This window comes from Molothrus aeneus, unplaced genomic scaffold (assembly GCF_037042795.1).
Source record: "Molothrus aeneus isolate 106 unplaced genomic scaffold, BPBGC_Maene_1.0 scaffold_40, whole genome shotgun sequence".
NCBI lineage: Eukaryota > Metazoa > Chordata > Aves > Passeriformes > Icteridae > Molothrus > Molothrus aeneus.
In genome coordinates, this window is record NW_027099068.1 from 1,622,000 (window position 1) to 1,686,826 (window position 64,827).

The 64,827-nt window shown below is 48.3% G+C and overlaps 1 protein-coding gene across 1 annotated transcript; it reads left to right on the forward strand.

The window, feature by feature from the left end:
• Positions 1-15,294: 15,294 nt before the first annotated feature.
• LOC136570829 (serine/threonine-protein kinase PAK 3-like) lies at positions 15,295-22,152 on the forward strand. The gene is made up of 13 exons (XM_066571234.1): positions 15,295-15,373; positions 16,317-16,354; positions 16,794-16,920; positions 16,980-16,991; positions 17,885-18,019; positions 18,701-18,764; positions 19,396-19,444; positions 19,755-19,867; positions 20,127-20,244; positions 21,001-21,100; positions 21,382-21,578; positions 21,675-21,812; positions 22,051-22,152. Exons 1-13 carry the CDS (start codon positions 15,295-15,297, stop codon positions 22,150-22,152), a joined length of 1,272 nt encoding a protein of 423 aa, XP_066427331.1.
• The last annotated feature ends 42,675 nt before the right edge of the window (positions 22,153-64,827 follow it).

Below are 64,827 nucleotides of genomic sequence, written 5' to 3' on the forward strand. Positions count from 1 at the left end.
GCCCCGCCATGCTCTCGGTGAACCCCCAGCCCCCTTCAGTTTCTTCAGCCCCTCACAGTCCTCTCACCCCCCTCAGTCCCTTCTGACCCATCCCGTCCCCTGAGACCCACCACCCTGCCAGCCTGTGCCACTTGCCTGTCACCTCAGTGCCACCATGGCCCTCGGCTGCCCCACAGCCCTCAGCCCCAGCAGCAGCTCAGGGTCACCGTCCCTTCAGCGCCCCCTGAGCCCCCTCAGCCCCCTCTGTCTCACCGTCCTTCAGCAGCTCCTCAGGGGACAGTGCCTGGGGCCAGCGGCAGCTCCCACCGCTCCAGGGACAGCCGGGGCTGGAAGTGCTGCTCCGCCCGGCCCGGCCGCCAGCTCGGACCCAGCACAGGGACAGGGGACACAGGGGGCACCGGGGCAAAAGCAAGAGGTGAAAAAGGCAGCCGAGGGGGGAAAGAGCTAAAAATGCAGCCTAGGCCTACACAAACAGCAATCTATCCATCAATCTCTCCATCTAAACATTCCTATTCCTCTTACTAGATAACTATACACATTCATAAATGTAACTGCATACATATGCATATATATATATATAGAAATATTTTACACATATAAAAATCTAACTCTGAAAATCTATAAATGTAAATATATAATAAAATATAATTATATCACATCTATAACTATATACATATCCACATTTAACTATACAGATCTATCAAGCTATGTCCATATAAATAGAACACTATCATCTATAAATGGAACTATAACCACTAATAAATAGAACCATAGAAATCTATAAACATATCTACAGACAGAGGAGTTCTACCTGCCCAATGGTCACAGGCTCTCCCCTGTCTCTTCCTGCCATGCAGGGCAGCCCTCCTGGAGATGTTGGTCAGATGGCATCTGGGAAGCAAAGGCAACGCTCAGTCAATATTGGCCCTTCTGCACCTCTCCCTTGGGCAGCAATTGTCCTTCGACCAGGGGCTGTCAAAGATGGCCTGAAAGGCAGACTCTCACTTGGCAATTTGAAGCAATCTGCCCTTAAAAGAACAGGGACCATTCCAAGTGTTCAAAAGTGTGTTTCAAAACACTGAAGTATCTTGATAAAGTCTCAGCCCCCGCATTGCAAAGGGCACCCAGGAGAGCTTGAAACACAGACAGTCCCAGCTGCCACAAGGAAGCCCAGCCTTGTTCTTTCTCTGTGCTGACAGAGAGACCTCAGCCCTCACTGAAATGGCTGAAGCTGAAGGTGCTGGGAGCTGAGTCATGAACCAGCTCCATTACCTGGCATCTACAAACTGCCCTCTGCAGTGAGCAGCAGCTGCTCCAACTCGACCATCAGCTCTGGCAGGAAGGGCTGGGAGGGACAAAGCTCCCTACGAGGCCTGCAAGCTGCACCAGCTTGGCTAAGGAATGGATCCACAGTGCTCCCTCTCTCCTCTTAGGCCTCCCTAATCAGGGGTCATTCCAGCTTTTCCTTCTGATACTGGAGTTACTGTGATTTTTCTATTGGTTGGCCTCTGATGTTGTGCTCCTTGTTTTTCTTGTGGGTCAGGACCAATACCAGCAGACTGGTATTACATTTAGTCAGTGATTTGGACTTCTACCCTGACTTTTTGCTCTTTTTTTCCCCTGTTCCTTCAAGAGTCGCTCAGCCTGGCCGCCCCTGGCACCCTGCAGCAAATTTACCCACCCACTTCAGCACAAAACTGGTACACCCGGCTTGGTGACACAACTCCCACAAGGTCAGGTTTATTCCCTGCTCTCTTGCCACAGCAGAGGACTCAGTGTCAGAGCCTCTGGAGAAGCGTGGAGGGCAGGGCTCAGGGAGGTTGTGCCAGTGCAGGATTTGAACTAAAGGCACCAGGAAGCACCAACCCTGCTCAGAGCAGCCATCTCACAGCTCTCTAAATCAGTGTGGGCTCTGTCCTCACCAGGCTCCTGGGGCTCCTGGGAACTGTTCCTGCAGCTCTCGGTGCCAGATGAAACCTCCTCTGCTGCAGCTCTGTTCACAGGCTCCCCTCCTGAAGAATCAGGGGCAACACCAACATTGTCCTGAGCAGAAAAACAGAAAGAAAGGAACCCAAAGATCACTCACTATTTTGCTGGAATCATATCAGGGATACAGTAACTCTCCTTCTCCACTCCCAAAGGACATGGAGCACAGAGGAGGGAACACTGCCCCCACGGTTCACATGACAAGCCTTTTAAACTCAGGATTCAGGGGGCCAAGGTGAAACTGAAGCTCTTACAAAATGACCTTTGAGACAAAACATGAACACAGAAAACCAGAAGACACCAAGTGAGGGGACGTGCCCCCACGCTCTGACCCTGCCTTATCCCAGAGCTGTGAGAAATCAGCCAGCACAAAGCCAGGGGCTCTCCTTGCTGCCAGCACGGCTGCCAGCAAGGGCAGAGCTCGCTCCCAGCCCTGCCCAGGGCTGTGTGCTGCAAACCCACAGGCAAAGCACACATTTCTGCCTGGGAGTCTCAGCACCCCCAGCCAACCGCTCACACAACCCATCACAAGGTGCTGCTTCTCGGAGCCTCTGCTGCTGCCCCACGCGTGTCATCCAGGCAAACATTTATGCACCCTGGGTATTTCCAGGATCACATTTGGGATCAGTGGCAAAAATCTGTACATCGTCAGAGTAGGGAAAAAAAACAACCCAAAAGACAGGAAAAGCCAGACAACCAAGTAGTGTTTCTATTCCACTGAGGAAGTAAATGTCCACAATGAAGCAAATTACCTTTGGTCACAAAGATATTCTCACTATGACCAGTTTCAGAATATTCATCTCTTCTGCCATAGCTCATCCATCAGAACCCTAAAGATTCTAAAGATGGTTCAGAGCCTGCAATGTTTCCTTTTCTTATGGAATAAAATGCTTCTCTAAACTGCTATGTATGACTTTACAGAGGACAAAAGTCATGCCACTTGAGAATAAGGTATTGGTAAATCCAAAAAATCACACTCCCCCCCTTGAGTCATAATCACAAATGTACTGCAGGCAATGGGTCAGCACGTCAACAGAAAGAGAGACATTCTTTGGCCAACACGTGTCATAATCTGCAAAAGGACAGAGAGCTGCAGCTGCAGCCCAGCCCCAGCCACGGCTCTGGGAGCGCCTACAGGCACGGCAGGGCTCACACAGTGATAGTGGAGCCCTAGAAAATGTGAAAGATAGACTTTGAAAATGTTAGGCTTTGTGTTTTCTCAGATCACTGCACCTGCGTAAGCAGTATGATAAATGATATAATTGCTAGATGTGATGATTGTTTAGTAACTAAATATAATTATTGTATAATCATAAGAAGAATCATGAGAAACTAGGTTAGAAATTTAAGGGGGAACCATGAGAAGCTATGTTTAGCTGAAATCTGTGCCTACAATAGAACAATATAAGTTTAATAATTAACATGAAAGTTATATAACGATAGAGTATAAAACACGTTCACCTCGAACATATGGTTGCAATCAGATTTGGGTGGAAACTACCCCGATTCCCAGAGCTCTTAAATAAAAAGCACTGCATATAATCGCTTATGTGATTATGTGTTTTTGAATGCTAACAACAGCAGCAGCAGCTGCAGCCCAGCCCTTGCTTTGCCTTGGCCTTCCCACCCAAAAGAGGCACAGCCCACATCTGCTGCAGCTGGGACAGAGGCACCTCTGGCATGCCCCTCCCTGCACGGGACACTTGGCCTTCAGTGCCAATTCCCCAAACACTCTTCTCCTCTTTCCCAGCAAGTAAAACCTCTTCTTCATTTCTTCTTCATCCCCTCTTTTAGAAATCTTTCTTAACCAAGAATAATTCAATAACTAAATAAGAATGAAATAAGTTCAATTAAAGAAGCCTTTGCTTCTCAACCGTGTCACAAGGTTCAAAAGCTCTCAGTCCAGCCCCTTTTATCCCCATCCAATGGAATTACCTGAGCAGAGGGAGATCTTTCAGACAGGGACCTCCTGATCTCCCGAATCATTTTCTCTACGGCAAGGCCTAGATCTGCTGGTGGCCATTCCTCCTCCCCAGGCGCGTTCTGTGCTGAGCTGGAGGCCGTCCATGCTGCACAAGCTGCACTGCCAGCGGGAGCGCTGGGCCCTGAAGTGCCCGGGCTGGCTGCAAGAATCCAAACACATTGGTCAGGCTCCACAACGTGGCTGTGGGACACAGAGCTCTGGTGCTGTTGTGGATCAAACATCACGGGAAGCACACAGGCAAACCAGGCAGAGAATCTTTCGGCCTCCTAGGTGCCCCTTGCTAGTAGGCTTGACAACTTCTGGCTGAGAATGACAGAGCCTTGTGGAAAACTACTTGAAACGGTCACTTTTCACGACCTTTCGGAAAAACAGGGCTACAACTCTTTTCCTACCTCGTGCGTCGTAGGCTGCGGGCTGCTGCTCCCTGTGGAGCTGCTGGAAGCTGCAGGGCTGCACCCCGAGCACCTCCCGCTCGGCCGGAGGCAGCTGCTCCCCGTAGAGCTCCTGCGAGCGGCTGCGGGGCCCCTCCCGCCCGAGCGGCAGCGGCTGCTCCCCGTGGAGCCCGAGGAAGTGGCAGGGCGGGATGCCGAGCACCTCCCGCTCGGCGGGCGGCGGCCGCTCCCCGTAGAGCTCCTGGAAGCGGCTCGGCCCCTCCCGCCGGGCCGGCAGCGGCCGCTCCCTGTGCAGCAGGTGGAAGCCGCAGGGCGGGCGCCGGGCGAGCAGCGGCCGCTCGCCGGGGGGCTGCTGGAGGCGGCCGGGCCGGGGGCTGCGCAGCTCCCGCCCGTCCGGCAGCGTCCGCTCCCTGTGCAGCAGGAGGAAGCCGCTGGGCGGGCGCCCGGCCGGCAGCGGCGGCCGCTCCCTGGGCAGCGGCTGGAAGCGACCGCGCCCGCGCCGCCCGTCCGGCAGCGGCCGCGGCCCGGGGAGCTGCTGGGAGCCGCAGGGCGGGCGCCTGCGGCCCTCCCGGCCCGCCGCCGGCCGCTGCCTGTTGGCCGCGCTCCGGCGCTTGATGCGGAGCAGGAGGTCGGGGCGGTCGCGGCGAAAGCAGGGGTTGCAGTAGTGGAGCCAGGCCCCGGCATCGCCCGGCGCAGCCGAGCCGACCCAGCCCGGCACCTTGCGGAAGCCGTAGCGGTAGAGCTGCCGCACGAAGCTGCGGAACTGCGTGGCCCTGAAGGTGTGCGGCACCGGGGCCGGCCCCTGGCCACGCCCCCTGTGGGCGTGGCCCGAGCTGAGCAGCTCTCGCTCCAGGAGGCAGCGGTCGATGAGCAGCCCCTGGGCGCGGCTGTCCCAGCGCACGGAGCGGACGCGGGGGCTGTTCACCAGGCGCCAGAGCTTGGCGGGGAAGGTGCCGGCGCTGAGCCCGGCGGGCAGCGGCAGCTCCGCCATGGCGTCGATCGCCGACTGTGGCCACAACGCCCGCCGCGCAACGGCCGCGGCTGCGCTGGTGGCGCGCGGCCTGAGGGGGGCGCTGCGCTCGGGCCCGCGCGCGCCCAGCGCGGCCCCGGCGCGGGCCGGACTTGGCGGGGACGAGCGCGGCAGAGCCGGGGCTGCGGGCACAGCGCGGGCGGGGCGGCTCCGGGGCTGGCCGCGCTCGGCTCGGCAGGGCCAGCTGCGAACCCCCTCTTTCTCTGGCTGCAGGCATCCTTCTGCCTTGGCCTTGCGCTACAACCCCCAACCAGCAAGACAAGGAAGATAAAACAGCCGCTTCGCTTGCCGTCAGCCTCCTGCTGCTCTTGATGCCTGCGCTTATTCCTGCCCAGGTCCCAGACTTCTCATTTCCCATCCTTGAACTCCATCAGATTCCCCTCAGGCCAGTTCTTTAGCCTGCCGAGGTCCCTCTGAATGGCGCAATCATTTGGGCTCTCAGCTGCTCCTGCCAGCTTTGTTTTGTCTGCAGACTGTCTGAGGGTGAGCTGCTCCTCCAGCCCGGCCATGAATGAAGACATTAAAGAGCACCTGCCCCAGCATCAGCCCCTGGGGCTCAGAGCACCCGTGACTTGCCTCCAGCTCTACTTTGTGCCACTGATGACAGTCCTCATCCATTTTTCAGCCTTCCTTGCTGGGCATTTTGGCAGTTTGTGTTTAAGGAAGCTGTAGGAGACTGTCTCAAAGGCTTGGGGAAAGCTGGGGTAGACATCATCCATTGCTCCACCCATATCCATCCCTTTGGCTGTCCTATCACGGCATCAGGTAGCTTAACCATCACTCCCAATCAACTTCTCTGTTTGTTTGGATCGGTTTCCAGGATTAGTTACTCCATCACCTGTCAGGGGATGGAGGCAAGGCTGACTGACCTGTATTTTCCTCTCCTTCTTACTCTCTTGGAAGAAATCAGTCTATTAGAGCAATTCTCGCTGGTTTTAGCTAGGCAATTCCAGAAAAAATAACCAGTAAGAAAAATGAAGCTCTAAATGGAGTCTCTTAAATTCTTCTTTCTGCTACCATTCTAGGCCTCCAGAAAGATCTTGTTTTCTTCCCAGTACTGGACAGCTGATTAAAAAAAAGCCAACAAGGCAAATGTCTCCTTAATAGAATATAATATACCTATTATTCAGAAGACAATAACTTAGATTTTTCTTTCAGGATTAGACTGAGATGAAAGGACTTGAGAGGTTCCAGAACTTTGATATTTTCTTGTCTCCAACTGTTTGGAAAACTGTTAGAACATGGTGAAGACACAGTGCTTTTGAAAATGCCATTCTGAAGTCTTGTATGCTTGTATTACATATAAAAGTACCTGCAAGAATTTTAGAAACCTGTAGCTCAGATTCCTTACTTTCAAAATGAGGAAATGCCAGAATTAGTTTGATCTTTGGTTTTTTATGTTGTGTTTCTGATTCCTACATTTTTATATGCATATGTATCTTTTTTTAATAGCATGGTCACATACTCCATTTTCCTTCCGATCCCAAAATCATCAGTGCTCAGAATAGCCGATAAGCAACTAATCAATATTCTTTTTAATCTCTTTTATTTCATAATAAACTCAGACACCACTGATCTTTTGGGAATCCAGACTTGTATGCAAAGTTTGCAGGGAAGATTCAGGTCTCAAGCCCTGTGAATTTTCTCTTCTCTCCTTTCCCATTTCCCTTTTCCTTCATCTCTGGCCTGACCTCAGGGCCCTTTCCCCTCGTGTCAGGCCCTCTGTTTGCTGCACTCCAGGGAAGCTCTCAGCTGTGGCTTCCCCAGCGTGGCAGCTCCAGGCTTGGAGCAGCAGAACCCAACTGTGGCTGAGAGCCCAGACCCCCCCTGGGCCAGCTGGGCTTTCAGCTGCCAGGGCAGCACGCAGGGAAAGGGGCAAGAGAGAGCTGAGGACGCTGCCAGAGCAGCCCTTGGGCAGTGCAGGGTGAGAGTGGCTTAAAGTGCTGCTGAGCCCCACTGCGGGGGCACAGGAGGCTGCTCTGCCATGGCCGCGGCTGTGCCGTCCATCCAGACAGAAAGGCAGAGCCAGCAGGCTCTGATGGGGGAGAGCAGCTCCATCCCTACCAAAACTTGGTCACTCCTGCTAAAACCTCTCTTTGTCCTTCTGTCTGAACACTGACACTGCTTTGGAAAACAGAATGGAGGTGACACGAGACAATCGATTATAACTTGTAAACAAATTTCCATGGGTTTTTTGGTTTTGTGAAAAATGCATGTATTTTATGATTGGCTTTGTGCAAATATTAAAATGAATGTTATATGTCTTGTGTTAGAAAGCAATGCTGTATTAAGTCTCTTAAGTACTGTGTTAAATATAGTTTTAGGTTATAAATATTGTTAAAATAGAAACGATGCTATGTTGGATACTTTTTTTAAAGGAAAGGCTTGCAGCAAGGTAGCAGCCACAGGACACCTAAATCTTTCAGAGAAAAAGAATTTATGGCCCTCTTATCAGAAGAAACGAACTTCTTCCCGCCTCCAAGGCACTGTTAGGATTCGGTGGAAGAAGCTGACCATGACCAGACAGAATCCTGTGTTTGAATGGAATTTATGCATCATGTATGAAGTGTATGAATATGCAACAGGCTGTTGCTTTTAAGGGTTAATCCTGTGTTAACCGGGTGTCCTTTTTCGGGCTTTTGCTGCCCAGACAAAGGTACCGTCCGTAACTCTTTGTATTTGTTGTCTCGTATTGTCTTAATTCAAATTGTCCAAATTATTACTACTCTAATTGTATTACTATTTTTATAACCATTTTATTACTATTAAACGTTTAAAATGTTAAAAACAAGTGATTGGCGTTTTTCAGTTTGTTGTGGTGTTTCAGTTTGGTTTGGGTTTTTTGCATGTGTGTGAGGCTTAAATGTGTCCTAAAGTTCTTGTGCATGCATGAGGCTGTAGAGTGGCCTCCACGGGGATCTCCTTGGCTCTGCACAAGCCCAGAGAGCAGCACGGGCACCTCAGGCCGAGCACAAAGGAGCACAGGATGATCTGCAGGGTGCTCTGTGACAACAGGCACTTGGAGCTGTTGTCCAGTGTGTAAGAACTACATCCCCTCTTCTTCAGATTCTCCTAAAAATGCCCACTGATGTTGTTTTGTATGATGCAGCTCTCCTAAGCCCCTATTACACTGTATCTGCACGAGCATTCACACAGGTGTTTGCTAAAACAATTCTGCTCCAGCTGAAAAGCACCAGGTACCCTGAGCAATAGCAGCAGATAAATGGACATAGAGAGACTTCAGGAGCAGAAGCAGCATTAAAACCCTGACAATTGTGGAGATGTGAAAATACAGAAATCCACCAATGGTAGCAAAGCCCACACATCTCCACTGGGTTCTGCAGAATGGCAGCAAATAATGCATGGGTGTGGAGACCATGAACTGGTTGGTGCTGCACTTATTTGTCAGTGAGCAGAGCTGTGGGAGGCAGGGATTAAGGGTGATTTTGGAACAGGAAGAAGAAAGGGACAGACAAATTCCAGGTGGAGGCAGAGTGGCTCTGCTCTGCTGACCCAAGGAGAGCAGGGAACAAGTTGGAAAGGAGTAGGAAAAAAGAGTTTTGTAAAAGGAAACCTTGCTGTATAGGCATTGGTGTTCTTGCCACAGCCCACAGAGCTTAGAGCATGAATATTCATCCCATTTAAATATTCCTGCAAGATGTAAGAAAAATTCCTTTCCATGTGGTTATTTACACAAACATACCCATGAACAAATAAAAAAACTGCACAACTACATGTATCATTAAGCAGGATACTCTGTAGATTCTCACATTAACACTTGCAGAATTATATATGATACTTCCAAACATATAGAGACTCTTGTTCTCCGTTTGCTTCTTTAAAACTCAAAAAATGTAATGAAATTCTCTTTCAAAACTGCAGAGCCTGCTGTGTGGCTAAGCAAGCCATTATTTGCTTGCTCACAATCATCTCTTCCTTGTGTGTTAGTCACTGATGCATTAATTGCTTATCCAAACTTGAAACGGTTCTTGAGTCATTCTGAAGAGAAACTAAATATGAAGGAGCCCATTTGAATGGAATTCATGTCCTCTGCCTCTTAAAGCTGAAGGTCTGTATTTATTACCTGTCAGAATTAAGTCTTGTTGCCTAATAAATGGGAAAATAGGAAATATGCTGACTAGAGCACCATGTTTCAAGGGATCATTGCATTTTAGTTTTATTTGACCAAATCAGTAGTCAAAGAGAGAAAGGACTGGTCAATTACAACAGAGAAAGCAGGTGAAAGAGATGTCTAGGTCTGCTGCAGCTGGAGTCAAAAATGAAGTGTGTGGGTTTTGAAGTGGGGAAGGGATTCCAGATCAGATGATTTTAACTAACTTGCATTACTAAATGCACGATCTTCAAACAAACATGTTGGTATTTCTTGTATTGAGGAAAGGAAGGGTGTTGAGGAAGATGAAACAGGAAAGCCTTATAAATATGATTGTCTGGCAAAAGATTGTGAGAATATAGAAACTATAAGCAAGATTGAAATGAAAGCAAGCTTTGAGATACCTTAGTTAGTGAACAACTGGAAAACAATGGTGTGGCCCAACTGAAGGTAATCCCCTTTTGAGGAAACAATTCCCTCTGCTTGCAGGCAGGTCCAAGGTTCAGAGCAGACCCTACTAGCTCAGCAGAAGGGGTCCAAAGAGGAGTTTTTAGGGTTTAAAATGTAACACAGTATGGTGATGTAATGATTCTTACAGGCTGGATGTAAATGCTATAGGATTTGTATCTTGGACTAGATTGGTTAGTGAGAATTAGAATGTTCAACAGAGAAGAAGATTTATTGTATTGTAGCGGGAACCTCGCTCTCTTATGCTCTTCCCCTCTTACTCTCTCCCCCTCTCATCCTCTCTGCCCCTCTCTTCTCCCGGGCCTGCTCCGAGCTGTGCCTGGCAGCTCCAAGCAGGGCCCTGCACCCAGGCCCTTTGCAATGAGCCGCAGGTTCCACGGCCTGGCTGCAGAGATCTCTCGTCTCCGTCCGTCCCGACCGTCCCACCCCCCAGTGCTCCTACAGAAGGGGAGAAAGAAGGCATGGAGTTTCCAGGAGTATCCAGATAAATCCACTTTGTTCTGGATCAATATGGAATTTTCATGAAGCAAAAGCATTAAGTGGAGGGCTCTTCACCCATTTCTTTTTTTACTAAAATTCTGTGAAAGATAATATTTTGGAGTGTAAAAACTTTCATGTTGAAAACATGAATGTGCTGAGAGAATTTGAAGTCTGGGCCAATGACAATTCACTGTTGAGAATACAAGTCTAAAACTTTTCAGATTAAATGACCCAGGATGAAGTAGGAAACACAAGTCCTTCCCTTGAACCTTGATTTGCCTCTTCTAGCTCATTCCTGAAAGTGGTAGGCAAAGAGGATCCCACAGAAATCAGAGGAGCATCAGGGTCTATCCCTAAAAGGCAACTGTAGATGGGAAACAACTTGGGAATTAGAGGGACATCAATGAGCCACTTGTGAGTCCAGCTGTTAGTGAAGAGCCCTTTTCCAAAGAAATGCCAGCTTCTCTCAAGGAAGCTGAGCAGCAGGATATTGTGGCTGATGTAGCTGGCAGGTACAAAGCAGAGAAAGCGGGAAATTTCTGGAAATGAACCCTGTATTCACTGATCACAGCAGGATGAAGAACCCATTTGATCAGACTCTGGCTCTTAGTAAGAAAGGAAGAAAGCTCTATTTATTATATCAGGCCCAGCTGTTCATGGTCAGAGGTGGTATCAGCTGCTCAGCAGAAGGCACAGCTTTAACTCCAGCTCATCATGCCTGGAGGCAGCCCTGGAAGTGCTCCTGCACTTCAGCTGGTGCCAGGGCACAGGGACACCCGCACACCCTCCCTAGACCCCTGTATGCCATAAAACTAAAGGCATCTCCCCAGCCAACCATCCAATCCAGCACTTAGCACAGAGCATGTCACTGCCAGTGACATCTGCATGAAAAAATACAGAGAAAAGTGCAATTACAAAACATATTGGGGGCTCAATATAATACAGGAGAAATTCAGATTTTGGTACTTACCTTCATAAATGAGCATACCTACTAGCTCTTTTCCCTAAATTAATTCATGGTTGAACGTCTGCACTTTCCATAGCAGTGTCCTAAAATTCTTCCATTCATGCATTCCCAGCTAGCAGAGCTCTCACACAACCTGTTTTTTCTCTGAAGTGTATGGAAGGACTTAGTTCAGATGAACTGTGCTGCTTCCTCTGAAAGATATAAAATTATGGAAATAATATCTGCAAAGCCATAGGTTCTTTAAGGCAGGCCTCTGGTATGTAAAATAGGGAGTGTTTACATTTAGCATCATGTGCACATAAGATAACGATCAAACCATGTTTCTTACCTTCATGAAAAATAGTTTTTGTGCTCTCAGATATGGCACAGCCAAATAAGGCCGAGCTCAGACACAAATGCGTTCCTCACCACACAAATGGCCAAACAAATGACAGCTGCCAGTGACACTTTTCCTGTGGTCCCGAGTGCCCAAGGGCGGATCCAAGCGGCGTCTCACCTGCTCAGCTCTTTCCGGCCCGCGGATCCGAGCCTGTCCCGGAGCGTCAGGAGCAGGGATGGGAGCTCAGCAGCTCGGGCTCGATGCCGTGTGCTCCGCTCGGGGCTCCCGACAGCTCCTGCGGGGCCGGAGCAGCCCCGGGCAGCGGGAGCAGCTCCTGCTGCGGCAGCCGGGCAGCCTCTCCCCAGACACACAGGTGACTGCACACCCGTGCATTCAGGGCCAGCTCCATTCTGCTGCCCTGGGGCTGGCGCTCTCCACTGTGTTGCTGTTAGTGCACATTGGTGTGTTGGTCCTGGAAACACCCAGGAACAGGCAACTCTCAGGCACACATTCTGCTCCCCGGGATGTGCTGCACAGTCCCTGCCTGTTCCAAACACCAGTTTGGTTTTGTTCTGAGAGCTGTGTTTTCCATCTCAGTGTTTGACCAGCTGATTGCCCGCGTTGATTATTTTCATTCAGCATTTGTGGATTTCACACATTTGCAGTTGTGCTGACTGCTCCTTCCAGCTGCGCAAGGACAGCCAGTGTGGACCTTTTCCTATGTAAAATGCATTGTGTGAGGACTGTTGGGCTGGAGGGCCCTTCTGTAATGTTATTGCCCCAATTCCTTCTGCTGAGAAAGATAATTGGATTCAGGCAGTTAATCCATTTTGTAGATGCTGCAAAATCTAATCTGTAACAAACACATGATCAAATATATGGGAATTGGTGTCAGTTCCTTTCTTCCTTCCCAAGCTAGGAAAGCCATTTTTTCTAAAATCCTCTAGCAAATGGCTGTTCCATAGTGGAACTTCTCAGCATTAAAAAATTGCATTGACATCTCTATAAAATATTTCTCTGGATTTTCTTTCTCTCTTTTAAACTCTCATTGCAATCTAGATGGAAACCAATGTTCAAATGGCAGAATTTCTCTGCCAGTCCAAATACAGCAATTTGCCTAAACGTAATTAAACTGAAGTTTGGTGCAAACCTACACAGGCCTATGTCGCTAAGAAAAAGATGAATACTGATTATTCCTATGCAGTATAGAGAAAAAATAACCTATGGTTAAATCACGTAATGTGATATATCATATTTATTTATTTATTAAATAATGAAATCAGTTTATTATTTTCATATATCATGTAGCGCTAAATCCTGGTTTATTGTTTTCCTATTAAAATGTCATTGGTGGATGAAATAAAGCAATGAATCAAATTAAGAAAAAAATTTTGAATATTTTTCTGACAAGATTTTTTTAAGATTCAGAGGTAAATAACAATCATCTGATACAAGAAGTTGGTGAAACTGCATTTTGCCCTTTAGTCAGAATCTTTGATTAGCTCTATCCAGTGATTTCTAGATCTGGCTGAAATGAAGTAGCTTTATACAGAAAGTATATGGAAACTTTGAGGGAGAGATAAAAAAAGGTATTGACAGATCCTGATATGTGATTTATTGGGGTATTTAGCCATGTGCATAAGCACATGAACTGCATGGAGTTCATGTGCATGTGAAGTGTCACTGCATGTCACTGCATGTGACAGGATTCATTTGCCTAAAGGATCTGGCTTAACTTGGAATGCACAATTTGGAAAGAAGATTCCATGGACATAGACTGTGACCGTGGTCACAAGGGTTTTCAGGATGAAGAAGAGACGAGAATGTTGACTCCATGATCAGAAGGCTTGATTTATTATTTTATTATATATGTTACATTAAGACTATACTAAAAAGCAATACAAAGGAAAAGGTATCTTCAGAAGTTAGCTAAGCTAAGAATAAAAAAGAATGAATAACAAAGATCTGTGTCTCAGACAGAGCAAGAGCCAGCTCTGCAATGAGTGGTCAGGAAATCCAAACATCCACAGGAGACCAATCACGGGTCTACCTGTTGCATTCCACAGCAGCAGATAACCATTGTTTACTTTTGGTTGCTGAAACTGCAGCTTCTCACAAGGAAAAATCCTAAGAAAGAATTTTTCATGAAAGATGTCTGCGACACAGGAGCACCTGGAAGGAAACTGCCAAGGACAAAAGTCTCACTCTTGCTGGTTTTCACACGGAGTTTTTGGTAGGATTTTGATCTACATCTACAGTCATCTACAGGAACTGGATTTTTAGATACAAAGTGCCTTCAAGCAACATTTCTAAGCATAGTGGGCAAGGAAGTCCAGATACTAATGAGTTGTGGTTGGTTTTAACTCTGTGGAACATCTGGTACAATATCCCACAACGTGTTATTTTTGACTCTTTCAGGCGTTTAAAACTCAGGCTTATTCTTGTCAACACTTTGCTTTCCTCCCTTCAGAAATCTGCATGCCCAGGTACTCAATTCTTTCCCAGTTTGTTGACAAGCTACCTGTCAGACAATACTTGTCTCTTGATCCAGAGATGGGGAACTGTCACCATTAGGCCGGACGTGACATACACACGTGATCAGGGTCCAAGAAGAAAAAAGTTTTCTTTATTCTGCGTGTTCTCCAGCTTCTACACTCTTAACAAAGCGTGATCTTAAGTCACTGACTACACCACAAGAACTTCTTATATCCATTGGTGCAAAGCAATTAACGTCAATAGAATTGGCAAAAGTTTTACAGAAATTTATAAGGCAAGTATACACATCTACTTAGGCATTAGTCTAGCTTACGAAAATTTCATCTCTCTTTACTAATCGGTTTCCATGCTGACAGCCTTGTCTTCTTCCTTGCTATGGATACACTCAAAACCCATCAATTGGGATGTCTTCTATGAACTCAGCTTTGCTTGCAGGCCAGCTGTCAAGCCCCTCCATAGGTCAGCACGCACCTGCGTGCTGGAGAAGTGACTGCAGCCAAAAATACTCCTGGAAATTTATTATCTTTGCTTCTTTTCCCCCCTAAATGTCATTGAAGAAGTGAGACTTTTCAGAACCAGCTCCCATGCCACCTAGAAGAAGCAGACTTTTGCTTTCAGTCAAAGCTTTTGGGACCAAAAGGCGCGTTTGCTTGGATTCCTTGGATGCCGCTTGGGTTGGCCCATTTTCTGAGTTCCCCTGGGACACCTTGAGCACTGCCTTATGGACTGGGAGGACATTTTCTGCTGCTTTATGAGTGAGGAGAACTTCCCGGGCTTTTCTTTCGCATCAGCTGTACAGAAGGTTGCCTTGCTGGGCACAAGGAAGCCATAGAACAGCTGCTATTGTGAGGTCAGGGGAGCGGTGCCACGTCACAGTGCTGTCAGCACAGCGTTGCCCCGGTGCACGCAAGGCCTGCTTGTCCAGAGCGGCTCTTCTGCTCGCTCCCTGCAGGAGGATCCTTGTGCTCAAGGAGTTCTCAGCAGACGGCCTGCACCCCGAGAGGAGTCTGGGCTTTGCCTTGGCTGGCATTCAGTGTGCAAACCCACACAGCGCTGCCAAAATGATCGGGCAGGTCTGTGCCGCGGTTTGCACGGTCTTTTCTGTTGTCTATTCTGGCTACTACCTGACCCAGCTGACTCGTAAGTAAAGGTTTCTCCTGGGGCTGGCATCACCCGGCTTTTGCTTCACTCTGCTCTTTATGCCGCAGCAGTGACCGAGTTTATTTGGGAACACAATGGCCATGAAGATGCCACCGCTTTGGTCAATGTCCTGCCAGCAGCATCAGCTAAAAAGGGGGCATCTGTGTACTGGGGGGCGGGTGCAGAGTATTTGCCCCGCAACCTGCAGCGGTTGCCTTCCCTCCCCGAGAGAGTGCGCGGCACTGGAGTCTGTCATTTCCTCCTCTTGCTGCTTCAAGCAAGACAAGCTGCTAATTGCAGACTCGGAGGGGAGATGCTCAGAAGTACTGCTAGCAACTCGGTGGCTCTCTCCAGGAGCGAAGGAAAGTACCTTTCGCTCCCAATTCTGCCCCTTAGAGGCCTTGGCTGCGTGACTTGACCCTTTGATGGTGTGCCAAGACTGCGATTCCCTTGGCGATGCAGCACAAAGTCCAGTGCAGGGAGGGTTTGCTGCTGAGCCCAGCAGCTGTTCCTGGGCTGCTTCAGCAGGGAGCTGCCACAGGGAAGGGGCCCTTTGTGGAAGCTCTGCTGGGCTACCATCTTCAGCCAAGGCATGGGAATTAGGGCATGCCATTTAAAAGAATCTAGATCTAAAATGCAGGAAAGAGAAGACGAAAATGCTGCTTGAGCTGTTGGGCACAAGGGAAGCTGAGAGTGTTGAAGAGCAAGGGGCATTTCCAGCAGCGTCTTTCTATTTCTCTCTTGGCAAAAGAGGCCCAAATGTAGACAGAGCCTACTCTAGCGTCCTTGTTGTTCTCTTGCCTGCTGTGGGAAAGAGCTGTTGCTCCTGGAGGCCTGTTGGGAAAGGGAAATGCTCTGTGTTGGGACTGCCTTGTGCTGCGGGAGTGGCCAGCACAGGCACTTTTCTAAGGGCCTCTGGTTCCTTTTCCCTTGCTGGCTGCAGGTCACCTGACACGCGGATGGAGGCAAGCCTGGCCTTTGGTGAGTGGCAAAGGAAGCTGTGACGTTGCTGGCGTGTGACAATGGGGCGGCAATTCTGCCAGCTTGGCCTCTTGCAGTCCAGTGTGGAGTGCCAGTGTGGGAGGCTGAAAGAAAGGCCAAGTGCCCCGTGGCATCCGCAGTAGCAAAGGGAGCACTGGCTGTTTGCTGATTTTGCAGGGAAGAACCATTCAAGAGATGAAAGGCAAATGGGACAGCTCCAAGGCATCTTGCTGCTTCTAGGCAGCAGGGAAGCTCAAATGCACAGCAAGATGGGAGTAGCACCTCATTCAGCCAACTTCCTGGGCTTTTCATGACTCAGAGTCCCTCTTGTATCAAAGTCTTCCATTTCCCCTTCTTCTGGGTCCTTTCCCAGCTCAACAGAAAGCAGCTCCTGAGAGATTGCCTTTTGCCCATCTCTCTCACTTCTGTCTGTCTGCAGGCCTCAACAGCAGGGTCAGCAGCTCCTCTGGCTGCCTCTGGCATTGAGGAAGAGGCTGAAGAGGAGCAAAGGAGCATCAAGACTCCAGCAGCTTTCCCTGCACAGCCTGAACTTGCAGAGCCGGTGAGTGGCAGCTGAGCATGGCCCTGCCTTTGGTGCAGGGCCAGGCTTCCAGTTTTGGAGCAGCCCTTGTTGCTCGTGGCTGAAGATGCTGGGCGGCTGTGTGCCTGCCGGGACCTAGTGCTGCTTCAGGCAAGCCAGGGAGCCCTGGCAAATGGGTTCTGAAGTTTGGCATTTAGCTGGGATGCTGAGAGGGCCTGAGAATGTCTCTTGGCATCAGACAGGAGGCAGCATTCAATGATTCTCGGTGTAGGAGTCAGCCCCGTGTGCCCATTGTCAGTGCAGGCTGCCTGTGGTCAGCGGACGGAGCGGCCCAAAGACGCAGTTGCCGGCCTTGCAGGGGACCTGGCAGACACTGGCCCCTGGAGGGGACCTGCCCTCTCCATGGACTAATTAGCTTCAGGCTGTGCTTCACTTCCAGCCGGTCAGAGCAGCCTTTGGAGAGGAGAATCCTTGGCAGCCCTACATTGTGAAGGGCGGGTGGGTCTGGGCAGGGCAGGAAGGCGTCTCCGAAGGGCCGCTCCCTAAAGGCTGCCTTGGAGAGGGGCAATCTGTGAAACAGATCAGAGAAGGGCAATGCTGCGGGCTTCTGAGCAGACCACTGCATGCCAGTTGCGGGCTGATTTCATTGCCCAGGGAAAGACAGGAGGAGGAAAGCAAGAAGGCCCTGGGGCCCTGCTCTGATGTCTTTCTGGATCTTGGCAGCCCCATCGATCCCTTGTTGCCAATGTCTTGCAGAAAAGCTGAAAACATGGAGCATGGAGGTGGCCCTGAGGGGCTGGATCCAAGGAGCCTTTGGGCTTTTGCCAAGTTGCCTTTGAGAAGGGGACATGGGAAACGCCCCAGCTGGAGAGGCCTGGGGGTGGCTGACAGCACCTTCCCAAGGCCTTGCTTTGGCCGTGCGCTGGGCGGGGCATGTGTGCCAGGCACCCTTCTGATGGGCAATCCTTTCTGGTCCCAGCTCAACACAGGCTCTGCAATTCAACCTGGTGCCGCTGGACCAGCGTGGGCTGCAGCAGCCAGCTCGCCCCCCGCTGCTGGCACTTCCTGCAGCAGCGCAGCCCAGCAGCCCGAGAGGAGGCAGGAGCAGGGCCGGAAGACACTGAGTGAGTCGGGTGCATTTCTTGTCTGCCAGAGCAGTGTGTTGTGTGCGTGTCTGGGGGTAGGCTGTGCCAGAAGTTGCCCCTCGGTCTCAGAGGCGCTTAGGCCTCTCGGCAGAAGCTGTTGTTGTGCTTTGAGGCAGCGCGGCAGCGCTCAGGGGCTTCCTGCTGCCTGTGAGGGCGGCTGGGCCTGGCTTGGCTCGGCCTGGGCTGCCTTGTGTGCCAAAGACAAAAGCAGAGATTGTTTCTGCTTGAGCAGAAGGCTGGCACCTAGCAAGTGACTAGGCCCCAGGGAGCTCTCTGGCCCCAGCTGTTTTCGGGCTCCCGTTCTTGCACCTCCTCTGGCTCAGACACTTTGTGGCCCTGGCAGTGGACCTGCCAGTGATGGTGGGAGTGACTGCAGAGGCTGCAAAGGCCCTTGGTGACCTCTTAGGGCCCTCTTCTTAAGGTCTCATCATTTTGGCTTATGGCATGGGATGCTGCGCTTGAAAGAAATAAAGGCCTTCTGGGAAAGGCCACCTGATGAAAGGTGGAGAAGATGGCCCTCCCACTTGCTGGTCTCAGCAGCTGGAAGCCAGGGGACCGCAAAGGGCCCAGAGCTGCCGGCTGCGGGGCTGCCTTTGGGAGGGTGTGGGCAGCGGCGTCTCTGTGTGCGAGCGAGCGCCCTGCACTGCTTTTGTCTTTCAGGGAGCATTGTGAGTCTGGGCCAGCCAATGAGCAAATACACGGCATTTGAAGAACTGGGACGAGGGTAAGCGTGGCCTCGGCTCCTTTTCCAAAAGTGTGGGCCAGGTCTTTGGCTGGTGCAATATCAAGCGTGAAGTCAGGCAAGCTTCAATCACGGTCAGGCTCTGGCTTTACCTCCTGTCGCCTGCCTGGACTGCTGGGTCAGAGCAATGCGAAGGCCTCATCAAAGACAAGATGATGCTGGCATTGTCTTGCTTGCAGCAAGGAGGAGCAGGAGCTGGGAAACCCTCTGCCCCTGCCGCTTTCTGGCCTGAAAGAGCACCTTGCCACTCAAGAAATGTCAGATTCTCAAGGACAGTCTTCTGACTCTAATTGTTCTCACTCTTTTGACACACACATGCATGCACACCTGCACAAGGAGGAGAGTTCCCCTTAGGTTTGGAAATGACCTGGCTGGGCGTGCGCCTTGGAGATTTCCAGCGGCCCTTGGTCTTCATGCTGCACCTTAGTGTTCCCTTGGACAGGCTGCCCCGCAGGGCAGAGGGCTCACGGGCCGACGTGCTGTTGGCCGAAGAGACGCCGCAGCCAGGCGTTTTCTAAGGAAGGCGTGCAGGCAGCCTGGGGAGATCTGCTGCCTAGGCTTGATTTCAGTGCCAAGGGATAAAGGGCTCTTTCTGCTGCTTTTGTCTTTCCAGGGGCTTTGGAGCTGTTTATAAAGCCCTTGACACCAGCAGCGGACAACAGGTAAAGTGCCAACAGCCCCATGCCATTTTGCAGCTCCGGAGCGCTTTCCCCGCTGCTGTGAGCCCTGCCTGGAGGTTTGGGTGGCAGCTCCATGTCTGCAGCAGAGGCTGTTCCTCTGAAGTACACTCTAGGCTCAGGAGGCAGAATGCATTTGGGATGGCCTTTGGTGCTTCTGCTAAGCTCTGCTGTCGAGTGACAAGGCACTTTGGCCCAGCCCGCTGCCTCATTGCAGCAGCACTCGCTCCGTGCTGCTTGTGATCTCGAGCAGGGGGCGTCTTCTCAAGGTAAACGGTGGCCAATGTCATTTCAGGTGGCAATCAAGATCATGTCGCTTGAGGAGGAGATGTCCGAGGAGCTGGCTGCCAATGAAATCCTGGCCATGAGGGACAACAGGAGTCCCAATATCGTTACCTACTTAGACAGGTTGGCCTATTCTCATGTCAATGTAGCTTTAGCTAGTGCAAGCCCGAAGAGACGATGCCCTTTGGTCCCTGGCAGAGAAGGGAGCTGGTGGTGATTTCTCTGCTGGTCTCCAGAGCGTGGGAGGAGTTGGAGCTGGTGATCATGAATCTCTTGTGGCACATGGAGCTTGGAGAGCAGTTGCAAAAACCTGCCTCAGGCCCCTGGCTGACTGAGGCTGTGCCCATTGCTGTCTCTCCATGCCGTGGTTTTCTTCTTTCAGCTACCTGGTGGATGCGGAGCTCTGGCTGGCCATGGAGTTCATGGACGGCGGCACCTTGTTTGATGTGCTCAGCGCGGTGTACCCGGAGGAAGGACAGATAGGCGCTGTCTGTCGGGAGGTGAGGGATCCCGCTTGTGCTTCCCCAAGCCTGCCCAGGATGCTGCTTGCCAGCTGGAGGTTAAGGACAGCTGGGATTTCTTGCTCTCACCTTTCTTTTGCTGCTGCTGCTGCTGCTGCTTTGACCACACACAGGAGAAGAGCGAGCATGGGAAGTGAACTGCCTGCCGCTGTGCCCGCACTCCTCAGGCTCTGTTCTTGCACTCTTCCATCCTGTGTGTCCTCTGGTGCTGGTGCTGGCTCACTCGCTTGGTTTCACTTGCTTCCTCTTCTCAGCTTTGCCTGGGAATGTTTGCCTGGAGCCTGTCTGTCTGTCCTACATTCCTTGCCACGGAAAGGCAGCATGCAGGTGGCAGAATTTCAAGCTAAGGGCAAAGAGCTGTCCTCAGCTGCAAAGGATAGCATTGCAGCCCGCATGGCGACGGAATCTGGAACAGCTCTAAGGTGCTGCTTCCTCCTCTGCTGCCACTAGGCTTCCCCAAAAATCTTTGCCGTGCCGCCTCCCAGCCAAAGGTGACGCGCTTCCTACCCAAGGCCGGCGGAACTTTTGGGAGCCCGGATGCCTTTGCTTGGAAATCGAGAAAAAACTTCCAAGAGTGTTGAAGCAGCAAGCTCTTCTTCGTGACAGCACCATGATGCTGCGCCCTCGCTCACAATTCCCTGAGAAAGCCGTCAGTCCCGTCGAGCTCTTTCCTTTCTGGTGGGATGAAATCCGATCCTGTACGTTAACTTTCCCTCCCTCCTTTTTCTCTCTCAGTGCCTGCAAGGACTGCATTTCCTTCATTCCCGCCAAGTCATCCACAGAGACATCAAAAGCAACAACGTCCTTGTGGGCATGGATGGATCTGTCAAGTTGGGTGGGTATCCCTGCTGGGCTGCAGCATTTCCAGCACCTGCCGTGCGCTTGCATTTCGGTGACTGCCACTGGGGCAGAAGCGCCGCTTGGCCAGTGCGTGAATGGTGAGGGTGTTGTGGATGTGGCCGATGCATTATTTGCCTGGCTCCAGGCACGTGGAAGGAGAGCTCAGCTGCTTTTTCAGCTAGATTCAGCAAGGCCTGGTCAGGCTTGGAGTGGGCAATGGTTTTGGCCGCTTTGCCAGTGGGAGCTGGCTTTGACAGGCTTTGTTTTTGGCCTCAGGTGACTTTGGCCTCTGTGCTCAGCTCAGCCCTGAGCGCAGCAAGCGCAGCTCCAGCGTCGGCACTCCCAGCTGGATGGCGCCGGAGGTGGTGAGAGGAGAAGCCTACGGCCCCAAAGTGGACATCTGGTCCCTGGGCATCATGGGGCTGGAAATGGTGGAAGGGGAAGCTCCTTACGAGCGGGAAGCCCGTCTCAGGGTAAGGTGCAGCTTAGCAAGAGGGCTCTGTGTGGAGAGAGCTGCTGTGGCTAGCAAAGGAGCAGGTGCAGTGTCCTCTTGCATCCGTGTGCTGTAGGTTTTTGAACTGATAGAAAGGAACGGGCCCCCAAAACTGCAGAACCCCAGGCACCACTCGGCTCTCCTGCGCGACTTCCTCCGCTGCTGCCTGCAGGCAGACGAGGACAGGCGCTGGTCTGCCCAGGAGCTCCTGCAGGTAAGAAAAAGCAAAGGGGCAAAAAGCCCTGGCAGCTGAGGACACCTGCATGAAGGCATGAGGAAGAGTGTGGGCCACGTGGCGCAGGCAGCTCCCAGCACAGCAAGGCGCAGGGGGACATGCTGCCCTTGGTGCTCTTTGTGTGTCTTCCTGGTAGCCAGGGAATCCTGCTTGAGCCCGTGAGGATGGGATCCTGGAAAGTAAGAGTTCCTTTCTTTGTTCTTTTTCCTCTGGGCAGCATCCCTTTGTGACCTCAGGCGATCCTGCCTCCAGCCTGGCTGCTCTGATCATCTCAGCCAAGCAAGTGCAGGAAGACTGGAGAGGAGACACCTGCGCCTGAGGAGGCCCTTATGCTCCGCCAGCCCAGAGGAGGGAAAAGGGGATGTGTCATCTTTAGGCAGAGCTCCAGCCATCCCCTGAGTATTAAGAGGAGCTGTGCCATAGATAGGAAATGTGATTTTTTTTCGTATTTGCTCAGTTTAGGTGTTTGGTTAGGTTAGGTAAGGTAAGGTAAGGTTAGGTAAGGTAAGGTAAGGTAAGGTAAGGTAAGGTTAGGTTAGGTTAGGTTAGGTTAGGTTAGGGTAGGTTAGGTTAGGTTTGGTTAGGTGTGTGCTAGGTTCAATTTAAAGCTGTGTTGTTTTTTCTTTCTCCAAGAGATGAAAGTTTAAAAGAACTAGGATATATAGGGATCACCATTTAAGGGCTATGGAACGTAGATAGCTTAGATAATAGAGGATTGTTTAGCTTAGAATAGAGTGTTGTTAATTTAGGCAAGCTCTGAGGTATCTTTGAAGTAGAAATGAAAGAATTGTCATAATAAGAATTAAGCTGTGAGAGGAAAAGCTGCGCTGCAGCCGAACTGGAGCCTGCAGGCGCTCCAAGCTGTCAGCCTGAACAGGCCACCTGCAGGACAGAAGGATGAAGATGGAGAAGTAGCGAGGGGATACTTTGTTTCAGGCCGAGTAACAATAAAAGTCTAAAATATCCAGAGTGTTGTAAGACTCCCTTCCTTGCCAGGCTGTAGCTAAGTGGACGGTCCCCTTCAGAGGCCCAAAGAACATAGTGAGGTAAGCAGCTTTGCTTGCCTGAAGCGTGGAATGCCCGCGGGAAGCTGCCAGACTTGCGGGTAATGAACGCCAGGTAATGAGCTCACATTCAGGACAACACCAGGAGGCAGATGTGCACTCCTTTCTGGGCCTCTTGTCGTGAAGATGTCAGGGTGATCAGCAGGAATGACCATTTTGTTCCCAGCCTCCTCTCACTATGTCACCTATGGGATGGAATGGCATTCTCAGAGCGGCATCTGGCCCTTCCTCCCTGCTTCTCGTTTCCCCCCTTTTGAAGATTGCAATGCAAGTTGTTTTCCTTTGCCATGTCTATGGCAGATTACATTTTTCAAGTGGGCAGTTTGTCTTATCTCTCTCTTTTTAGTGACCACATTCACACCCCCTCCTGAGGGGACATCTGCTGATTACAGACCATTGAATGTCACTGCATGGCTGATAAGGACTAAAACATCCCATTGTGAAATGCTCTGCCTAGAGGGAGGAGCCAAGCATTGCTCCCCAGATTTAATCCAGAAGTTCTTGAGACACCACACGGCTTTCTCCACGTGATTCCCTAGAGAAACTGCAGCTCCCTCTTTTTCCACTGGATCTTCAGTGGAAGAATACATCCATCTCTATAGATCCCCCTCGCTCCAACAGCACCACACCTGATACTTTAGGAGGACAGCAGCCACATTTCCAATTGGACTGCCACCAGCACCCTGGCCCACAGGGTTTCGGGTCAGGTTCTGACTCTGTCAGTCTTGTTCTAGTGTACTGCATTGTTTATTTTATCCTTTTTTTTTCTTTTCCCCAATAAAGAACTGTTATTTCCTGCTCCCATATTTTTACCTGAGAGCCCCTTAATGTAAAATTTATAGCAATTCGGAGGGGTGGGGAGGGTTTACATTCTCCATTTCAGGGGAGGCTCCTGCCTTCCTTAGCAGACTCCCGTCTTTCCAAAACCTAGACAGATTTTGGCGCCCAACGTAGGGCTCAAGGGCACAGAAACAAAAAGGGAATAACAGCTCTTGAGCAATCTAATTTTTGTGTGTGGCTATAGCAACCTCATTAAGCAACACCATGTGGTCCAACTTACCCTGGTTTGGGTGGCACGTGATCGTGGCTGTATTTCTCCCATTTATAGGCCCTTATCTAAACATGGGTCCTATAACCAAGGCTACTGTGTCTGTTATCCGCTTTGTTTTATGGGTGAATAAGGTGAGGAATTAATGGATTTTTAACTTCTTCTGGAAAGCAGGCAAATGGATTCACAGCTATCACACACTAACTGTATGTTTTTGGGGTTACTTTAATAATGGCACCTGCTGTAAAGAAATGACACCAGGTGAAATCTTCTCCCAGGACTTAAGCCATTTATTTGGGTCCGCCCCACCAGTTTTTGAAGGGTTCAGATCCATTCTAAATCTTAATGATATCATACAGTGGCTGGTGTTGCTGGTAGGCCTGCTTTATTTAGCATTGAGAGAGAAGGGGAGACTAACCTGGATAACTACCATGCCACCTACCCCAGAACCTAATACGCTGCCAGAGTCTAGGGATGCTGCTGCCCCAGAGCCTGACCCTGCCCCACAGCCCAGCCCAGATGTGAACTACCCAGACTGGATGGGGGGTCTGGTGAAGGAGATACGTGAGATGGGCCAGGTGCTGAAGGAATACACTTCCCCAGATGGTGAGAAGCCCTCCCCCTGCCTTGAAGAGGGAGAGTCTAATAGTGCAGCAGCAGAACCCACAGATGTTACAACTGTCCAGGTTCCAGCTGAACTGCAAAGGCAATCACAGCCAGCAGCAGTTGCCCCTGTAGAAACAAGGAGATCTAAGATGACAGCAGGGAACCCAGATAGGGGAGGGCCCTCACAACCCACAGGGGAACCAGAGGTTGCGATCATCACCGAGTCCCTGACGTACGAAAGTCTCCGTAATCTGCACAAAGACTTTGTACAACGGGGACGTGAGGCTTATACAACCTGGCTACTCCGGGTCTGGGATCTTATGGGTACAGGCGTCCAGCTGGATGGTGGTGAGGCAAGGAATTTGGGACCCTTGACCCAGGATTCAGGTATCAATCAGATTTTTGTAAAGGAAGCCAGGGTCCCTTTCCCTCTGGGAGCGGCTTTTAATAAGTGTCAGAGAGAGGTTTGTTCACAGGGAAAGAACTCAGGAGCAGCACCACAGAATGCGCTGGAAGACTCTTGAGGAAGGGGATTCAACAGCTCAGAGAAGTGGCAGTATTGGAGGTACCCTTTGGGAAGGATGGACAGCATGATAATGACCCCAGGCAAGTCAGGTGCACAGGGCAAATGTTGTGGAGCCTGGCAAATCTAGGGCCATCCCAATACACCACCTTTATTGCAACAATTAATGCTGATACCAACCGAGAGACTGTGGGTTCTGTGGCCAACAAGCTTAGGAATTATGAAAGTATGATCAATGGCCCGATGCAGGCTCCTGTCTCTGCCGTGGTCCAAGGACTCAGAGAGGAGATGAGGGAGATGATGAGGAGGAACAGTTCCTATATGGCACCAGTGCGAGTCACAGGCCCCAGAGTCAGAGCCCAACGTTCCCCAGCTACAGAGAGAGGGTACAGCCCACGGGCTGACCTGTGGTTTTTTCTGCGTGACCATGGGGAAGACATGGGAAGGTGGGATGGAAAACCCGCTTCTGTCCTGGCAGCACGGGGGCATCAACTCAAGGAGGGAAACACTAATCGAGGGAACTCCAGTAAAGTGAAGGTAGCCTCAGCCTCCCATGACCGAGCTGCTGAGTATGATCTGTCAGATCCCCTGGAAGGTACCTCTACCATGTATACCCAGGGTTAGAGGGGCCCTGCCTCTAGCCAGGGAGAGGCATGGGAAAACTGGATTTTCTGGACAGTGTGGATCCGATGGCCTGGCACATCAGAACCACAAAAGTACGATGCCTTAGTTGATGCTGGTGCGCAGTGTACCCTGATACCATTGGGACATGTGGGGGCAGAACCTATTTCCATTGCCGGGGTGACAGGGGGATCCCAGCAATTGACCCTGTTGGAAGCTGAGGTGAGCCTGACTGGGAAAGAGTGGAAAAACATCCTATTGTGACTGGCCCAGAGGCCCCGTGTATTCCGGGCATAGATTTCCTCTGGAGCGGCTATTACAAGGACCCAAAGGGACTCAGATGGGCTTTTGGCATAGCTGCTGTGGAGGCAGAAAACATCAAGCAGTTGAACACTTTGCCTGGACTATCAGAAAGCCCATCAGCAGCAGGTCTCCTGAAGGTGGAAGAGCAACGAGTGCCAATTGTCACCTCAACAGTTCACCGCCGGCAGTATCGGAGGAATCGAGACGCTGTGATCCCCATCCACAAAATGATCCATGAGCTGGAGAGCCAAGGGGTGGTCAGCAAGACTCACTCACCCTTCAACAGCCCCATCTGGCCTGTGCACAAGTCTGACAAAGAATGGAGATTGACTGTGGACTATCGTGGCTTGAATGAAGTGACTCCACCGCTGAGCGCTGCTGTGCCAGACATGTTGGAACTCCGGTACGAGCTGGAGTCCAAGGCAGCAAAGTGGTATGCCACTATAGACATTGCTAATGCATTTTTCTCCATTCCTTTGGCAGCAGAATGCAGGTCTCAGTTTGCTTTCACCAGGAGGGGTGTGCAGTACACCCTGAACCAACTGTCCCAGGGATGGAAGCACAGCCCCACCATCTGCCATTGACTGATCCAGACTGCACTGGAAAAGGGTGAGGCTCCAGAGCACTTGCAGTACATCGATGACATCATTGTGTGGGGGAACATGGCAATGGAAGTATTTGAGAAAGGAGAGAGGACCATCAGGATTTTGCTCAAAGCTGGCTTCGCTATCAAGAAGAGTAAAGTCAAGGGACCTGCCCGGGAGATCCAGTTCCTGGGAGTGAAGTGGTCAGATTCCCACTGAGGTCATCAACAAAATCACTACAATGTCTCCACCATCCAGCAAGAAGGAAACGCAAGCTTTCCTGGGTGCCATAGGTTTTTGGAGGATGCACATTCCCAAATACAGTCAGATCATGCATCCTCTCTACCTGGTAACCTGCAAGAAGAACGAGTTCCACTGGGGCCCTGAGCAGCAACAAGCCTTTGCCCAGATCCAGCAGGAGATGGCTCATGCAGTAGCCCTTGGCCCGGTCAGGACGGGACCAGAGGTAAAGAACATGCTCTACTCTGCAGCCGGGAACCATGGCTTGTCCTGGAGCCTTTGGCAGAAGGTGCCTGGGGAGACTCGAGGCCGACCACTGGGATTTTGGAGTTGAAGCTACAGAGGGTGCGAAGCCAACTCCACTCCCACAAAGAAGGAAATCTTGGCTGCCTATGAAGGAGTCCAGGCTGCCTCAGAGGTGACTGGCACGGAAGCACAACTCCTCCTGGCACCTCGACTACCAGTGCTGGGGTGGATGTTTAAAGGAAAGGTTCCCACCACCCACCACGCCACCGACGCTACATGGAGTAACTGGATTGCTCTTATCACACAGCGCGCCCGTATTGGAAACCTGAATCACCCTGGGATTCTGGAGATAATTACAAACTGGCCGGAAGGTGAGAACTTTGGTCTGACTGATGAAGAGGAACAAGAACCAGTGACACGTGCTGAAGAAGCTCCACCATACAACAAACTGCCAGCAGAAGATACACGATACACTCTTTTTACTGATGGTTCTTGCTGCATCGTAGGGATGAACCAGAAGTGGAAAGCAGCCGTATGGAGCCCCACAGGACAGGTTGCACAAGCTACCAAAGGAGAAGGTGGATCAAGTCAACTTGCTGAACTCAAAGCTGTTCAGCTGGCCCTGGACATTGCTGAGAGAGAGAAATGGCCAAAGCTCTACCTCTACACTGATTCATGGATGGTAGCCAATGCTCTTTGGGGCTGGCTGGAAAGGTGGAAAAAGGCCAACTGTCAGCGTAGGGGAAAACCGATCTGGGCTGCTGATGAATGGAAAGATATTGCTGCTCGGTTAGAGAAGCTGCCTGTGAAAGTCTGCCATGTAGATGCCCATGTCCCCAAGAGTCGGGCTAATGAGGAACACCAAAACAACAAGCAGGTAGATCAGGCAGCAAAAATAGAGGTGTCAAAGATAGACTTAGATTGGCAACATAAGGGGGAGTTGTTCCTAGCTCGATGTGCCCATGATGCCTCAGGTCATCAGGCTAGAGATGCCACCTATAAGTGGGCACGAGACCGAGGGGTGGATCTAACCATGGACAGTATTTCTCAGGTTATCCATGACTGTGAGACGTGTGCTGCCATCAAGCAGGCCAAGCGAGTGAAGCCCCTGTGGTATGGTGGGTGGTGATCCAAGTACAAGTATGGGGAGGCCTGGCAGATTGACTCCATCCCACTGCCCCAGACACGCCAGGGCAAGCGCTACGTGCTGACCATGGTGGAAGCCACCACTGGATGGTTGGAGACTGACCCTGTGCCTCATGCCACTGCCCAGAACACCATCCTGGGCCTGGAAAAGCAAATCCCGTGGAGACATGGCACCCCTGAGAGAATTGAGTCAGACAACGGGACCCATTTTAAGAATGGCCTTATCAGCACCTGGGCCAGGGAACATGGTTTTGAATGGATATATCATATCCCCTATCATGCACCAGCTGCTGGGAAAGTTGAACGGTGCAATGGACTACTTAAAACTACCCTTAAGCACTGGGTGGGGGGACTTTTAGAAATTGGGAAATGAACTTAGCAAAAGCCACCTGAATGGTCAACACCAGAGGGTCCATAAATCGAGCTGGTCCTGCCCAGTCTGAACCCCTGCACACAGTGGATGGAGATAAAGTCCCTGTTGTACACGTGAAAGGTATTTTAGGAAAGACTGTTTGGGTTACTCCCACCTCAGGCAAAGACAAACCCATCCGTGGAATTGTTTTTGCTCAAGGACCTGGTTGCACTTGGTGGGTAAAGCAGAAAGATGGAGAAAGCCATTGTGTACCACAGGGAAACCTAGTCTTAAGTGAGAACTGTGTGTAAGGTTTCTTTGTGATGCAAATGGAAATAGAAAAAGGGGTGGATAATGTTGAAGATTGCAATGCAAGATGTTTTCAATTACCATCTGTATGGCAGATTATCTTTTGTCAAGTGGGCAGTTTGCTTTATCTCTCTCTTTGAGTGACCACATTCACACCTCCCTCGGGAGAGGACATCTGCTCATAACAGACATTCCTTGTCTGCTGCTGGGGATGTGAGCTGCTGGCATCTTCCCATTGTCATAACCATGTAATGAGACTTGTAATATATGTTAGAAATAATTCATGCTGCCAAAGAATGTATTTTATAAAGATTGTGAAATCCAAACGTGTCTCTGACCACACACGGCCCGAGGGACGGATGTCCATTCAAACTCTAAGATTCCCAGAGACGGCTAGATAAAGTTCGACACTTTAGCGTAAGAATGGACGCTCCCAGCAGGATGATCACCGGTATCTCGAGTCATCAGAAACCGCCTAAGAGCGATCATCGTCCTGCGGATAACAGCGATCAAATAGCCAGGGACGCCAGGAACATACATGTGAATACATGGCTTCCCCGGACTCAATCAACGCTGGCTATCAACCAGGAGACGGCCTTTGTCCAGCTCTGCACAGTGAAAGAACCAACTATGAATGTGAGGAGTTACAAAAGAAATTGGGACTCCTCTGCCTCGGGCACAATAAACTGTATAAAACCTCGTCGCTAGAAGCGGCTCTCATGAATGGGGGGAGGATTTGATGCGACAGAGGCTGGATCCAGGTTCACCCAGCGCTGATCCCGGGCTCGGCGCTGTCTCTTTGGCTGTGGTGGTTTTGAGGACCATATTTTGGCTGTACAAAAAGATAAATCTTTTTGCATTTTTGATAATTTGGCTCTTGATTATCATTTATAACAGACTGATGCTGGAAAACAAACAGCTCGAGGCACGTTCCTCAGCAGTCCTGTCCCGTTCATGACTTGTACATAGACCCCCGGCCAGCAATATCTTGGATAACTTTCTTGTGCACAAAATCAATGTTAATTTAAGACAAAAAAAAAATGGTTTTGAAGTTATCCTCACTTGGGAATCCTAAAAAAAATCATTGTAAGTTTGCACATATATTTCAATATTATATTTAATTTGACTTTAAGCCCACATTTCATCTGAAGCATATTTTAAAGGCATTGTGTCAATAAAGATAGACTTAAATATATGCTTAAATTCTTTCCTGAAATAGGATTTATGCCACAAATTATGCCTTAGACTATTACATTGCAACAAGTCTCTACTTCTAATGTCTTACCAGTTCTGTTGTCTATTATCCTGCTCCCTTTAATCAGTCTGGAAAGAAAGCTTCTGTGGTAATTTCATCTTTTTTTGTAGATGGATGGAAATTAGAACAGAGGCCATAAGCAGCTGTACAGTGGGGAAATCAGGATTCAGATCCAGGAGCATTTCCTCTAGGTTTTTCAGATTTTTTTCACCTCTTGTAATATCTGGTTCCAGCAATTACATAATCATCAAATCATACTGGTCACTTTTGGATGCCATCATCCTCGTTCCCTTGTTTTTGGATCAACACTGCAACCCTTATATAATGGTGTTTTCCTCTTTTCCTTAATGATGTTTCTGCCCATAGATCTTTACCATAATACCATTGGAGCCTTCCTTGTACTTTGGTTTTAACCAGCCAAGTTATTTACACTGAACTCTTAATGCAAAAAAACAAAAGGAAATTCCACTGCATGGATGACAACCTTGAAATTAAGGACTGGAAGTAAACAAAGCCTTCAATTGAAAATCTTAGCCACTTCTCCTTAATGCACAATGAATTAAGGGCGCTGGGTAAATGCCATCAATCTAATTAGGAAGCATTAAGTGATCTTCTTCATTAATCAGCTCTTTAGTGATTTTCTATGAAAGCCAATTTCTATGAAATTAGGATTGAATTTTGTATAAAAGCAGTCTTTTTCTTCCAATTTTTCCCACCTGCCTTCACAGTGAGCAAGATGAACCATTTGCTCACATGCCTGTAGATCCAAACATATGTACATGGCTACTTTTTCACAGCTGAGTAAATCAAAACAGAGAGGCAAAAGGAGATGGATCCTGTGGCTGACCCACGTCACAGAAACCATGGCATGACACAGAGCACATGTCCTTTGCCAAACATAGCCATTGGATTCACAATCTGGAATGGCCTCCAAAGGAAAACAAGCTGGGTTGGAGCAACGCCTTCCCGCAGCTCACCGAGGCAGAGGAGCAGAGGGGGTGAGCTGTGATTATCTGAGAGATTCGTCTGGGTCTGGATTTGGTCTAGGATGGCTCCCCGTGCTGAACTGCAGAAAGCATTAGGCAGAGGTGAGGCACAAACAAATATGCTCTTATAATTTTAGAAAAAAGAAAATTCTCTATTTATTTCTGAGTAAGGCTTTCACTAGTCCTCCTCTGCTGTTGTCAAGTTTTTAAAGCTTACTTCATTGTCTATGTCCATGGAATCTTCTTTCCAAATTGTGCATTCCAAGTTAAGCCAGATCCTTTAGGCAAATGAATCCTGTCACAGATCACTGCAGTTCATGTGCTTATGCACATGGCTAAATACCCCAATAAATCAGATATCAGGATCTGTCAATGCCTTTTTTTAATCTCTCCCTCAAAGTTTCCATAAATTGTCTGTAAAAAGCTACTTCATTTCAGCCAGATCTAGAAATCACTGGATAGAGCTAATCAAAGATTCTGACTAAAGGGCAAAATGCAGTTTCACCAACTTCTTGTATCAGATGGTTGTTATTTACCTCTGATTCTTAAAAAAATCTTGTCAGAAAAATATACAAAAATTGTTTTCTTAATTTGACTCATTGCTTTATGTCATCCACCAATGACATTTTAATAGGAAAACAATAAACCAGGATTTAGCGCTACATGATATATGAAAATAATAAACTGATTTCATTATTTAATAAATAAATAAATATGATATATCACATAACATGATTTAACCATAGGTTATTTTTTTCTCTATACTGCATAGGAATAATCAGTATTCATCTTTTTCTTATCTACATAGGCCTGTGTAGGTTTGCACCAAACTTCAGTTTAATTACGTTTAGGCAAATTGCTGTATTTGGACTGGCAGAGAAATTCTGCCATTTGAACATTGGTTTCCATCTAGATTGCAATGAGAGTTTAAAAGAGAGAAAGAAAATCCAGAGAAATATTTTATAGAGATGTCAATGCAATTTTTTAATGCTGAGAAGTTCCACTATGGAACAGCCATTTGCTAGAGGATTTTAGAAAAAATGGCTTTCCTAGTTTGGGAAGGAAGAAAGGAACTCACACCAATTCCCATATACTTGATCATGTGTTTGTTACAGATTAGATTTTGCAGCATCTACAAAATGGATTAAGTGCCTGAATCCAATTATCTTTCTCAGCAGAAGGAATTGGGGCAATAACATTACAGAAGGGCCCTCCAGCCCAACAGTCCTCACACAATGCATTTTACATAGGAAAAGGTCCACACTGGCTGTCCTTGCGCAGCTGGAAGGAGCAGTCAGCACAACTGCAAATGTGTGAAATCCACAAATGCTGAATGAAAATAATCAACGGGGGCAATCAGCTGGTCAAACACTGAGATGGAAAACACAGCTCTCAGAACAAAACCAAACTGGTGTTTGGAACAGGCAGGGACTGTGCAGCACATCCCGGGGAGCAGAATGTGTGCCTGAGAGTTGCCTGTTCCTGGGTGTTTCCAGGACCAACACACCAATGTGCACTAACAGCAACACAGTGGAGAGCGCCAGCCCCAGGGCAGCAGAATGGAGCTGGCCCTGAATGCACGGGTGTGCAGTCACCTGTGTGTCTGGGGAGAGGCTGCCCGGCTGCCGCAGCAGGAGCTGCTCCCGCTGCCCGGGGCTGCTCCGGCCCCGCAGGAGCTGTCGGGAGCCCCGAGCGGAGCACACGGCATCGAGCCCGAGCTGCTGAGCTCCCATCCCTGCTCCTGACGCTCCGGGACGGGCCCGGATCCGCGGGCCGGAAAGAGCTGAGCAGGTGAGACGCCGCTTGGATCCGCGCTTGGGGCACTCGGGACCGCAGGAAAAGTGTCACTGGCAGCTGTCATTTGTTTGGCCATTTGTGTGGTGAGGAACGCATTTGTGTCTGAGTTCGGCCTTATTTGGCTGTGCCATATCTGAGAGCACAAAAACTATTTTTCATGAAGGTAAGAAACATGGTTTGATCGTTATCTTATGTGCACATGATGCTTAATGTAAACACTCCCTATTTTACATACCAGAGGCCTGCCTTAAAGAACCTATGACTTTGCAGATATTATTTCCATAATTTTATATCTTTCAGAGGAAGCAGCACAGTTCATCTGAACTAAGTCCTTCCTTACACTTCAGAGAAAAAACAGGTTGTGTGAGAGCTCTGCTAGCTGGGAATGCATGAATGGAAGAATTTTAGGACACTGCTATGGAAAGTGCAGACGTTCAAGCATGAATTAATTTAGGGAAAAGAGCTAGTAGGTATGCTCATTTATGAAGGTAAGTACCAAAATCTGAATTTCTCCTGTATTATATTGAGCCCCCAATATGTTTTGTAATTGCACTTTTCTCTGTATTTTTTCATGCAGATGTCACTGGCAGTGACATGCTCTGTGCTAAGTGCTGGATTGGATGGTTGGCTGGGGAGATGCCTTTAGTTTTATGGCATACAGGGGTCTAGGGAGGGTGTGCGGGTGTCCCTGTGCCCTGGCACCAGCTGAAGTGCAGGAGCACTTCCAGGGCTGCCTCCAGGCATGATGAGCTGGAGTTAAAGCTGTGCCTTCTGCTGAGCAGCTGATACCACCTCTGACCATGAACAGCTGGGCCTGATATAATAAATAGAGCTTTCTTCCTTTCTTACTAAGAGCCAGAGTCTGATCAAATGGGTTCTTCATCCTGCTGTGATCAGTGAATACAGGGTTCATTTCCAGAAATTTCCCGCTTTCTCTGCTTTGTACCTGCCAGCTACATGAGCCATAATGTCCTGCTGCTCAGCTTCCTTGAGAGAAGCTGGCATTTCTTTGGAAAAGGGCTCTTCACTAACAGTTAAACTCACAAGTGGCTCATTGATGTCCCTCTAATTCCCAAGTTGTTTCACATCTACAATTGCCTTTTAGGGATAGACCCTGATGCTCCTCTGATTTCTGTGGGATCCTCTTTGCCTACCACTTTCAGGAATGAGCTAGAAGAGGCAAATCAAGGTTCAAGGGAAGGACTTGTGTTTCCTACTTCATCCTGGGTCATTTAATTTGAAAAGTTGGATTTTCAACAGTGAATTGTCATTGGCCCAGACTTCAAATTCTCTCAGCACATTCATGTTTTCAACATGAAAATTTTTACACTCCAAAATAGTATCTTTCACAGAATTTTAGTAAAAAAAGAAATGGGTGAAGAGCCCTCCACTTAATGCTTTTGCTTCATGAAAATTCCATATTGATCCAGAACAAAGTGGATTTATCTGGATACTCCTGGAAACTCCATGCCTTCTTTCTCCCCTTCTGTAGGAGCACTGGGGGGTGGGACGGTCGGGACGGACGGAGACGAGAGATCTCTGCAGCCAGGCCGTGGAACCTGCGGCTCATTGCAAAGGGCCTGGGTGCAGGGCCCTGCTTGGAGCTGCCAGGCACAGCTCGGAGCAGGCCCGGGAGAAGAGAGGGGCAGAGAGGATGAGAGGGGGAGAGAGTAAGAGGGGAAGAGCGTAAGAGAGCGAGGTTCCCGCTACAATACAATAAATCTTCTTCTCTGTTGAACATTCTAATTCTCACTAACCAATCTAGTCCAAGATACAAATCCTATAGCATTTACATCCAGCCTGTAAGAATCATTACATCACCATACTGTGTTACATTTTAAACCCTAAAAACTCCTCTTTGGACCCCTTCTGCTGAGCTAGTAGGGTCTGCTCTGAACCTTGGACCTGCCTGCAAGCAGAGGGAATTGTTTCCTCAAAAGGGGATTACCTTCAGTTGGGCCACACCATTGTTTTCCAGTTGTTCACTAACTAAGGTATCTCAAAGCTTGCTTTCATTTCAATCTTGCTTATAGTTTCTATATTCTCAAAATCTTTTGCCAGACAATCATATTTATAAGGCTTTCCTGTTTCATCTTCCCCAATACTCTTCCTTTCCTCAATACAAGGAATACCAACGTGTTTGTCTGAAGATCATGCATTTAGTAATGCAAGTTAGTTAAAATCATCTGATCTGGAATCCCTTCCCCACTTCAAAACCCACACACTTCATTTTTGACTCCAGCTGCAGCAGACCTAGACATCTCTTTCACCTGCTTTCTCTGTTGTAATTGACCAGTCCTTTCTCTCTTTGACTACTCACTTGGTCAAATAAAACTAAAATGCAATGATCCCTTGAAACATGGTGCTCTAGTCAGCATATTTCCTATTTTCCCATTTATTAGGCAACAAGACTTAATTCTGACAGGTAATAAATACAGACCTTCAGCTTTAAGAGGCAGAGGACATGAATTCCATTCAAATGGGCTCCCTCACATTTAGTTTCTCTTCAGAATGACTCATGAACCGTTTCAAGTTTGGATAAGCAATTAATGCATCAGTGACTAACACACAAGGAAGAGATGATTGTGAGCAAGCAAATAATGGCTTGCTTAGCCACACAGCAGGCTCTGCAGTTTTGAAAGAGAATTTCATTACATTTTGTGAGTTTTAAAGAAGCAAACGGAGAACAAGAGTCTCTATATGTTTGGAAGTATCATATATAATTCTGCAAGTGTTAATGTGAGAATCTACAGAGTATCCTGCTTAATGATACATGTAGTTGTGCAGTTTTTTTATTTGTTCATGGGTATGTTTGTGTAAATAACCACATGGAAAGGAATTTTTCTTACATCTTGCAGGAATATTTAAATGGGATGAATATTCATGCTCTAAGCTCTGTGGGCTGTGGCAAGAACACCAATGCCTATATAGCAAGGTTTCCTTTTACAAAACTCTTTTTTCCTACTCCTTTCCAACTTGTTCCCTGCTCTCCTTGGGTCAGCAGAGCAGAGCCACTCTGCCTCCACCTGGAATTTGTCTGTCCCTTTCTTCTTCCTGTTCCAAAATCACCCTTAATCCATGCCTCCCACAGCTCTGCTCACTGACAAATAAGTGCAGCACCAACCAGTTCATGGTCTCCACACCCATGCATTATTTGCTGCCATTCTGCAGAACCCAGTGGAGATGTGTGGGCTTTGCTACCATTGGTGGATTTCTGTATTTTCACATCTCCACAATTGTCAGGGTTTTAATGCTGCTTCTGCTCCTGAAGTCTCTCTATGTCCATTTATCTGCTGCTATTGCTCAGGGTACCTGGTGCTTTTCAGCTGGAGCAGAATTGTTTTAGCAAACACCTGTGTGAATGCTCGTGCAGATACAGTGTAATAGGGGCTTAGGAGAGCTGCATCATACAAAACAACATCAGTGGGCATTTTTAGGAGAATCTGAAGAAAAGGGGATGTAGTTCTTACACACTGGACAACAGCTCCAAGTGCCTGTTGTCACAGAGCACCCTGCAGATCATCCTGTGCTCCTTTGTGCTCGGCCTGAGGTGCCAGTGCTGCTCTCTGGGCTTGTGCAGAGCCAAGGAGATCCCCGTGGCGGCCACTCTACAGCCTCATGCATGCACAAGAACTTTAGGACACATTTAAGCCTCACACACCTGCAAAAAACCCAAACCAAACTGAAACACCACAACAAACTCTGAAAAACGCCAATCACTTGTTTTTAAAATTTTAAAAGTTTAATAGTAATAAAATGGTTATAAAAATAGAAATACAATTAGAGTAGTAATAATTTGGAAATTTGAATTAGGACAATATGAGACAACAAATACAAAGAGTTACGGACGTCCAGGTACCTTTTTCTGGGCAGCAAAAGCCCGAAAAAGGACACCCGGTTAACACAGGATTAACCCTTAAAAGCAACAGCCTGTTGCATATTCATACACTTCATACATGATGCATAAATTCCATTCAAACACAGGATTCTGTCTGGTCATGGTCAGCTTCTTCCTCCGAATCCTAACAGTGCCTTGGAGGCGGGAAGAAGTTCATTTCTTCTGATAAGAGGGCCATAAATTCTTTTTCTCTGAAAGATTTAGGTGTCCTGTGGCTGCTACCTTGCTGCAAGCCCTTCCTTTAAAAAAAGTATCCTACATAGCATCGTTTCTATTTTAACAATATTTATAACCTAAAACTATATTTAACACAGTACTTAAGAGACTTAATACAGCATTACTTTCTAACACAAGACATATAACATTCATTTTAATATTTGCACAAAGCCAATCATAAAATACATGCATTTTTCACAAAACCAAAAAACCCATGGAAATTTGTTTACAAGTTATAATCGATTGTCTCGTGTCACCTCCATTCTGTTTTCCAAAGCAGTGTCAGTGTTCAGACAGAAGGACAAAGAGAGGTTTTAGCAGGAGTGACCAAGTTTTGGTAGGGATGGAGCTGCTCTCCCCCATCAGAGCCTGCTGGCTCTGCCTTTCTGTCTGGATGGGCGGCACAGCCGTGGCCATGGCAGAGCAGCCTCCTGTGCCCCCGCAGTGGGGCTCAGCAGCACTTTAAGCCACTCTCACCCTGCACTGCCCAAGGGCTGCTCTGGCAGCGTCCTCAGCTCTCTCTTGCCCCTTTCCCTGCGTGCTGCCCTGGCAGCTGAAAGCCCAGCTGGCCCAGGGGGGGTCTGGGCTCTCAGCCACAGTTGGGTTCTGCTGCTCCAAGCCTGGAGCTGCCACGCTGGGGAAGCCACAGCTGAGAGCTTCCCTGGAGTGCAGCAAACAGAGGGCCTGACACGAGGGGAAAGGGCCCTGAGGTCAGGCCAGAGATGAAGGAAAAGGGAAATGGGAAAGGAGAGAAGAGAAAATTCACAGGGCTTGAGAGCTCAATCTTCCCTGCAAACTTTGCACACAAGTCTGGATTCCCAAAAGATCAGTGGTGTCTGAGTTTATTATGAAATAAAAGAGATTAAAAAGAATATTGATTAGTTGCTTATTGGCTATTCTGAGCACTGATGATTTTGGGATCGGAAGGAAAATGGAGTATGTGACCATGCTATTAAAAAAAGATACATATGCATATAAAAATGTAGGAATCAGAAACACAACATAAAAAACCAAAGATCAAACTAATTCTGGCATTTCCTCATTTTGAAAGTAAGGAATCTGAGCTACAGGTTTCTAAAATTCTTGCAGGTACTTTTATATGTAATACAAGCATACAAGACTTCAGAATGGCATTTTCAAAAGCACTGTGTCTTCACCATGTTCTAGCAGTTTTCCAAACAGTTGGAGACAAGAAAATATCAAAGTTCTGGAACCTCTCAAGTCCTTTCATCTCAGTCTAATCCTGAAAGAAAAATCTAAGTTATTGTCTTCTGAATAATAGGTATATTATATTCTATTAAGGAGACATTTGCCTTGTTGGCTTTTTTTTAATCAGCTGTCCAGTACTGGGAAGAAAACAAGATCTTTCTGGAGGCCTAGAATGGTAGCAGAAAGAAGAATTTAAGAGACTCCATTTAGAGCTTCATTTTTCTTACTGGTTATTTTTTCTGGAATTGCCTAGCTAAAACCAGCGAGAATTGCTCTAATAGACTGATTTCTTCCAAGAGAGTAAGAAGGAGAGGAAAATACAGGTCAGTCAGCCTTGCCTCCATCCCCTGACAGGTGATGGAGTAACTAATCCTGGAAACCGATCCAAACAAACAGAGAAGTTGATTGGGAGTGATGGTTAAGCTACCTGATGCCGTGATAGGACAGCCAAAAGGATGGATATGGGTGGAGCAATGGATGATGTCTACCCCAGCTTTCCCCAAGCCTTTGAGACAGTCTCCTACAGCTTCCTTAAACACAAACTGCCAAAATGCCCAGCAAGGAAGGCTGAAAAATGGATGAGGACTGTCATCAGTGGCACAAAGTAGAGCTGGAGGCAAGTCACGGGTGCTCTGAGCCCCAGGGGCTGATGCTGGGGCAGGTGCTCTTTAATGTCTTCATTCATGGCCGGGCTGGAGGAGCAGCTCACCCTCAGCAAGTCTGCAGACAAAACAAAGCTGGCAGGAGCAGCTGAGAGCCCAAATGATTGCGCCATTCAGAGGGACCTCGGCAGGCTAAAGAACTGGCCTGAGGGGAATCTGATGGAGTTCAAGGATGGGAAATGAGAAGTCTGGGACCTGGGCAGGAATAAGCGCAGGCATCAAGAGCAGCAGGAGGCTGACGGCAAGCGAAGCGGCTGTTTTATCTTCCTTGTCTTGCTGGTTGGGGGTTGTAGCGCAAGGCCAAGGCAGAAGGATGCCTGCAGCCAGAGAAAGAGGGGGTTCGCAGCTGGCCCTGCCGAGCCGAGCGCGGCCAGCCCCGGAGCCGCCCCGCCCGCGCTGTGCCCGCAGCCCCGGCTCTGCCGCGCTCGTCCCCGCCAAGTCCGGCCCGCGCCGGGGCCGCGCTGGGCGCGCGCGGGCCCGAGCGCAGCGCCCCCCTCAGGCCGCGCGCCACCAGCGCAGCCGCGGCCGTTGCGCGGCGGGCGTTGTGGCCACAGTCGGCGATCGACGCCATGGCGGAGCTGCCGCTGCCCGCCGGGCTCAGCGCCGGCACCTTCCCCGCCAAGCTCTGGCGCCTGGTGAACAGCCCCCGCGTCCGCTCCGTGCGCTGGGACAGCCGCGCCCAGGGGCTGCTCATCGACCGCTGCCTCTTGGAGCGAGAGCTGCTCAGCTCGGGCCACGCCCACAGGGGCCGTGGCCATGGGCCGGCCCCGGTGCCGCACACCTTCAGGGCCACGCAGTTCCGCAGCTTCGTGCGGCAGCTCTACCGCTACGGCTTCCGCAAGGTGCCGGGCTGGGTCGGCTCGGCTGCGCCGGGCGATGCCGGGGCCTGGCTCCACTACTGCAACCCCTGCTTTCGCCGCGACCGCCCCGACCTCCTGCTCCGCATCAAGCGCCGGAGCGCGGCCAACAGGCAGCGGCCGGCGGCGGGCCGGGAGGGCCGCAGGCGCCCGCCCTGCGGCTCCCAGCAGCTCCCCGGGCCGCGGCCGCTGCCGGACGGGCGGCGCGGGCGCGGTCGCTTCCAGCCGCTGCCCAGGGAGCGGCCGCCGCTGCCGGCCGGGCGCCCGCCCAGCGGCTTCCTCCTGCTGCACAGGGAGCGGACGCTGCCGGACGGGCGGGAGCTGCGCAGCCCCCGGCCCGGCCGCCTCCAGCAGCCCCCCGGCGAGCGGCCGCTGCTCGCCCGGCGCCCGCCCTGCGGCTTCCACCTGCTGCACAGGGAGCGGCCGCTGCCGGCCCGGCGGGAGGGGCCGAGCCGCTTCCAGGAGCTCTACGGGGAGCGGCCGCCGCCCGCCGAGCGGGAGGTGCTCGGCATCCCGCCCTGCCACTTCCTCGGGCTCCACGGGGAGCGGCCGCTGCCGCTCGGGCGGGAGGGGCCCCGCAGCCGCTCGCAGGAGCTCTACGGGGAGCAGCTGCCTCCGGCCGAGCGGGAGGTGCTCGGGGTGCAGCCCTGCAGCTTCCAGCAGCTCCACAGGGAGCAGCAGCCCCCAGCCTACGACGCACGAGGTAGGAAAAGAGCTGTAGCCTTGTTTTTCCGAAAGGTCGTGAAAAGTGGCCGTTTCAAGTCGTTTTCCACAAGGCTCTGTCATTCTCGGCCAGAAGTTGTCAAGCCTACTAGCAAGGGGCACCTAGGAAGCCGAAAGATTCTCTGCCTGGTTTGCCTGTGTGCTTCCCGTGATGTTTGATCCACAGCAGCACTAGAGTTCTGTGTCCCACAGCCACGTTGTGGAGCCTGACCAATGTGTTTGGATTCTTGCAGTCAGCCCGGGCATTTCAGGGCCCAGCGCTCCCGCTGGCAGTGCAGCTTGTGCAGCATGGACGGCCTCCAGCTCAGCACAGAACGCGCCTGGGGAGGAGGAATGGCCACCAGCAGATCTAGGCCTTGCCGTAGAGAAAATGATTCGGGAGATCAGGAGGTCCCTGTCTGAAAGATCTCCCTCTGCTCAGGTAATTCCATTGGATGGGGATAAAAGGGGCTGGACTGAGAGCTTTTGAGCCTTGTGACACGGTTGACAAGCAAAGGCTTCTTTAATTGAACTTATTTCATTCTTATTTACTTATTGAATTATTCTTGGTTAAGAAAGATTTCTAAAAGAGGGGATGAAGAAGAAATGAAGAAGAGGTTTTACTTGCTGGGAAAGAGAAGAGTGTTTGGGGAATTGGCACTGAAGGCCAAGTGTCCCGTGCAGGGAGGGGCATGCCAGAGGTGCCTCTGTCCCAGCTGCAGCAGATGTGGGCTGTGCCTCTTTTGGGTGGGAAGGCCAAGGCAAAGCAAGGGCTGGGCTGCAGCTGCTGCTGCTGTGTGAGCCCTGCCGTGCGTGTAGGCGCTCCCAGAGCCGTGGCTGGGGCTGGGCTGCAGCTGCAGCTCTCTGTCCTTTTGCAGATTATGACACGTGTTGGCCAAAGAATGTCTCTCTTTCTGTTGATGTCCTGACCCATTGCCTGCAGTACATTTGTGATTATGACTCAAGGGGGAGAGTGGGATTTTTTGGATTGACCAATACCTTACTCTCAAGTGGCATGACTTTTGTCCTCTGTAAAGTCACACACAGCAGTTTAGAGAAGCATTTTATTCCATACTAAAAGGAAACATTGCAGGCTCTGAACCATCTTTAGAATCTTTAGGGTTCTGATGGATGAGCTATGGCAGAAGAGATGAATATTCTGAAACTGGTCATAGTGAGAATATCTTTGTGACCAAAGGTAATTTGCTTCATGGTGGACATTTACTTCCTCAGTGGAATAGAAACACTACTTGGTTGTCTGGCTTTTCCTGTCTTTTGGGTTGTTTTTTTTCCCTACTCTGACGATGTACAGATTTTTGCCACTGATCACCAATGTGATCCTGGAAATACCCAGGGTGCATAAATGTTTGCCTGGATGACACGCGTGGGGCAGCAGCAGAGGGCTCCGAGAAGCAGCACCTTGTGATGGGTTGTGTGAGCGGTTGGCTGGGGGTGCTGAGACTCCCAGGCAGAAATGTGTGCTTTGCCTGTGGGTTTGCAGCACACAGCCCTGGGCAGGGCTGGGAGCGAGCTCTGCCCCTGCTGGCAGCCGTGCTGGCAGCAAGGAGAGCCCCTGGCTTTGTGCTGGCTGATTTCTCACAGCTCTGGGATAAGGCAGGGTCAGAGCATGGCGGCATGTCCCCTCACTTGGTGTCTTCTGGTTTTCTGTGTTCATGTTTTGTCTCAAAGGTCATTTTGTAAGAGCTTCAGTTTCACCTTGGCCCCCTGAATCCTGAGTTTAAAAGGCTTGTCATGTGAACCGTGGGGGCAGTGTTCCCTCCTCTGTGCTCCATGTCCTTTGGGAGTGGAGAAGGAGAGTTACTGTATCCCTGATATGATTCCAGCAAAATAGACAGTGATCTTTGGGTTCCTTTCTTTCTGTTTTTCTGCTCAGGACAATGTTGGTGCTGCCCCTGATTCTTCAGGAGGGGAGCCTGTGAACAGAGCTGCAGCAGAGGAGGTTTCATCTGGCACCGAGAGCTGCAGGAACAGTTCCCAGGAGCCCCAGGAGCCTGGTGAGGACAGAGCCCACACTGATTTAGAGATCTGTGAGATGGCTGCTCTGAGCAGGGTTGGTGCTTCCTGGTGCCTTTAGTTCAAATCCTGCACTGGCACAACCTCCCTGAGCCCTGCCCTCCACGCTTCTCCAGAGGCTCTGACACTGAGTCCTCTGCTGTGGCAAGAGAGCAGGGAATAAACCTGACCTTGTGGGAGTTGTGTCACCAAGCCGGGTGTACCAGTTTTGTGCTGAAGTGGGTGGATAAATTTGCTGCAGGGTGCCAGGGGAGGCCAGGCTGAGCGACTCTTGAAGGAACAGGGGAAAAAAAGAGCAAAAAGTCAGGGTAGAAGTCCAAATCACTGACTAAATGTAATGCCACTCTGCTGGTATTGGTCCTGACCCACAAGAAAAACAAGGAGCACAACATCAGAGGCCAACCAATAGAAAAATCACAGTAACTCCAGTATCAGAAGGAAAAGCTTGAATGACCCCTGATTAGGGAGGCCTAAGAGGAGAGAGGGAGCACTGTGGATCCATTCCTTAGCCAAGCTGGTGCAGCCTGCAGGCCTCGTAGGGAGCTCTGTCCCTCCCAGCCCTTCCTGCCAGAGCTGATGGTCGAGTTGGAGCAGCTGCTGCTCACTGCAGAGGGCAGTTTGTAGATGCCAGGTAATGGAGCTGGTTCATGACTCAGCTCCCAGCACCTTCAGCCATTTCAGTGAGGGCTGAGGTCCCTCTGTCAGCACAGAGAAAGAACAAGGCTGGGCTTCCTTGTGGCAGCTGGGACTGTCTGTGTTTCAAGCTCTCCTGGGTGCCCTTTGCACTGCGGGGGCTGAGACTTTATCAAGATACTTCAGTGTTTTGAAACACACTTTTGAACACTTGGAATGGTCCCTGTTCTTTTAAGGGCAGATTGCTTCAAATTGCCAAGTGAGAGTCTGCCTTTCAGGCCATCTTTGACAGCCCCTGGTCGAAGGACAATTGCTGCCCAAGGGAAAGGTGCAGAAGGGCCAATATTGACTGAGCGTTGCCTTTGCTTCCCAGATGCCATCTGACCAACATCTCCAGGAGGGCTGCCCTGCACGGCAGGAAGAGACAGGGGAGAGCCTGTGACCATTGGGCAGGTAGAACTCCTCTGTTTGTAGATATGTTTATAGATTTCTATGATTCTATTTATTAGTGGTTATAGTTCCATTTATAGATGATAGTGTTCTATTTATATGGACATAGCTTGATAGATCTGTATAGTTAAATGTGGATATGTATATAGTTATAGATGTGATATAATTATATTTTATTATATATTTACATTTATAGATTTTCAGAGTTAGATTTTTATATGTGCAGAGTAAAATATTTTTATATATATATATATATATATATGTATGAAGTTATATTTATGAATGTGTATAGTTATATAGTAAGAGGAATAGGAATGTTTAGATGGAGAGATGGATGGATAGATTGCTGTTTGTGTAGGCCTAGGCTGCATTTTTAGCTCTTTGCCCCCTCGGCTGCCTTTTTCACCTCTTGCTTTTGCCCCGGTGCCCCCTGTGTCCCCTGTCCCTGTGCTGGGTCCGAGCTGGCGGCCGGGCCGGGCGGAGCAGCACTTCCAGCCCCGGCTGTCCCTGGAGCGGTGGGAGCTGCCGCTGGCCCCAGGCACTGTCCCCTGAGGAGCTGCTGAAGGACGGTGAGACAGAGGGGGCTGAGGGGGCTCAGGGGGCGCTGAAGGGACGGTGACCCTGAGCTGCTGCTGGGGCTGAGGGCTGTGGGGCAGCCGAGGGCCATGGTGGCACTGAGGTGACAGGCAAGTGGCACAGGCTGGCAGGGTGGTGGGTCTCAGGGGATGGGATGGGTCAGAAGGGACTGAGGGGGGTGAGAGGACTGTGAGGGGCTGAAGAAACTGAAGGGGGCTGGGGGTTCACCGAGAGCATGGCGGGGCTGAGGGGATGGAGGGGGCCAGCAGGGAGCACAGAGGGCTCCGGGACTGCAGCTCTGCCAGGCCTTGGAAGCAATTCCAGAGCCTCCACTTTTGCCACAGCTGCCATGAAGACCTTGAGGACAGCCGGAGACTGACGGGAGCCAGCAGGGAGGAGCTGAAGGCCATCAGCAAGAGCAGTGAACGGGACCTGCTGCTGCCAGCCTGGAGAGAGCCCGGGTGAGGCCACAGGCCCGGGGAGGCAGGTGGGGCTGAGGGTGCCGTGGGCTGTGGCCGTGGGCACTGCCCGGCGGGGCAGGAGCGGGCCCTGCCCGTGCTGGGGCTGCTCAGCGCAGCTGCCCCGGCCGGCACAGGGGCTGTCCTTGGGCAAGGCAGCTGTGCCGGCAGGGCCGGGAGCTGTGCCGGCTCTGCCGGGCTGCCGGGGCTGCGGGACAGTCCCGCCGCGGCTGCGCTCACCACAGCCTGGCCCGCTCGGCTGCTTTCTCTTTCTGACCCCCCTGGGGAGGCTCTGACATTTCCTCTTCCCTGATGGAAGTGCAGCTGCTGCCAAGGGAAACGTCCCCATACTCACTCAGTGTTCCTTTGCTTGCCAGGTGTTCCATCTGCTGTCGCTGTCCAGGAGAGCTGCTCTGCACGGGAGGAGGAGACCGAGCGAGAGGCTTTGAAGATGGGGCAGCTGGGGTCCCTCTGCTTCGAGTGCTGTTTAAAGATACACGGACTTGAACGTAGCCATGGTTTATTATATGTGTATTTCTATATGTGGGTTGCTATTTGTATGTGTTTATTTCCATGTGTATATTCTTATATTTATGTATATTTATTTTGTTATGAATGTATGCTATGTGTATATAAATATTTTTTTGAAATTACATATCTGTGTATAAATTTATCTATGTATACATGGATATTGTTATATCTGTGTTAATTTCTGTTTCCTGTGGGTAATGTTGTGTAGGTATCTCTTTTGATACAATTTTTGTTATATGGCTTTTAAAATAGGAATATTGGTATTTGTATAGGTATATAAGTCTATTTTTAAATGCATACTTATCTGTTTCTGGATGTAATTCTATTTACATATCTATGGAGATATTTTTGTATTCCTAGATGAGCTTAATCCTTGTAGTAATATGTAATAAATTAAGTTGTTAAACACCTAATTGATCTTTTTGTATAGTGCGTTGTTGTGGAGGTTGGCAATAAATTAACTGAAGTTGGTATTTGTATATTATTACATAGAAAGGTTGTAATAATAGAATAAATTCCCGTTTTTAACCTAAATTGAGATTTGTATAGTTCTGTATTGTCGGCGTGGGTTTAGCGCTTTGTAATAAATGACATTTTTCAGCTGAAATTGATTCTCGTGTATTTGTGGATCAGCAGTGCGGCTGTAGCAATCTGCAAGAAATGCCATTTGTCAGCTGCGATGGGTGTTGTGTGATTTGTGCTACCCAAAGCCATGAGCAGCTGTAAATGCTGGAGGATTTTGGCCATGCAAGTCTCCGGCCATGCCCAGCACATGCCCCACCTGCACTCAGGCTGGGCAGGGGAAGCGCAGATTTGGGCTGGCAGCAGAGCCCCACCTTGGCTCAGAACTCGCTGCAGAGGCCTGCTGAGAAAATTCTGGGGCTCCACTGAGAGTAGAACTCCAAGCAGGAGCAACCCTGGCAGGAGAAATCGTTCACAATGAAAAAAGAGAGAAAATGTGGCCAAGCAGATGTGGGGATACTCTGTGAGGCTGATAAAATGCTCTGAATCACCCCTGCCTGGGCACGTCTTCTGCAAAAATGTTTTGTTAAAAACTGAACACCTCCCATGAAATACAGATTGCACTTTCCCCTTCACTTACCTTGCTGTGTAAGTGGAGACACTCTCTCCTTAGCACTGAGAATTTTTGCCCTTCAGCACCTCACATTTAATCAAAGATGATGTACTACCACTTGGCACCATCAATGAAAACAGCCCTGCCCTCGTGGCAGCGTTTGCAAAGTCTTCCCTCCTCCTGTCCCCACATCTGACAGACGGAACCATCCCCTTCTGTCCCAACTGTGCCTGAGCTGAGGGAGGGCTCCAGGAGCTCAGGAGGCTGCAAGAGCACCGCACGTGGGAAGGTTTTGCAAAGCTTCCTAAGCACCAGTAACCTCTGGGTTTGCCAGTCTTCTCCTGCAATATTGTCCTACTCAAGAATGATCCTGGAGGACACTGTGCCTCCAGCTTACTCAAGTAAAGTTTGTTTTCTTCAAGGCTTGAATAGAGGAAAATGAAAATTGTGGTTTTTAGAGTGAAATTTGGGGGTTGGTGCGGCTGGGTTTGCTCCACTATTTGCTGTGGAAAGTAAGGTAAAAGCTTTAAATTCCCAGCAGAAGCTGACTACCAGCCCACACAGAGCTGAATGAGGCCCAGGTGGGCTTGCTGCATGCTGGTCCAAGGGAAAAGCTGGAACAAAGTCCCCTTTTATTGCAGATGGAGTGTGTACTGGTGTCTCCAGGGCTGTCTGTGGTAAGACACGGCAATCCAGCCAGAAACTGTGGATATGAGAGTTCCCACAGCAACCTGCTTCTCCAGGGTGAGGGACAAGGCCAGCCCAAAAGCCTGGAAGGTGCTCTGGGCACTGGAGAAGGCCAGGCTGTCCTTGTGCAGGGATGGCCTTCAAAGGGCACCTCACACCTTGTGCTGCTGACCAAGGGCAGCTGGTGGCCTTCCACAAAATGCTTCTTTTGTCCAGCTCTTGGAAAAGTTCCAGCCAGCAACAATTCCTGCTGCTCACACCAGCCCTTTCCAAGCAGGAGGAATTCCAGCAGCAGCCTGACAGCTTAGTGGCAGGAGAATAAAATACTCAGCTGAGCGTTATCAACTCCCTGTCAGAAGCCACATCCTCAGCCCCTCATCTCCTCCAGTTGTCTCAGACGTGGAGGAAGCAGCAGGAAATCTCTGATCCTGGAAGGGAAAGCAGAAGGAGGAGAGGCAGTGGCTGGTCCCTGGGGCCTTGGGAGCAGTGAGAGCCATCCAAAGCAGGATCTCTGCTGGGCTGTGGAGATAAGAGTGACCAACCAGCAATGCTCTGTGCGAGACTGGAGCCGGATTACCAGAAGCAGTTACACTGATTATTGACCTCCACAATTAGAAATGCACAACAACCACTTAGGTGACTTAATCTGGCCATGATCTTTAGATGCAATGCCAAAATCTCATCAAATATGTTGCTATCCTTTAAACAAGGAAGGAGAGCACAAATACCAACAATTCTCATCAGCCTTCTGGGCTGGAAAGACCATTTAATTTATGGTCCCTTAGCTGTCAGCCTAAACTCTGCTGTGCAAACCTTAGGTCTATGTTGGACCTCATAAACTTCTTGAGCATCAACTTAGGTGCAAACCTGCTACAAAACCCTTCAGGCACCACACTGATTTAGAGTGGCAGGACTTCAGTGTTCCAGCAGAGAATTTTATTCACTTGCTCCTGCAAGTCATTTCCAGAGTGGAAGTGAAATCAGTGCCTTGCTATCTGGATGTGATAGGATTTTCCTCCTGTCCCAAGAGACAGCAGGGGAAAAGATTTGTTCCTATTATACCATTACATCTAAATCTTTGGTTTGAGAGCAAAAGGAAAACGTTCCTTTAAGAAGTAAGTTCTGCCTGGGCCTTTTGGCATGAGGACAAACTGGGGTGTGCTGGCAGGAGCAGCACTGTCCATGTGGGTGCAAACCCCCTGAAGGATGAACAGGCTGCTGTCACAGGGGCCACACCTGCAGCATGAAAAGCCACCGTGCCATTAACTCGATGTGAACTAAACACAAGTGACACAGCTCTGCATCCTCAGCAAGGACTTGCCTCTACAGAGATGTTGCTGACAGACTCAGCTCTTGTGTGCAAGTGCTGTTAAATTGTCACACAAATCAACCACCCCTCCCTCTCTTGTCCTTCTTGGCGTCCGGCTGCTGAGCTGCTGCTGAGAAAGAAGAGGCAGAGTCCTTCAGGGCAAACGGGGACTTTGCAATGGGCAGAAACTTCCTCCTTTCTTTTGTTTTCAGTGACAACAGAGGGGTTTGTCTTCAGTCCCTGTGTCAGCAGGGAAATTGTGCCTGCCCGTCACACCTAGGATCTGAACAACCTGGATTTTTATTGGTGGAAAACCCACAGTGACCTGACCTTCTGCAGGAGTATGGAGAGAAGAGTCAAAAGGGATTCCTGGAATGTTGCAATAAGCAGATAGTGGTCTTAAACATATATAGATAAAAAGGCATAAAAGCTCATAAAAGCGTATGGAACTGATGTAAACCTAATAAAAAGAAGCATTTTATTGTAATAAAGAGTGAGGGTTGCAGACCACAGTGTGAGAAATAGCTACTCACTTTTCATAGTTTAGGAAGGTTTATTAAACCTTATCAAAAATACAACAGAAGACTGAATAAAGAAAAAAGGTTACAGCACCAGCAGCAAAAGATTTTCCTCGCCATGTGCTCAGCCCCCTCGCGCTGGAGGCTTTCCCTTTCTAACCCTTTAAGCCCTCCCAAAGTTCTGTCCATCAACCCCTTCTTCGCTGTCCAGTGGTGGAGATCTCTTCCTCAAATTCTGATTGGGGCTCAGGTGTCGCCATAGTGACAAGCCAGCCCTCCCAGATGTCCCAGCCCCAGTTTTCCCTTGATAACCAGGGCATGGGGTGCAGCATAACTATAAATCTATAAAACTTTTCTTAACTTATATACATGATATTTGTCTATTAATTGTGAGAGTCAGTCATCACATTACTCATCTGTCACAACAGGAAAGGAAGTTTCTGGTGGGAGGAACACTGGTTTTCAAGGTAGGACCAGCTGTTGAGGTTTGATTTGTTCCCTCTTTCAGATTACAAGGAAGTCATGTTGTTCCAGAGTAGAAGCTGGTGCCAAAAGTTTGAGAAACAGGGTGTGATAAGATCACCAGAGTATTTTATCTGTATCTAGGAAGAAGCCCTGCAGAGCTTCTCTTTGGCTTGGACTGAAAGTAGAAGTCCTGTTTTTACCAAGAATTTTGATCTCTTGGTGTTTTGGAGAAAGAAAAAGAAAACCCCAAACCACCTGAAGTCTGCATTGAGGTGAGGTGTATCACAGAGGGCTGAGGGCTCAGCAAGGCAAGAGACCCTCCTGTAATTTAAACTGTTCTTTCAATAATAACAATAATTTCTCAGGACATGTTGATTTCAGCAGGCACCAGATTCCCTCTTCTTGTTCTGGCCTTTCACATATTGCTAAGGAAAGGTGAGGCTGTGTCATTCCCATTTGGAGTTTTAATTCTTCAGAAGTCAAAACTGAATTCAAGTCAGGTTCATTAACACTGTAATTTCCATACTTCTAAAATCTTGTAGCCTTTTATATTTGCCTGGAGATTTGAGCTTGTTCCTTGACAAGAAGAAAAGACTACATATGGTACTAATCCTTCTTTGATATGAAGAAGTTTTCAACAGAAAACAGGGAAAAATGGCATTGAACACATCATGACTTGGAAGAAAGGTGGCTGCTGCAGCAAATACTTACCAGGACAAAAGGGCATGAGCTGTCATTCTTTATGTTATTGTGTGTGCATGAAATACTGTTACTAAGCCTCTGTTTTCAAGAGTATAAAACACACAGGGCAATGAGAATCTCTGTTTAATCCTCACCAGTATAACTTGTGCTGGATACTGAGAGCCCTGTTTAATTACTTTAATGCTTTGATCATTCCTGTCAATGTTCAAAAGCCATTAACCATAGCATTCAGTCTCTGGCAGATATTTGGTCTTGAAGGAAAACTTTTTACTAATTCTTTTCCTCTCTCTTCTAAAACTCACTGGGCTCAGTTAATATCAAGAGCTAGAAAGCCAAAGCCTGTGGGAAAGCACTATTTATTGTAGCAAATATCTATGTTGTCAGAAAATGTCCTTTAGATCAAATCAGAATTTCCAAGGCCTCTATCCTCTCCCTCTCTCCCTTTCTCTTTCCTTTTCCTCTTTTTTGACCTTTCCCTTCCCCTTTCTCATTCCCTCTTCACTCCTATTGTCTCTTCTTTTCACAGAGAGAGGTTTTTATGACCCGTCCCCCTAAGAGGGATTTACCAGCCCTTCATTAACTCTGCCAGATGCTGTTTGAAGGTGTTCTCTCCATTCTCTGAGAGGCATCTCTGCACCATCCTGCCCCTGCAGATGCTCTTGCTTGGTGGCAGAGGCTGCCACAGCAGTGCCAACAGCAACTGTGCAGCCAGAGCTGCAGAATTTGTCATTGCTGGCCTGAAAGTGCCAGCCCTGGATGGAAATATCAGTGGGAGCTCACGCTCTGCCTCCCCGTGCTGACAAATCCCTGGAATCCCTCCTGCTGGGCTCTGTGGCAGCACTGCCAGGGGAGGCAGAGGATGTGACAAATCCTCAGGGACACCTCGGGCTGGCTCTGGGCAGCAGCACCTTCCCTTGGCCCATGGTCAGTTCTGCAGGCAGGTGCGGCCCCGCTCCTCAAAACACTCCCTGCTTTTTGGGGGAAATCCCTTCAGCTTTAGTCATTCAAGGCTCTGAAAGGGCCCAAAGACTCAACCCTCTTTTTCTGAAAAAGCAGATGATGGGCAGTTCTTCAGCCCATGGAATTAAAAAGAAATTCTTTTGACCTAAGTAGCCTCCAAGCACATATTTTGTGAGGGAATTACTTTGCCACACATGGTGCACTTTCCCTCTTTCACTGCTAACAAGATCCCAGTGTTTGATGCAAACAGCCCCAGAGTATTTTCATGAATAGCTCACAAAATTGCTCACAATCAACCTCTGGAGAAAAGCAAAGTGTGTTTTCTAATGTAGCCAATTCGTTTGAGTTTTGAATGTTTTGCATTTGCAGCTGAGGCCCTGTAAGCAATTCTAATTGTTGTCAGTAGGTGAGGTACTTCTCAACAAAGAAATAAGTTTTACATGGCATTTCCTAATGGATAATGGTCATAAAAAAGAATGGATGTTTGGAGAGTCTGTTAGTATAATGTGGTATGTTCAAGGTGTCACACACACGCACACACTATAACATCTCTTCTTTATACTTCTGTTTTATAAATACATAGGCCTAAGAATTTATAACTTTTATTAGCTTAAAGAGTCAAAGACTCAGTAGTAAACACCTGTCTCGCCTCCTGGACCTCCGTTCTGGCCATCCAGGGCCATAAGGTGCCACTTCAAAAGGTATTTTCCAGTCAACAGTAGCAGACATAGGCCCCAAGGCACCACCCTGCCCTCTTTGTGTATCATCAACAATAGAAATTAGTTCCTTCCAGTTCCCAAATGTCAAAATGTATGTATTTTTGAATGGAAACTATGATGACTTTTGCTGATGTTTTTAACATTTCACAGGGCCAAAGATGATTAAGATTTCTGAAGTTTTACAAAAGAGAGATGCAAATGTCACAGCAAGCATAGCAAGGATGAAGGTTTAATCAGCCTGAAAAAACCCTCTCTTGCTGAAGTCTCCATAGAATCACAGCTTGATGCAGAGTGCACGGGTACCACCTCACCCTGTCCATGGGCCATCCTGGAAATGCAGAGATGCCAGCCCCAAGTCTGGTCCTCTGCCTGTTCTTATGCACAATGGTCTCCAAAATCTGCAGCAGCATGTTAGGAAAATTAATCCAATTTCATTTATCGCAAAACTAAAATTTATTTGTAAAAGCAAATCTCTTTTTCCATTCACCAATCAGTGGAACCCTTCCCATTGTTAGTTTTATCTACTAGCAGACCCACAGCTTGTCTGTAAAGACAAATGCACTATTCCTCTCACTAGCTATCCCATAACTTGCCTTTCTGTGCAAACACAGAGGTTTCAGTTGCCCACCTTTCAGAGACTGGAGCCTGCCAGACCAGGATGAGCATTCAGCAATGTCTACTTGAATTATCTGAAGTTTTCAATCCAGAAGCCCAAGCTTATGAAGTGTGATTCCTCATTTAATTTCCTATATTCAAAACTGATTTTCCAGATCTACTCATGAGATTGTTCTCAAGGTCTGCTGAGGATATGGAATGGTTTGGAAAGCAAACTAAGGAACAAGGCACAAAAAAAATGTTACAGGGCCAGGGAGAAAATGCTAAGGGGGGAAAAGGGCAATTGTGTTTTTATTGCACTGCTATTAGCTTGCAATTATATATATATATATATATATATATATATATATATATATATGAATATATAACTTGCAATTGCTGTGGGGTACTCAACAGTTTATTCAGGTTGAGAACCTGATTCAAAAGTTTATTACTTCATTCCTGAAGCTGCACACTTGATATTCTACAAGTTTGTACATCCCCCGTCAATCCTGTATGCAAAATACTTGAAAACACATTCTTTATCTGAAAGGAAAAATAGATTTAGGCATCATTGCAAGCATTTTGAAAATTCATAAATTCTCAAAGTACTAGGTTAATTCCTGAGACTATTTTTATCTTTTGCTCTTGTGCTTTTTGTTGTCTTATTTCATATTCTGTTACTACCTGTAACCTACATTAATCCTATCTCACTTCAGTGCAATAATAAAGCAAATAATTACCCAAGGGATGAAAAGAGTCTATTCCTCACTTTCTTGCATAAGGATGAAAATGGAACATTTCAGGGCCATCAACAACTCATTTCTCTTAATAGTACCCAAAAAAACCCACCCCCCCAAAAAAGCAGCAAGCTTTAAACACTCCACAGATTCTGGCTGAAGTAAGAAGCTCACAAAGGGCACTAAGCCAGGGAGACATGCACACCATCACCTCATCTGACAAAAATGAACCTGTTTCTCACCACCAGCCAGTTCATAGACCCAAACTCCATCCCCAGCCCCATGTGGAGGCAGTGTCAAGGCACAGGAACCGGGAAGTGTCCCAGGATGCAGAGATAATGCTGCCAGCAGCACTGGCTCAAGCACATTGAAGTTAAGCTGTTGCTGTACAGCAGTTTCTTCAGACTGCTAGGTTCCGTGGTCCTGGCTGCATTTTTCACAACAGCCACTTCAGTACAGGACCTGGTGTAGTGAAAAGTTCTGGAGTTCTGTTTCCTGTCTCGTAAATTCCTATTTCTCTTCTTCTTTAAGACACCCACAACTTGAGACACCTCAGGAGGCAACACTTAATTGCAACCAGTTCCCAAAGCGAGCTTGTAAATTATGCTCTATGTTTACATTATCTACTATGGGGATTTCAAAACTCTAAGCTGTTATTTTTTCAGTTAAAAATGCCTGCCAATAAAAAGCTGAAACTTGGCCAGCTTTAACTCCAGAGGAGAATACTCTCTGTCCCAGACCACCATCCAAACACACCCTTGGCTTGGGTACATACAGCTCTTGCACCTTTTGCGTATCTTGAGTGCAGAATTAAAAGATCCAAGACCAGGGGTACAAATACAAGCACTTGTGTAAACAACTAGAAGCAACTAGGAAATTGTTGGGTTGTTTAAATTTTATAGGAAGAATTAACACAGCAGTAGTAGAAATCACCTTTCTACAGAAGCAGCTCTCACAACTAGCGCGCTTAAGACTGCACCACAAGTAGTTACTTGGGGTGAAATCCAGTTGTTACATGCCACCAATAGCATGTGGAACTGCTGTAGGAAAATACCACAGACACATTTTCTTCTCTTTTTCTTTCCGTTCCAAAGAGAGTCATAAAACCTGTCTGGCTCCCTGGGTAGCTGTGTTAACACTAAAAATACTGACCAGCAGAAATGATTGCAATCCCACTCTATTAAATGATCAATCGAAATCCAAATTATCAAAAATGAGAAAAGATTTATTTATCTTTTTCTGCGACCAAAATACGGTCCTCAAAACCACCACAGCCAAAGAGACAGCGTCGAGCCCGGGGTCAGCGCTGGGGGAACCTGGATCCCACCTCTATCGCATCGGACCCTGCCCCGTTCATTGTTCATGAGAGCCACTTCTTGCAGGGATGCTTTGTACAGTTTATTATGCCCGAGGCGAAGGAGTCCCAGTTTCTTTTGTAACTCTGCATATTCATAGTTGGTTCTTTCCCTGTGCAGAGCTGGACCATCGCCATTTCCTTGTTGACAGCCAGCGCTGATGGATCGGGGAAGTCGGGTATTCACATTTACCTTTCTGGCGACTTTGGCCATCTTGATCGATGTTATCAACAGGGCAATGATCGCTCTGAGGTGTCTGCCCATGACTCGGGATAATGGTGATCATTGTGCTGGGTGCTCTATTCATAAGCTAAGTGCTGATTGTTCTCCTGCTGCCTTCAGGAATTTCGGAATTTGAATAGACGTCTGCCTCTCGGCTGCTTGTGGTAAGAGACTTGTTTGGATTTCACAATCTTGATGAAATACATGCTTTTATAGCATGAATTATTTCCCAGCATATATTACAACACCACTACAATCTTTCACAGAAGAAGGCAATCATACAGATCAGTGTATGGTCAAATTGCCCCCTAATTCTCATAAAGTCCATCTACTCTGGATACCCTTACTTCGTATTTTTGTTTCTCGGTCATCACAGAACTGAGAGCTGCAAGAAAAAGAGAAAGAAATATGAACAGTCCTTGGGTAAGGGAAATACTGGACTGTCAGGAACTAAAAATAGTTGATAGCATCTGTACCAGGCAATTTCTTTTACTCTCCACCAGTTTCCATTTCAGGCATCCTGTTAGCATGACTAAGAATTTTGCAGCTAAATGCAATGGGCTGCAATTTGAGAGGCCTACAAGAAAAAAGCCTTATCAGACTTTTTTTCCCCTCAAGTGACAGGTGCAAATGACAAAATGAAAGGGCCTACAGAAATTTAAAATTTTCTAATTTTAGAAAAATATAGTATTAGCATCAGATTCCACAGGGATAGAGATATAGGAGCAGCAAGGAAATGCTCCCAGAAATGGTTCCTAGCCTGAAGAGACAAGCTAGCCACAGGAACAGGAGAGAGCCACTTCTTTTAAAATGTGTGAATTACTGAATGCAAGAGCCATTGGCCCTTTCAGCTTCTCTTTTTAACAAAAAGTAAGCTATTAACTTGTGTTTATGAAGACTTTATTTGGACTTTAATGCTTTTGAGACAGCTTCTGAGCAAAATACAAAGAAATTACATTACATATTAGTAAATGCAGCATTTAGAATAGCAACTAAATAGTCCTATCTCATAGTTAAATGTTCAGTTCTTCATAAATTGTGATCAAGTCCATGAAATGCAGTCCCTAATCCAGTTAAATGCCACCTACACCTCAGATTTGCTTGTGTAACTATTATTTTCCACTCCACTCTCTATCCCTTCTTTCACCACAGTCCTCAAGCCCTCAGCCAGGCACAAGCCAACTTCTCACCTCAACTGCTGTTAGCAATTACCAAGCACCTGTTGGTAATTACCTGAGCACCTGCCCCACCCACAGCAGCTGTAGGTCCCTGGCTGCTGGGAGAACAGGTCTGAAGTGCAGACCCGAACACCACCAACCCCCCACCACAACAAAAAAAAAAATTACAACTTTTCTAAATAAGTTGAGACTAGTAAAAGATCAGGACATGGAGGGACTTGTTTATCCCCTTTAGGCCAATCAAGAAAAAGTTTATATCCTTCTCTGGAAAGGGAAGACGGGGGTTTTTCTTGAAGCAGAAGCATGTTTTATCAGCCCCCTTCCTCATTTGTCCCTGCTCCCCAGGAGGCCATTCACTAGGCATATATAGAAATATCTATGTCTGAAAACACAGCTACATGAGTGCATGACTTGCCCTGGTGCAATTTAAAGCATAGATTTTATTGCACCAAGATGCAGAAATCTGTTCCAGAAGAGGCACATCTTGTGGAGCTGTAAGGACCCTGCCAGCACATCTGCTACCAAAGCAACAATTCCTGCTCTGCAGTGGCTTAAGCGGGCTGAGATGGAAGTGTTTCTTCATCAATGCATAAACCACAACAAAGTAGTGGTGACAAGCCTTTTTTCCAAGCCTGACTGAAGGTTTGGGAAGCAGGTTTGCCTGCAGAGGGCACACAGAAGCATGACACGTTTGCCTACTGTGCACCTCCAATTTCCACACCATCATATCACTCACTACTCGGTCACTGAGCAAGCTGACAGTGTATGACAGGTTATCCATCCTGCACAGAAAGTCACAGAAAGAAGAAGAGAGGAAGAAAACACGGAAGATGACAATGCAAAAGTAGTTGAAGAAGTGTGGCAAGGATTGAGCGTTAAGGGACAGAAATAAGAAGAGACCATACCCTTGAACTGTAAAATCCTGACAGGAAACGGCAAGTACTTGCATCTATGAGTTCACCACCCGAACTTGCATGCTTCTCCACATTACCATTCTTTCAAAAATTTTGCTTCCTGGACAAGCTGCCAGGTCTCCAGTACCAGTCCTACCTCCCTTCCAGCAGTCTGCATCTGAGCAGAGAATTGAAAATAGATCAGGGATTACCTGTTACACTGTAAGCATTCAAGACAGCAAAGAACTTTGAGGAAAAAGGCCATACTGAGTGCCCAGGACAAAGAGATCTTAAGAAATTGGAAGAAGGAAGTATTGATTGAGGGTCACAGTTATGTTGAGGTTTAGCCTTTCAAAGGTTTGTTGCTTTTCTACTGAAAACTGCAGGTGAGAAAGCCTAGGCAGAGAAGGGAAGGAGAAGCTGTGTAAACAAACCCATAGCTGTATACAAGGACAGAAGCCGATTTCTTCTTCACCAGGCTGAAGAGAGTGGTTTTATTATTCGAAAACAAAAGCCAAACTACCCCAAGTCAAATATATATTCTCCCACTACATTTAGACATTACAACAATAAAAAAGCGCTATAAAACTACTGCAGTCAATTAGTCAGTTAGGAACAATAAACAGGGCACAGTTTAATAGTATCCATATCTGTCTTTGGAAAGATGAGCAATTACAATCTGCATCCCAGCTCGTGCTCAGTATTTACTACAATCTCAAATAACAATAAAGTCAAACACAACAGATGACTGATGTTCCTTCCTTCTGCTTTCCAAACAGAGTTTTAAAAGATAGTTTATTGCAAAATCAGTCTCAAGTATTTTCAAGGCCTTGGGAGCTCTCTAAGCTTAATTAACAACAGAAATAAAAACTATATCTTTATAACAAAGTTATAAAGATCACAACTTTAATATCACACATATAGAATCCATTTTAATATTTGTGTAGAGGCAAGATTATAATATTATAATTTGTATATAACAATCTATTTTAATATTGCTGAAAGAAGGCACACTTTTCTAAATACCTACTGGCTTTGGTAACTGCTAAAGGTAATGTAGCTTGGGCTGTACTACTGTTTACTCATCTTTCTGTTGCACAGAAATCTTGGATACTTTAGTGTGTACGTCTGTAATTCTGACATTTTCTGAAATGAAAGCGAGAGGAGAAATGGGCTAAATTCAGATACCTGAAGTTACGTATCAACATTTGCAGACGTAAATCAAATACCCAAGGAAAGCTTTTCTATGGGAAGAATGCCAGAGCAAGTTAAAATATGTATTGATAAGAATAATCAACACAGTAGAAATGAAGAGCATCTGCACCATAGGAGAGAGGGTATAAAATCACACTCTGCATCAAGAGAACATAATTCGTATTTCTTCACAGCCTTCTCCCTTTGCATGCCCCTCTGCAAAGTGCAAGGGGCCCCAAGGACTGAAGGAGACACAGGGAGTCAAATGGAGACACTTGCACCGATCTCACTGGGGGCTCCTGGGGAAGCAGTTTCCTTGGGAATCAAGCCCCTCTCTTCCAAGGGCACCTCCCCAAATGTGTACATTTCCTGGGGAACACCATCACACCCTTAAGTGCGTGGTGCAGAGGTTCATGGACATCACAACATAACCAATATGATCCAGTGAACCTAAATTTAATATTCCTAAAAAGACTATTTATAATAAATCTCTACTGTCCACGTGTCTCTAGCTAATACATGATTGGTTTATCCTAGCTGTTCACACGTCTAAAATAGAATGCTGATTGGATCATCTAATTTTTCACGCGTCTTGATTTGGTTGTCTGGCCCACCCATGGCTCACTTTCTCAAGCTCGCTGACAAACTTGCTGAGTCCTGATGACTCTTCTTTTTCTATCTTTTTCAAGAATACACCGACCCCATTTCTGAATATGTCCATAATTCATTCTTTGTGAACGTGTCCATTGTCCATTATTACAAGCAGGCTGGATTGTGCATCGGCTTAATATGGCCCTTGTCTTGCAAAAACTCTGTTCTGTCTCTGAGCCAGCATTCGATGCCGGTTAAACAAAATCCTCCATCTCAGGCTGTAAAGAATGTGGAATTAGAGTTGGAATGTGACCCTGAAATAGAAGCAGCTCAGAAACTAAGGTAGAAAAAAGTTATTCCAGAAAGAAGGGACTTTTCTCTCAAATGAGGGAGAGGCTTTTCCTGTAGTAACTAATGCTGCAAGTAGAGTTTGAGAACCTTTCACTTGGAAGATTTTAGAAAAGTTGAGAGCTGCAATTTCACAATTTGGCTGAAAATCCCAACTTGCACAGTCACTTCTGCAGTATAGTTTTACATCTAGCACATTAATTCCAGCTGATGTGTATACCCCAATAAGGCTTATAATGCCACCCCATCAGCAGGTGATGTGTCATAAAAGCTGGGAGGAAAAGTGTGCTCAGGAAGCACCGAGAGTGCAGGGTGATCCTCTGTATGGTTTAACAGCACAACAGTTACTTGGCAAGGGGCCCTGGGCTACTGGACTGCCCAGGCTAGGAGCATTGATCAAGTCCTGCAGATGAGCCAACAACTAACATATAATGCTATCCTTGCACTTCCAGATGGGTTACACACCATGTCTTTTACACAAATTCACCAAAGAAGAATGAAGACTTTGATAAATTTTTAGACAAATTGCATGAAGCTATCTCTAATAATTCTGATTTAAATTCAGACACAAAGATACAATTGTATGGACTTTGGGATTATTACTCCATTCCAAATAGCTTTCCCTTCAGTCACAAGAGCCTTCCATCTCTTCCAAAAATTGCCTGCTGAAACTCTTCTGCTCCCTTCCAAATCAGTTCACTACTCCAGCATAACCCTTGAAGCACGGACAGATGACTCTTCAACTAATTATAGTAGAAAAGAAGGGTATTTATTGCAGTGCTGGATACACGTGAACATCTTTCCAAAGACACGTGCAAGGAGTTGCAGACTCCCGCTCTGTATTTCTACAGAAAAGGTTTTACATTAGGTTTCTAAGGACCCATAATACATAATTATTACCTGCCTGCTTCGTATTTTTATCAGCTGAATATCTATTACAGCTGCGCAATTGTACTCCCTTAACTGGATTGGTGGGAGTTTGAAATGAGGGAGTGGTTGTATGGGAGGAAGAAAGCTGTCTTCCTCATGGTGAACTCTTCTCCCATGGCCAGCTGGCAAGACCTTTTGACCGGCTGGTCATGGTCCAAGCCTCTCCTAACTGTTCAATTATTCTCAAAGCAAGGTATTTCTATGGTCTCTGCTCCTTCACAATTGCTTCCTCTATCCCTGTCACTCCTAGCTTTATGTTCCTAATATATTTGGTACTCTTTAACTAAGGTGCGTGATTTCTGCTAGCTGTATTACTAACTTAGCTTCTTACCTCATTTTAAAATCTTAACTAAAATATGCAATTTTCTACTATTCCAATTCTATTCCCAGCTGGCCCCTCGACTCATCTGCACTTTTCAATTACCCTAATTACATTTTCAGCTAACCCCTTGACTCACCTCAGGCACATCCCTGACTCCCTCTCTCCCAGCAGCTCAGAGCTGCATTGCACAGCGCTTGCTGTGCACCAGAGAGCACAAAGCAGGCTGGCCTGGGGGGCCTGAATATTTCTGCCAAACACTGTGCATCTCAGCCCTTTGCTCTGGCTCAGTGCAGAACTGCAGGATTGCAGGCGCTTCCTGCCAGAGCTGCGTGAGGCGCTGGCTCCTGCAGACGTGCCCTGCCAAGCTGTCCCTGCCTCACGCTGGCCTCGCTTCCCCTGGCAGAAGTGCCGGGCCTGAAGGAGGCTGCCCTGTGCTCCAGCCTGCCGAGCAGCCCGGCTCCCTGCCCCGGTGCCCAGAGTGCTGCACACACTGCTGACCTTTGCCAGGAGTTGCAGGGCAGCCGGCAGAAGAGGAGGAATCCTCAGCCAGCCCAGCGGCCCTCGGCTGCCCTTGGCCTTTCCCTGCTCCTGGGCACACTCCGGACGGCCAATGCCTCCAGGCTGGGCTGTGCCCAGCGCGGCTGCGCTTCCCCTCGGGAGCAGCCAGCTGCCACCTGGGCTCTGAGAGCGGAGGATTCGCCCGCTCCCAGGAACAGGCACCCAGGGCCCGGCTGCTGCCTCTTGCAGCTCCAAGGGCCTCCTTCCAGCCTGCCTCTGCCGGGGCTCAGGCTGCTCCGGCCTCTGCCGGGGCTCTGCTGGGGCTCCACCCCGGGCAAGGCCGGGCCCGCTCTCACCTCACAGGCGCTGACAGCTCTGCACCACAGGAGACCTTCCCGAGCACCCTCTCTGATCTTTCTGCTTTCTCACTTGAGCACGGCTCTCCTCCCGCCAAAGACATTGCACCTAGGGATACAAATCCAAGTGGCAGGAACCCCAATGCTCTCCAGTCACAGCTGAAGGCCTGCATCTGCACAAGATGTTTGGGCTGCCTCATTCTTCCTTTGGTTTTGTCTTCAAATGCCATTGTCCTTTCTGCCTCAACTAGAAGTGCCACAGATGTATAAAATGGGCCAGTGTGCTGGCCAAGGGCAGTGTGCTCTGGAGATGATGAATGAAGAGTCTTCCCAACTTTCAAAGCACACTGCAAAAAACACCAATCACTTGTTTTAAAATTTTAAAAGTTTAATAGCAATTAAATGGTTATTAAGATAGTAATAAAAGTTAGAGTAATAACAATTCGGACAATCAGAGTTAGAACAGTAAAGGACAATAAAAACAAAGACATACAGACAGTCCTGGTGCCTCCTGGGCAATTATGCCCGGAAAGCACGCAGGCTAACAAAGGATTAGCTCTTAAAAGCAATAACCTGTTGCATATTCATATATCTCATCCATGATGCATAAATTCTTTTCAAACAAAGGGTGTTCTCTGGTTATTGTCAAGTTCTCCCCCTTAATCCAGTTGGCTCCTCAAAGTCGGGAAGGAGGTGGAAGAAAGTTGGTCTTTTCCAATAACGACGCAAGAATTCTTCTCTTGGGGCTTTAGGTGTCCTGTTGCTGTTATCTCTGGGCAAAGAATTTCTTGATTATTCCATCCCTTTCTTGAGCTAGTTAAAAAAGTATCTTACATCGCATAGCTTCTATTTTACATAATGTTATAACCTAAAACTATATTTACCACTGAAATAATTACCAATTTTTTTTTATTTGGAGGTACTTAGGAATAAAAAGAGGATGTATCAGCATTGGAAGGAGGGTCAGGTCTCTAAGGAAGTATTCAAGAAGGCTGCTGGAGCATGCAGAAAAAAAAATAGGGAGGCCAAAGCTCATTTTGAACTTAGAATGGCAACTTCTGTAAAGGATAATAAAAAATGGTTTTACAAATACCTTAATGCTAGAAGGAAGGGTAAGACCAACCTTTGTTCTTTATTGGACAAGGGAGGGAACTTAGCATCTGCAGATGAGGAGAAGGCAGAAGTGCTTAATGCCTACTTTGCCTCAGTTTTTAGTGGGAAGATGACTTGCCCTCAAGACACCGGCCCGCCTGGAATGGTTGATGGTGTCAGGGAGCAGAATGGGCCCCCCATTATCCAAGAAGAGGCAGTCAAAGAACCACTGAAATGCTTGGATGTTCATAAATCTATGGGACCAGATGGGATCCAGCCCAGGGTAATGAGAGAGCTGGGAGCTGAGCTTGCCAAGCCAGTCTCCATCATTTACCAACAGTCCTGGCTCACTGGTGAGGTTCAGGATGACTGGAAGCTGCCCAATGTGACACCCATTCACAACAAGGGTGCAAAGGAGGATCCTGGTAATTATAGACCAGTCAGCCTGACCTCAGTACCTGGCAAGATAATGGAACAGTTTATATTAAGTGCCATCACACAGAATTTACAGCATGGCCAGGGTATCAGACCCAGTCAGCATGGCTTTAGGAGGGGTAGGTGATGTTTGACCAACCTGGTCACCTTTTATGACCAGGTAACCCGCCTAGTGGATGCAGGGAAGGCAGTAGATGTTGTTTATTTGGATTTCAGCAAGGCCTTTGGCACTGTCTCCCACAGCATACTCCTAGACAAGCTGGCAGCCCGTGGCTTGGACAGGAGCACTCTTTGCTGGGTTAGGAACTGGCTGGATGGCCAGGCCCAGAGAGTGGTGGTGAATGGTGCTGCATCCAGCTGGCAGCCACTCACCAGTGGTGTCCCTCAGGGCTCTGTGCTGGGGCCAGTTCTGTTTAATATTTTTATTGATGACATGGATGAGGGCTTAGAGTCTTTCATTAGCAAATTTGCAGATGACACTAAGCTGGGAGCGTGTGTCGATCTGTTAGAGGGACAGAGGGCTTTGCAGAGGGACTTGGAATGGTTGGATGGATGGGCAGAATCCAATGGGATGAAGTTCAAAAAGTCCAAGTGCTGAGTCCTGCACTTTGGCCACAATAACCCCGTGCAACGTTATAGGCTGGGGATGGTGTGGCTGGACAGCGCTCAGGAGGAAAGGGACCTGGGCGTGCTGGTTGACAGTCGGCTGAACATGAGCCAGCAGTGTGCCCAGGTGGCCAAGAAGGCCAATGGCATCCTGGCTAGTATCAGGAATAGTGTGGCCAGCAGGAGCAGGGAGGTCATTCTTCCCCTGTACTCAGCACTGGTGAGGCCACACCTTGAGTATTGTGTCCAGTTCTGGGCCCCTCAGTTTAGGAGGGACGTTGAGATGCTTGAGCGTGTCCAAAGGAGAGCAACGAGACTGCTGAGGGGCTTGGAACACAAGCCCTATGAAGAACGACTGAGGGAGCTGGGGTTGTTCAGCCTGGAGAAAAGGAGACTCAGAGGTGACCTTATCACTCTCTTCAGCGTCCTGAAGGGTGACTGTGGTGAGCTGGGGGTCGGTCTCTTTCTCCGGGCAGCAACAGACAGAACAAGAGGACACAGTCTCAAGCTGTGCCAAGGGAGATACAGGCTAGAATTAAGGAGGAAGTTTTTCACAGAAAGAGTGGTCAAATACTGGAATCATCTACCCAGGGAGGTGGTGGAGTCACCATCCCTCGATGTGTTTAAAAAAAGACTGGATGTGGACTTGGTGCCATGATCTAGTTGAGGTGTTAGAACATGGGTTGGACTCGATGATCTTGAAGGTCTCTTCCAACCTAGAAATTCTGTGATTCTGTGATTCTGTGAATATAGCCAGACGGGACGTACATGAGCTTGTCTGGCCTTTGCTGCTTGACCAAATAGCAGCAACTGTGGAATTTTACCCCAGAGACACTTTTGGCTGGCTGGATGCTGCAGCTGGGCGCTTGGAGGCAAGTCCAGGCACGCAGGAGTTCAGGTTTACCTTTGGTGGAGAAGCTTTAAGGCGAGGTGAAGGAAAGGAGTCGGTTCTGATGGAGGGTTTTGATCCAGAGCTTTATTCCTGGCCCACAGGCCTCTGAATCCATCAACGGCTCCAGGAGAACTCCCAACCACATGGTTTGCTCGCCCTTTTAGCCAGGGGAGAGGGCGAGGGAAGGAACACGGGGGACCACCAGCCAGGTACGGGGCGGGGAAGTCTCAAGGGACAGAGGACACCTGGATGGCCCAATGTCCTTCCAGGAGGGGAGGGCATCTTTTGAATTCTGCCAATCACTCGCCGCCCTTCTGGAATGCCAGGATTGACAGACAGCGCTCAGCAGGGGTCAGGGTGTGGAAAGGAGGGATGATTGACACACCTGGCAGGGAATTATCAGGGAGGAACCTGGGGTATCTGAGGCAAACCATGACATCACACCGCAACATACCACACTACTGAAAAAAATACAGTACTACTGACTAAGACAACATAACACATACAGTATATTAATTTATATATATATATTTATATATATATATATATGTTCATTTTAATATCGGTGAAGAGCCTATCCTGTAATATGTACTTTTCACAACACCAAAGAAGCCATTTGCACCTTTAATAGACAGCTGACAACTCAGAAGGAAATGCTCAGCTTGTTCACAGGGTGAGAAAGAAAGGATTCTTCCAGATGAGTTAAAGTTTCAGAAACTTTATTTCTTTACAATCCTACTCTATAATCCTGTGGGGTGGTATTTGCAGAAAAATGGACAGGCACTAAATGAACCAGCCAAACCTTCTGGAGCTAACTAAACTAACTAACCTTCTAGAACTAGGTCAGGTTTTTAATAAAGCTGCATTCAACTTTGTGGATAAAAAGGTGAAGCAGAAGAGTTGCTGACAGACAAAGGGGTAGCAACCCAAATAAAATGACCCTTACAGCATCTACCAATTAGATTAAGAATAAGATGCGTGCTTGCCTCAGGACAAAATAGAGCTAC

Bases quoted from the DNA above. Each gene is read 5' to 3' on its own strand.
- LOC136570829 (XM_066571234.1), top strand. From the start codon at position 15,295: ATGATCGGGCAGGTCTGTGCCGCGGTTTGCACGGTCTTTTCTGTTGTC. The intron at 18,020-18,700 runs GTGAGTCGGGTG...TTTGTCTTTCAG, and splicing joins GCAGGGCCGGAAGACACTGA to GGAGCATTGTGAGTCTGGGC. The intron at 18,765-19,395 runs GTAAGCGTGGCC...TTGTCTTTCCAG, and splicing joins TTTGAAGAACTGGGACGAGG to GGGCTTTGGAGCTGTTTATA.